We start from the raw sequence: 70,913 nt of genomic DNA on the forward strand, positions 1-70,913 counted from the left end.
GCCCGAGGCTGTCACAGCCTTTTCCCTTCCTGGGTACAGGCCTGGAACATGTGTCTGACTGGAAAAGGGGGAAGGCAGGAACAGTGGCCTTGTACTCTGTCCACGCCTGCACATTATGTCCTCACAACCCCCTTGCATGGCGGTGTTAGGACTGTCCTGCCTTCCATGTGACAGCTGAAGAAGTGGCAGCTGAGGCAGTGAAGAGTCTGGTCTGGTCACACTTGCAGGCTGGCAGGGGTGGCGGTGGGTTTGGAATACAGGCCTGCTGAACCCCTAGCTCGTTCTTTCTTTCTTTCTTTCTTTCTTTCTTTCTTTCTTTCTTTCTTTCCTTCCTTCCTTCCTTCCTTCCTTCCTTCCTTCCTTCCTTCCTTCCTTCCTTCCTTCCTTCCTTTCTGTCTTTCTTTCCTTTCTTTCTTCTCTGTCTTTCTTTCCTTTCTTTCTTTTCTTCTCCCCTCCCCCCCAATAGTTAATTGTTTATTCAAGGGCTCATACTGCAAGCATTAAACCAAGCATGGGCTTCGATTCTGTGAGCCCAAATTCACATATCTAGGAAGATAAAAGCCAGATATAATCCAAGTACCTGTATAAAAACTAGAGATTCACAGTTAATCCACATTTGGAATTTTTAAATTTCTATAGCCTACAACCCAGAAGTCACAGATCTCTTAGGTTCTTCTGGATGTCCCACAGGGTATCTGTACTTTTCTTGAGTTGAGCAACTTGGTCAGCCTTCAGCTTCTGCTTGATAACACTGGTTAACCCCTGAGCACTCAGGATACATGGAAGGCTCAAGAAGGCCTCATTCTCAGTGCTACGCATTCTCTTCACCATCATTGACATGGGATGAATCCCAGATAGATTTTCAGCATGGACTCGATGAGAGTAGCCACATTTATCCAATAGCCCAGCTGGTATATCCTTTTGGCTTGATGATTCCATAAGCACTTCTAGTCACCATATTACGTATGTCCTTCCAGTTTTCACTATTATCGTCTCTTCCCATTTCTGGATTCAGTTCCTAGAGAGAAACGCCTACCATCTTCACTCTACTCCATACAGCCTCACTTGAGATGCCACATCCTCCGAACTCAGCAACCACTGGGATGAATGCCAAGTTTTTCAACCATAAAATGGCGAAATCTAGCAGATTCCAGATTACGCTCATTTCCAATCACATGGTGCTCAGGTAATCTGGTTAGTTTCCAGGTAACATATGTGAGAATGTGAGAATCCGCTGGGTTGGGAATCGTAATTATGATGCAATTGGGACCATATTGGATGATCTGAAGAATAATGAATTTGAAGACGTTAACATTCCTCTGCACCAGATTGAGATGACTCTCTTCCTCTTGCTGGTGGACTCCTGCATTTTCCATCACAATTTTAGAATTACCAGTCACAGAGTAATCTTTATCTGCCACAGTTTTTGGCGTCTGAAGAAGTGAGCTCCCATGCCTGAGACGCCTCATTTCTTTTTTTTTTTTTTTTCTTTCTTTTCTTTTTTTTTTTTTACACACAGAGAGAGAGAGGCAGAGACACAGGCAGAGGGAGAAGCAGGCTCCATGCACCGGGAGCCCAATGTGGGTTTCGATCCCAGGTCTCCAGGATCGTGCCCTGGGCCAAAGGCAGGCGCCAAACCGCTGCGCCACCCAGATCTTCCAGAACATCCACAAGGGCAAGTTTGTTGCCAGAGAGTTTCCCAGAATGCTGATGGCACGTGCCATACCAGCTTATCCAACACCTGCTATGGTGATTTTATTGCTTGGGATCATCGCCTCTTCTACAACCAGGGCAATCAGTTTTTCCAGAAGAGTTGCCATCGCATACAAGAGAAGTCTCTGCAGATGGTTGTAGTAGCTGTGTAACTAAGGCAATGAATACCAGCTGTGTGCCCTGCCTCTGCTCCCTGCTCACCCCCATTCACACATACAAGTCCATGGTGGCGGGGGTGGGGTGGGGAGCTGGGCTTTCACTGGAGGTGCAATCTCCATAGATGTGCTGCATAGTGTAGCACATGAAGGCCACTGCCGCAGACTGCTTTGCCTCAGACCAGTTCACAGGTCAAAGGTCACACACACAGTGTGTGCATCCCTGAGTCACAGAGTCCAGCACTCCCAGGGAGCTCTGGGCCTTCCTGTCACCGGGGCTCACAATCTTCTCCTTATTCTGGTTCTTTCTGCTCCCCCTCCAAGGTGAGATCATGGTGAGATCATCCATCTGTGAGGAGTAGGAATAAAAATTAAAATACTAGCTATCACTTATTACTGAGTCAGGATCTTTACTGATAGGGCCTTATTTCCTCCTGAAAACCTTATAAGGACATAATATTTTTTTTCCTCATTTATAGATCAGGAAATTGGGGCTCAGAGTAATTTAATGACTTGCTGTAAGTCACAGAAACAGGTTCTGTTTGTGACACCCACAGTCACACTCCTCCCCTTCCCCAGCCCTCTTACTCATGAGCAGGGACAGATTTACTGAGAAACTCTTGAAGCTCTGCTCTGGGCTCCTTCACTCGCACCACCCTGTCCCATTGATTCATATGGTCAAGTATCTTTGTGCCATCTGCAAAAATAAGATATTTTAATACTTTGTCTACAGGAGATTCCCCCCTCCTTAGATTCCACAGAAGCTGGATCCACCCTGCTTGTAAATGCATATCTTGAATATCTTACCTAAAAATTTAACTCCCTGTTCTCTCCCCTTCCCTGCTCTATTTGTTCTCCTTAGCCCTGTCATTAACACACCACATACTTTATGTTTGCACCTTATTTATTGCACATTTCTTGTACCACTCACCATGTGTGTTTTTTTTTTTTTTAAGATTTTATTTATTTACTCATGACAGACCCAGAGAGAGGGGCAGAGACATAGACAGAAGGAGAAGCAGGCTCCTCATGGGGAGCCTGATGTGGGACTCAATCCCAGGACCCCAGGATCACAACTGAAGCCAAAGGCAGATGCTTAACCACTGAGCCACCCAAGTGCCTCGCTTACCCTGTGTTTTGAATAAATGAATGAACACAGCTCTTGTCCTTAAGCTTAAGAGTTCCCAAGCAAGATGACTTGCTCAAAGGCCCCCACTTACAAATCCGATCCCCTTTCTCTTGCTCTGAGCTGGGTTTGAACTTGGCCATGCCTAGGTTTCCTCTGGCTTCGACATTACAGTTTACTAACAGTCCAGACATCATCTTGCTGGTGTTTCATCTTTGACTCCTCTCTCTCAGTGAGTTGCCTTACCTCCCAAATCCTATTAACCACCTCCCAAAAGTCTCTCAAATGTAATCACCCAGTTTATCTCCACAGCCTATACCATCGATGGTATCTCTATCAGCTTCCTGACTGCTCCCTGCCCCCAGTCTGTTTCCCACACAGCTTCTAGAGGCTGACTCTCTTGCTGGAATTACCCCTTGAATTCTCATTTCTTAGAGATCGTATCTGAAAGCCTGACCCACAAGGCTCTCATTGGCTTTTTTTTTTTTTTTTTTTTTAGCAGTTTCTCAAACTTGTGTCTTTGCACATGCTCTACCCATTTCTGGTGCCAGAACCATCTTCCCCTCCTCCTTCTCTACCATCTCACTTAATTTTTACTCATCCATCTGGTCAAGGATCACTTCCTCAGGGCTAGCTTCCATGTCCACCCACATTGGGTCAGAGCCCTGTGAATTATTTTTACAGTTCCCTGTACCTCTGCCTAGGACATATTACACCTGCCATTAAATAACCAATTGTATAATCCAGGAGGCTTGACCTGGCGTTGTGTCCCCTCCCTCCTGCTTCCTCCCCAGTCAAAGACAGAATTTCCCAGAGGACATGGACCATGTCTGCCTTGCTCGCTGCTCTATCTTTGTTTTGTTTGTTTGTCTGAAGGCAGAAAGACATTCATTCCTTTCTCACTTAATCCTTGAACTGAGTGTTTCTCATCAGCTGACAGCAGTGTCCCATCTGGTCCTTTAGGGACCTGGATTCCCTCCATGCTGTGGTTCGGTCATCCCTAGGAGTTGCCATCTGCATAGTTGAAGCAGGTCATTGCTACCCCTGGGTTGGAGCCAGCAGGAAGATGGTGTGTATGGGTGTGTGTGTGTGTGTGTGTGTGTGAATTTTCTAGGTCTTAGAGTGGGCCAGTGATCTATTACTGAATAACGAGCTGTCCTGACATTTAGTGTTCTAAAGCATCAACTATTTCATTATCCTCACAGATTCTGTGGGGCTGTGAGGAATGCTGGAGAATTTGGACAGAACACCAGGAGGGGGTCTTATCTCCCTACTTTATAGTCTGGGGCCACAGCTAAGACTCAAATGACTGAATGTGACTCAACTGGCTGGGAATTAAATGATCTAGAGGCATCTTTACTTACTCAGTGCTTGATTGAAAGACTAGGCTCAGCTAGGCCTATACCAGGGCACCAACAGGTGGCCTCTCCAGTTCAGTGGCCTCAGGAAAGTTAGACTGCCTTATAGATGCTCAGGGCTCTAAGAGCAAGAGTTCTTGGAGAATAAGATAGAAACCTCTATGCCCCAGTCTTAGAAGTCACATTGGAGTTGAAGACTGCCCAGGTTCATTCAAGTGGAGGGGTCATAGATGCCTCCACCTTAAGATGCTTGCCATCCACAGGAAGAGGGTTGAAGAATTGGTGTCATATTTGAAAGCCATTATAGGGACACATGCCTGCTTTGCTTATGTTCCCCTGCTGAGGATGTAGTTTTATGGCTCCAGGTAAATTCACAAAGCTGGGGACACTGTTCCTAGTTAGGCAGCCACAAGCCTGGCATCAACTCTGTTATAATGGAAGAGGGAGAATGGGTTTGAGTGAATTTTTTGCAGTCTGCCGCAGCTACTCCTCTGGCCACCAGATACCCAGTGTACCCCCTCTTCCTACGTGTGCAATATATTTCTCCTCAGAGGGAGAAAAAAAAATTCCATTGGTTGGCTATTTGTTGAATGACTGATTGGATGTTTGTGGAGCATCTGTGTTCAGCCCATACACTATAAAGGTAGCGTGGGCAGAGATAGTGTTCCATTTCTTAACCTAGAGCCTCGAGGTGGGCTAGTTCTAAGTGGGGAGGCAAAATCAGGTAGCAGTAGTCTGTAAGGAGTGGAGAGAAATCTGCTTTTCTCTTTATCTTGGTATTTAGTTCCATCTATTTACAGAGTAGGAAAAACAATAATTGCTAATTGAAAAGAATGTCTATCTCACTGTTCATCTAAAATTAATTCCAGATGGATCAAAGATTCAAAACTGTAAGAATAAACCCATAAAATGCTAGGGGAAAGACAATAGCAGACAGTTCACAGAAGAAGATAAATAAAAGACTGACAGTGGTATGGAAAGACACGGTCTTGATGATGTGGAGAGACAGGACTCTCATACATTATTGATTGGTGTTTAAATGAATCATTTTTATTGGGGGGGATTGGTAATATCTTTTAAGATGTCAAATGCTCAGTATCCTTTTATCCAGAAACTGTACCTCTAGGTATTTACAGATATACAATATTCCCACAAGTGAGTAAAACTATATGTCAAGGATGTTCAGTGCAGGCTTGTTTAGAAGAGCTAAATGCTGGAAACCACCTAAATGCCCCTCCATGGGAAACTACTAAATAAAGTAGAATCCCACGCAGCTGTTAGAAAGAATATGGTGGATTTATCAGTATTCACACGGAAGAGGGTCCAAGGAGCTACAGTAACCAGAAACAAAAGGCAAATTGGAGAACACAGTACATAGTTTTCTCTGTCAAGAAAGAAAACAAGCAAATATAATTCGCCATGTGTTTTAAAATACCTGGAAAGAGTCATAGAAAGTTTTAACAATGAGCACTTCAGGGGGAGTGAGTTTAAGGTTGTGGGGAGTAGGATTCTTGCTTTTTGCTTTATGTCCTTCTCTACTGTATGGATTGTTTTCATTATAAAACGTGTATCCCATGTATCACTTTTTAAAAAGATTTATTTATTTATTTATCTATTTATGTATTTATTTATGAGAGAGAGTGAGTGAGGGAGAAAGAGAACACGAGCAGGGGGAGGAGCAGAGGGAGAAGCAGACTCCCTGTGGAGCAGGGAGCCCGGTGCAGGGCTGATCCTGGGCCTCCAGGATCATGACCCGAGCCGAAGGCAGATGCTTAACCGACTGAGCCACCCAGGTGTCCTACATGTATCACTTTAGTAAGAGAATCAAATTCAGAGTGATGATTATTCCTAAGGAAGAAGGGAAGGGAATGGAAGAGAGGCCACAGGCCCTTTAACTGTATGCATAACACTAGGTTTCTTAAAGAAATTGAAATGGTTAAGAAATGGTAAATTTTGTTAGTTACATCTTACCACCACCACCACCACCACCACCACCACCACCACCACCATCAGCACAATGAAACCAAATTGGCAATATGTTAAGAATTCACAAAGCTGGTAGGTGGATAGCAGGGTGTTCATTATATGATTTCCTATGTGTTTCTAAATTTTTTGGAACGTTTCACAACTTAAAAAAAAGTTTTTAAAAAAGTATACATTCAACACAACAATATGAAATAAATGGAAAAGAAGCCAGGAACATGAAGAGAAAGGAAAATAGGGCAGTGAAATAAAGTTTACAGCCCAGGCTTTCTACAAGCGACTTGGTAAATTCCATCACAGTCTCATAGGAAGGAGATACGGAAACGTAATGTTTCCCATTTGGACTCTCGGGTGCTCCCGAGTTGTAAGAAACAGCAGGGAAGGCGTGACTTAGGGAAGGGAGAGTGCCCATCAGGCTCTGAAGCTGGAGTTCCACGCTGGAGCCCGGCTGGGTGGGCAATCAGGAGGTTCCCGCCGGTCTGGGTGCCAGCAGGCGAGTCCCCAGCAGTGCAGGGGTTTGGGGGTGCTGGTGGTGGTCTGGGGCTCACCCTCAGTGCAGCCAGGGCCTCCCAGGGCAGAGGAGCTGGAGGAGGACATGCGTGGGTGCCAGGAAGCACTGTGCTCTTCTCAGGCCTCCAAGTGACCCCTTTGCCTCTGCTTGCTCCTGTCATGCACCAAGTCATCATCTGTCAACCTGGGGAACAGAAGGGGCAGGCCTGCCTCCTTTCACCTGGGGACTGCTTTTGAGGGAGACTGAGCAACACCTCCTGCTCCTCCTGGGATGGACCTCCCTAGGCCTTCCTGCCCTCCCCTTGGGTCCCTTGCCACCCGGTGGGGCCTTAATCTGCTGTACCTGCAGTTCTTCGATCCACTTTGGTTTCCTTTCATCTGAAAAAACCTGACCGCAGTGGTATTGCAGATCTGATGCTGTTGCTTTCAAAACCCTCTTCCTGTGAACCTGAGATGTGGGTGATAAAGCATTAAAAGGCAGAGGCCTGTGGCTCTCACCAAGGGCCTTTGTTCTGGGCATTGATGTCATGTCACCGGTAGGCTGAGGTGGGCCCCAGAATCTGTCCCCAAGGCTCGGAGGCCTGTCCCAGGCAGGGCTACCCTGTTTGCTGCTGGGGTCTCACCTAAGTGACATATGTGTGGGGGCGCATGGGAGGATTTCTACCCTGGGGAGGTGGCCTAGGGCTGCCAAGTGTCTTTGCAGCAGGGCCCGGGATTCTAGGCAGTGCTGGGGCCTTAGGGCCGCTTTCACTGCTCCACCCACCTCAGACACCCAGGTGCAGACCCTGGGCTGCAGGCAGGCCCTGTGCTGCTTCTCTCTGGAGGGGCTAACATGCAGGGCACTACCCTCCTGGTGGTGCCTGTGTGTGTGTGTACATGTGTGCATGTGTGTGTGTATGTGCACCCCTCAGGCCCCTGCAGGGAGACAGAGAGCTTCTGGGTTCCAACCCTGGCACGTACTGGACCTGCTGAGCAAGCTTCTCATCCAGTGTATTGTTTGATGTCCGGGGTTTCTGGACTGGTGTCTGTCTGGCTTCTCAGTGGCCCCGATTTTGTGTTCTTGTTGCTGAACTCTTAGGAACCAAGGCCAGCAGCCAGCCAATGGGTGCAGGGCTCCAAGCTGGAATTCTTGAACACATCTTCACATTTCAAACTCAGAACTGAATATAAGCATGCTCAGCATCCCCTTTTTATGGAGGGGGAAACTGAGGCCCAAGAAGTTCAAAGAGCTTGTACAGAGTTCCCGGCTGGTAAAGGATGGGGTTGGGATTGAGTTTCTTCTCACTTCCAGTCTGTTCCCCAACTTCTCTTCCCTGCTCTGTGCACTGAGGTGGGCCTGTGGGGATTGCATGGGGCTGGGGGTGGGTGGGGGACAGGGGTAGGTGCCCTCACTCTGCACCCTGATCAGGGAGGAGCACTGACAGCATGTGGGAGGCAGAGAGGAACAAGAGTGCACAGTGATTAGTCCCCCTACCCCCCCAAACCTGCCTTGGGGTGGCCGTGATCTGGCTGAGTTGTGGCCACGGCTCCCATCAGGGGTCCGCTCTTCCCAGAGGGGTTCTAGTCACCCCCTCCACCTCTCACCCCATCCGGCACAGCAGTGCACAGTGCACAGACTGCTGCTATTGGTCCAGCTTCTGGCCCTTGAAAATAGTCCCTTTATTGCATGCCCCTCGGATGGCCCGATCTCAGTGTGCCATCTGCGTCCTGCTGGGACCTTGCCTGAGCCACATCATGCTGCCCACTCACTGGCAGGACCCTGGGTCTGCTGAACCATCGCACACTGCAGCTGGGCTCATGCAGGGCCCGCTTTCTCATTCTTGTGCTTTCCTCTGGCTCTGCTCCTACCCTCACTGCTCCTCATCTGCCTGCTTTGCTTCCCACTCCCACCTGCAGTTCTTCCCCTGCCAGATGTCCAGGCATGATTAGGGGATAAGAGTCACGGCTAAGCCACCCCTACCTCTGCCCATCCACCCGTGATGCATTCAGGAAGCACGCTCCAGAATCACGAGCGTCACGGGCCAGTCATAAAGCCCTGGGTCCTTGGGACAAGATGTCTTGGAAGCCAATGCACAGAAACAGGATGATTTCACATTGCTGGGAGAGCCTTCTTCCCTGGGGACCCATGACCAGGAAAGCTTACCCAGTCACCCGCCCACTCACTTGCTCTCCATGCAGAAGGGTTGACTCCCCACCAGGCCTACCCCCAAGGGACCTACATGCTACTTCCTCAAGGACACTGTCCCTGGCCTTGAACTGAGGCTGGCTGCCCTACTACGTGCTCCCAGTTCATCCCATTCCTCCTTGTTCTGAAACCCTCATCACACTGATAGCACTTGTCATCCTTTATGTCCCTCATTGTAGCTTCTGCTCCCCAAAAGCAGATCCTCTATCTGTGCTGCTCCCTGCTATATCACCCACGCCTGGCACAGTGCTGGGCACATGGTGGGAGTACAACAAATTGTTGAATTGAAATGAAAAAATGGTCACTGAATCAAAGCCGTGTAGATTACTCCTCTCCTATCTAGGCAGCCACGCAGAGAACAACGGCCAGCACTGCAGGCGGAGTCCTGGAGAGAATGTCAGCCTGCAGTCTGCAGGCTGGGGCTGGTCCCTGCTGTGGCTTATAGTTATCATATGGCTGATCAGCCTCTGAGCTTTAGATCCTCATCTGTAAGATGGAGATAATACTTATATTCACTTTTGCTCGCTTCATCATAAATTATCATAAACTTAGCAACTTAGAACAATGCATACTGGTAATCCACAGTGTCAGTGGGTCAGGAGTCTGGGGGCAGCCTAATGGGGTCCTCTGCGAGGCCAAAGTGTCAAGGTTGTTAGCCAGGGCTGGGTTCTCATCTGGACCCTCTGGTGGGGATGCATCTGCTGGCGGGTTCACACAGGCTGCTGACACAAGTCATCTCCTTGTGGTGGTGGGTCTGAAATCTTTTTGTTGGCGGCAGGCTGGAGGCTGCCCTTGCTCCTAGAGGCTACCCACAGCTCCTGGCCAGGAGCCCTCTCCAGAGGCTCTCTCAGAACTTGGCAGCTTTCTTCTTTAATATCAGCAAGAGAGGAAGTCTGTACCAATCTGCAAGAACAACCGAGTCTTTTCTAATGTAAGGTAATCATGGGAGGGATATCCCACTGCCTCTGCCAGTATTGCTTGGATGTTGGCATATTGGTTATTATCTTGGTTAGAAACAAGTCACAGATCCTGCCCACACTCAAGTGGAGGAGATTACACAAAGGCATGAACACGAGGATATAGGGATCATACCGGTCACTTTAGACTTTGTCTCCTATAATACTATTCCCTCTCTCAAAGAATTCTTGAGAGAATGAAGGAAAATAATATACGAGAGCACTTCACACAGTGTCTGGCACTTGGTAAGAACTGAGAACATGTCACAACAGGTGGCTGGCAGCAGCTGTCTTTTCTTTGGCCCACTTTGAAATAGGACGTGTTGGCCCAGGGTTGGTCCACAGGTCCCACCATTCCTTACTGCCTTCCACCAGCTTGCTTCAGCCACTGACGCTGTCTAGATCTTGAAGGCAGTTGAATTTGTCACATAGTATTAACTAATGTGATCAAATAGGTATTCTTGGCAATTGTGGTTAAAAATTCTTGGCAGATAGGGCCTGTGTCTTACTAATTTTTCTAGCCTCTGGTGGGCCTAGGATATTGACTTTCGCTTGGAAACTCCACTTATGTGAGCCACAGCACCAAGCAGAATGATCTGAGTCAGAGCTATAGCCCTAGGGAACATGTGGTGGTTGGTGGGGAAGGAGAAAGCAGGTGCAGGTTGGATGGACAAGTCAGGGAGGAGCAGGACCAATGTCATGTTCGGCCTAGGGAAGCCCTGTAGCCCTTGTCACCATGTCTGCCCACCTCACTCCACTCCCAGATTTCTTCCCTTCCTACTGTTCAGTCCCCTGCCTTCACCCCCAGGTTTCAGCAGGGTCTCCATGGGACCTGGGTATGGTGGGCCCTGCCTGTGCTGATGAGGGAAGAAAAGACAGATTCCTTCGTAAACAGACCGTCTGAGCTGGGGAAAGGTCTTGGCCCCTGGGAAGGAGTTGACAACTGTCTTCAGGTTCCTGGATGAGGAGTCATGTTTGTTGAACACAGACTCATGCCTCTGACTCTACACTTCACATTTTTCCTCTGTTGTCTCAGTCTTCAAGGAGGATGAACCAAAGCTCAGAGAGGGAAAGTGGCTTTCCCTGGTCACACAGCTACTGGAACCTAAGTGTCCTGAACTGCTGGTCCAAAGTCTTCTCTCTACAACTCCCCTCGCACCCGGGTCTGTGGGCTCACTGGTGCTGGGGGTGGGGAGCACACTTTTCCTGCCCCTAACCCAGGCCTCCATGCAGGATGCTCTGATGCCCCAGCTCCTCATTTCTTCTTTCCCTCTGCCCCCGCTTCCAGCACTTTCTCCCCTGTGGGTGCTCCTTCAGTGGAGTATATATCACATCACTCATCCTCAGCCTGGCCCATACTAGCAGTGGTGAATGATCTGGCCCCTAAGCACAGTGATTCCCTCCACAGCAGCCACAGAGGCTGTATGAGGCGTGCACATCTGGGCCGCTATTGCCTGAGTCTAATCTGCAGAAGAGAAACCAGAGTGATCACGTCTTTCATTTCTGGACAAAGCCACAGCCCTGGGAGCTGGAGTCACTTCAGAGAGGCAGAGAACACGCCTCAGCTGTGGGAGGGGTAGTGGTGAGGAGGGTCCTACCTTGGTGGGGTCACCTGTCCTGGGGTAGGTGGGTCCCTTTAAGGCAAGTCAGACAAGAAGATCACCCACCCTCTGCAGGTAGCGGAGTGGAGGCAGTCATCCAGGAGCCGGGAATCTAACAGATGCTTAAAGTCAGAAACATGTGAAACATGCAGGATGCCTTTGTTACTCACTGCGCTTTCCCTGAAAGGGTCAGTGGTAAACCCTTTAAAAGGCATGTGCTTGTCTTCAGGGTGGGAAGAGAAGGGGAGCTGGGGGCCTGTGTTCCCTCTGCACCAGGATTAGGTATGGGGAGGGTGAGAGCAGATGGCCAGGGCCGACAGAAGCTGGCTGTGTCCCTGGAGGGGTGGGAGGCAGCCTGGCCCCCAGCCAGGCCTGGGCTGAGACTCTGTCAGCGTCGGGAGCCAGCTGCTACGAGGGCTCTGATGGGCTGGCATCGCCCTGAAGCCCAGCCTGACTTCCAAGAAACCACTCTCAAAGCGGTCAGTGACCCGGGGGAAGAGGCTTCTGCGGCCTAGTTCCACTTCCTTTCATAAGTGGGAGTCCGTTCGGGCTCCTCAGGGGCTGAAGCTAGAAAAGGGGAAAGTGCACAATGGATAGACACTCACGTCTCTCTCTTACGTGCCGCGGACCTGGGGCTGCAGACCCCTGACCTCCTTGGGCCCGTGGCACAGAACACACACGCGGTCCTGAGGAATCACACGAAGCCCATCCCCGGCCTTGCATACCGTGACAGTCAGCAGTACGCAGCCATGCGGAATCACATGTAACCACAGGCCAGCATGCATCCATAGGCCACGACATACAGCCACACGGGCTCCCACACACGGCACACAGTGAGCCTTATCCACACACGTGCACGCTCACCCATTCATCTGCATTAATCGCACCGGGCCAAACACAGTTACACCCGGGGATTCTAAAACCCATGCAGTCACACACAGACTCACACCACTCTACACAACTACCGTACATTCGACCCTGGGCCTCGGCACGTGAAAACCCAGGCCATCGGCGATTGCGAGACACGTCTGATGGCAGGCCGTGTGGAAGGCCAACCGCAGGGCGAGCTGTGGAGGCTGCTTCAACCCAAGCAGCGGGGGAGGGGGCGGGTAAAGCATGTTCTGGGAAACGGGATTAATGAAGGCCTGGCTGTGACTCAGGCAGGGACAGAGGAGCCACTTGGGCCCTCAGACCGTCCGCTTCCTGGTCATCATCCCGGCTGAGCGGCGGAGACTCAGAAGCATTCCTGGGTCCTGATGCGGCTGCCCCCTCCTCTCACCGGGCACGGGGGCCCAGTGAGTCAGCAGGACGGGCTCTGGGAATGCGGGTGGGTGACCCTCGGGCCTGTAAGCTGCTGGGGAGGAGCAGCTGCCCCTGGAGCTCTGGCGCCCAGCAGGGAGGCCCGCAGGGAGGCCCGCAGACCGGGCCTGGGTGCAGATGGCCGTTTCTCAGCCGACCCTGTGCGCAGGGAAGCGGAGGTGAGGGCCCAGGTGCTTCTGCAGGCCGCACCTGGGCTGCCCTTACCTGCTGAGGTCCCGGGAGGCTTGGCCCTAGGCTGGCACCACGCCCGGCTCTCCACCGTCGCCGATCCGCGGGGCATTCTCGGGGCACCCATTGCACCCAGATGCATGATCTGTGCCGTCCCAAGGTCACATAGAAGATGATTCCAGAGCCCTGCGGACACACAGGAACAGATGTACCGTGCTACTGTGGAAACTACTGAGGCTAACTGCTGGGGAGCATTCGGACTCCAGCCTCTGCTGGGGCACAGGGGGGCAGCCAAGATGCCTGCTGCCGGTGGTGCCAGTCCCTGGGGGGGGGGGGGGTCTGACCTCTGACCTCTCCTGAATGGGCAGCAGCACAGTCAGGGAAAGCGCAGGTGGGCATGACTCTTAGTAATGAGCCATTTTGCTTTTTCCAATAGAGTCAGGGAATTACTTTTTCAGATCTCAAGAAGAAAATTTTGAATGCCATGTCTGAAGGAAATCTTTTTTTTTTTTAATTTTATTTATTTATTCATGAGAGACACAGAAAGAGGCAGAGACTCAGGCAGAGGGAGAAGCAGGCTCCCTGCAGGAAGTCTGACATAGGACTCAATCCCAGGACCCCAGGATCACACCCTGAGCCAAAGGCAGATGCTCAACCACTGAGCCACCCAGGCGCCCCTGAAAGGAATCTTCCTAAAATGACCTCCTGCAGCTTGGCAGATTCCTCACAAGTGCTCTTCTTGCTGCCTCAGGGTTATTATTTTTTTTAATGCTTTTTTTTAATGCCTTTTTTTTTTTTTAAGAGAGAGAGAGAGAGAGAAAGCACAACTTGAGGTGGGGGCAGAGGGAGAGAGAGAATCCCAAGCAGGCTCCACACCCAGCGTTGCCTCAGAGTTATTATTACAAACTTCCATTATTGCTATACCAGAAATGATGGTCCTTTCTTGAGCTCAGAGTAGGTGGTCAGTAAATACTTGTGAAGGAACACACACCGAGGAGCCCAGACTTCTGGACTGAAAGACTGCAAAGCAGGTGGTGAGAGTACAGAATGCTCCCTGGTATGGGGTCTGGGGTGCAGTGGTCTTTCTCTTACTCTCTAAACTCTTCTCAAGAGAAGCATCCTTCCCTTCCCTTCCTTTCCCTTCTCTTCCCTTCCCTTTCCTTCCTTTGGAAGGAGAATCAGGTTTCTTAATTTGTTCATTTCTTGCATTTGAAGGATTACTCAAGGACGTCCTTTGTCATCGTCCTTAATCACCACACAACTGCAACTGGCCACATTGTGGGGTTTTCTCTTTGTCAGTTTTACAGAGGCCCACTCATTCCCCTAGTTTCTTGTCATCAATCTTAATTAGGTTGATTTGGTGTTCAGCACAAAGAGCGTCCACCAACTGGACATACAGGCTTATCTCAGTTGGACCCTCCTTCTTTCTTCTTTGCTGCAGAGGCTCACCTGCTTCCCCTCCTCTGGGCACCGCACACCATCTTCCCAATGTTGTCTGAAGACTGTCCCGGTCTTGCTTCTTCTCTCTTTCTGGAGTGACCCTGAACTTGAAGACAAACACCAACCACTTTCCTGCTAACCTATCTAATCACCCCATGGAAACAGATGTTAGCAAAAATCAAACCACAGGACAGTGAAAGAGGGTCTAGAATCTCACCAAGTTCTTAACATCTAAATTGGCTATCTCTTTGTAAAAACGAAATTCACCCCTGCCTCACATGTATAATATAATAAATTCCAGATAAATAAAATACATAAATAGAAAAAGAAACCACAGAGGTCATGAAAGAAAACATGGGTGACCATTGTTTTGTTATTTTAAAGTGACTAAGACCTTTCTAAGCAGAAAACCGAAAAAGCCTGATACATTTAATGACATAAAATTTGTCAAGTTCTCTCAACAAAAGCTGTATACACAAAGTCAAAACACAAAGGACAAGCTGCAGAAAATATTTCCAGCAGTAAAACAAAGAGTTTGTATCCCTAATCTACAAAGAGCTTGCACAAGTCAGTAACAGAAAGATAAATAACTCAATAGAGAGAGAGGAAAAAAAAGCAAAGACCACAAGCGGGTAATCCACAGCAGAGGAATTATGATTAATTAATAAGTGGGTGAAAAGATGTTCACCCTACCTTAGGGTTTTCAAAATCAAATTAAGTCTATCAGTATGACTTGATGGGATGAGCACTGGGTGTTATACTATATGCTGGCAAACTGAACCTAAATAAAAACAAACACAAAATCTATCAGGATGGCAAAGCATTAGAGAGATAGATATTTAGTGCTGAGAAGATGTGGGTTAATGGACCTTTTCACAGATCATATTGTTGGAAGGAGAAATTGGTGGGGAAAGAAAACACAAAAACTTTTTTTGGAGGGCAATTGAGCAATATCTATTTCAGTCTGAATTTGCAAGACCTTTAACCCAGCAGTTCCACTCCCAGGAACTTATTCTAGAATAGCGGTATACATTCACATCAGGACATTCATGGTGCGTCTTAAGGGAGTATCCTCCTCCTACACTCGAGTGTTCAGTGTTCGGCTCTACCCGCTTGGACTCTACAGGCCTCAGGGGTGTGGGGGTTTGCACAGCCCGGAAACTCGCTTGTTTTTCTCTAAGCAGGGCTGCTCGGCCCATCCACCTTTAGGGGATCTCATGAACCCCTCTGTCACCTCCTGACCTTTCCACTCCTCCCTATTTCCCATTTTCCAACCTCCTAATTTTTAAAAAAGATTGTATTTATTCATGAGAGACACAGAGGGAGAGGCAGAGACACAGGCAGAGGGAGAAGCAGGGTCCCTATGGGGAGCCCGATGCAGGGAGTCCTGGGAACCCGGGATCCTGACCTGAGCGGAAGGCAGGCGTTCAACCACTGAGCTCCCCAGGTGCCCCCCAACCTCCTAATTTTTATTAGAAAATCCCTCTGAGGACTTCCGGTGCCACGCGCATCCCTAACCCCAGAGCTGGAGCACGCGCCCTGGACTGTAAGCCCGCCCACCTGCTCAACAGCGATTGGCCAGTGGTGGCACGTGCCTCACGCTGGTCCAATCAGGAAGTGTCTCGCGCGGGGGTGGGGGCAGGGGCAGAGGCTGAGGTCGGCGGGCGCAGCAGCCGGGTGACTGGGCCCTGGAAGTGCCCTGGCTCATTTACCACAGGGAGGGAAGTGAGTCTGTGGGCGAAGCTAGGCCGCAGGGCCAAACTGAGCCAAGAAAATCACAGAAAAATGAAACCAAGAGCCTGATGACATTGCGAACCTCCGGATGAAACCGCACCTGAATTCCGCGCTGCCGCCGGCGGCCTTCCCGACTCGGGCGGCCTTCCCCAGGCGGGCGGCCTTCCCGAGGCGGGCGGCTTCCCGAGGCGGGCGGCTTCCCCAGGCGGGCGGCCTTCCCGACGCGGGCGGCTTCCCCAGGCAGGCGGGGCGGCCTTCCCGAGGCGGGCGGCTTCCCCAGGCAGGCGGCCTTCCCGACGCGGGCGGCCTTACTGAGGCGGGCGGCCCGTCCTCTCGCCTGCGTCGGCCCGGGCGGAGGTGCCGGGCGCCCTCGCGGAAGCCCCTCCACACGCACGGAGCCCCCTTCCCCGACAGGCCTGTTCCCCGACCCTGTGAGGCTCCGCCGTGGAAAACAGAGGCCTATTAATTCTTCCTGGGAGCTTGGGAACCCTGACGTCCTTCACCGGAGGCTGGCCGGCCGGCCTTGCGGGGAGGCTGGAGTCGTGTGGAGAAAGACAAACGCCTCCCCATCTTTGGAGCCTCTCACAGCAACGGGAGCCAACCGCGTACCAGTGATTCCGAACTCACCGCGTGGGTCCAGCTGAAAATCTAGGAACAATCCGATGCCCTCTGGTCCGCCTCGGCCTTCGGGAAGGTGGGGGAACCGCTACCCGAACCGCCCTGGAAGGCAACCACAGTATGTTATTTATGGAAAAAGCCAGGTTGATGAACAATATATATAGTATAAATTCATTTCCATTCGTTAAAGCTATATGTATATCTGGTACTATCTGAATAGGAAAAGGTCTAGAAGGAAGATCTCTTAATACAACAATTTCTTTTACATTATCTCTGAGGGCTAGGATTCTGAAGGATTGGTATTTTCTATTTTTTCTCCATTCATTATTGAAATTTTATGGTGTTATTTTAAAATATATACTCTTTAACTTCTGACAGTCCTGGGCCCTGGAGTGTAGCTCCCTATGTCCTTTTGTGGCGGTAACTGGAGGTCTGAAGGGAGCTGTCATTGCTTCAGTAAGCAGTCCCACATCCTTGCAGCCAGAAGCCCCAGGCCTGGCCTATTTGCAGGTCTTACAGGTCTCGTCCCAGATGGGCAGGGCCTCAGGGTCAGAGCCATGTGGGCAGTTGTCCCTACCCAGGTGTGTGGTCCCAGGTAGAAGGTGATGGTGCAGGATGCCAGGAGGCTTAGTGGTGACCTGCTGTCTGGTTCTGTTGGGGGAAGTCATGGTTTGGATGGCATTGGCTGAATAAGGATCACCAAAAGAGATCAGATTCTAATTCCTTGGAATCTATAAATGTTACTGTATATGGAAAACAGGTCTTAGCAGATATAAGACTAAGTCAAGAATCTTGAGATAGGAAGATGCTTTTGGATTATCCAGGTGGGCCCTCTGTGCAATCACAAGTGCCCTCATAAGAGAGAGGAAGAGGTGTCAAGAGACTTGACACAGAAAAGAAGGCAGTGTGACCAGAGAAGCAGAGAGTAGAGTGACAAGGCCACAAGCCAAGGAATGCCAGCAGCCAGCGGCAGCCACAAAGGAACGGATCGTCCCCTGAAGCTTCTGGAGACAGCACAGCCCTCCTGACGACACCTTGATTTGAGCCCAGTCATACTGATTTTGGACTTCTGGCCTCCAGTACTGTGAAAGAATACATTTCTGTTAAGCCAGCAGTTTCACAATAATTTGTTACATCAGCCGTAGTAAACTAATATGGTTTTAGAAAGCAAAGCATGCGAGCTGTGTAAAATGCTCTTTCCTGATTTGCCTTCCCCAGGACACACTGCTCAGGCCAAGAAGAAAGAGAGGCTGCTTCTCAGGCACCCCAGAGAGGGCTTCCAAGACATCTAATGAGCTCCTGCACTTGTGAGCAGGGTGGCAGGGGGCCGGGGAGCCCACCCCTGGCTCTGTACCGCCCTCAGCTCCCATGAGAGAGCAGAGGGGTTGCCTGGCAACCAACCCCAGAGGCATGGCAGGCTCCCCACTGTGCCCTGGTTTCTCCTCAGGGTGGGCACACGCGGGCTGTTAGAGTACAGGCACTATTAAAAAAATAACGCCCGGCCAACCCTCTGCTCGAAATAACTTCCATGTTCTAAAAATGGAATTGTGCCGGTCATCACATTTCTCACTCTTAGAGTAGTAACATTTCTCACCTCCTCGTGCTCTGTAGGTGTGTGACTGGCCAGAAAGGGAACTACCATTAATGGCAGTTTCCACCTGACGTAATCCCCTTGGTGAGCCGAGCTTGCACGGAAGGCGGAAGGTGACAGTCCCTTGCATAACAGGCCGCCTCCTCGCCTCCTACGGAACCTCCCCTAGGGCTTGGGCTTTTGCGTGCTCTGATATCCATAGTGTCTCTTGGCTCAGAAAATAATAAGAACAATAATAGTACAGCTGACCCTCGAACAACAAATTTGAACTGCATGGGTCCACCTACATGCGGATTTTTGGGAAAAAATGCAGCACAGAATCATAAACGTATTTTTTCCCTTGTGATTTTTCCTAAGAACGTTTTCTTTTTGCTAGCTTACTTTGTTTTATTCTGAGGATGCGGTATAGAATACACAAAGCATACAAAATGTGTTAGTCGACTGTGTTATCAGTAAGGCTTCTGGTCAATAGGAAGCTGTTTGTAGTTAAGTTTTTGGGGGAGTCAGAAGTTGTACATGGATTTTTTACTGCACTGGAGGTCAGCACCCCTGGCCCCACATTGTTCAAGTGTCAACTGTAATATTAAACCACTTATGTAGTTCTCACGATGTGTCAGGCACTGTCCTGAACACCCTACTTGAATTAACTCATATACTTCCAAGGACTTATCCTATGGGGCAGGTACTGTATTATTCTCATTTTGTAGATGAGAGGTTTAAAGCTTGCCCAAAGTCACACAGCTAATGGGTGGCAGAGCTGGGGTTTGAACCCCTGTGGAAGGGCTGCAGGGTGTAAGGGCTCTTACCTCCCACAGTGTGTGTTAGCTGGCTGGAGTGGGGTGGCTCCAGGGAGCGGGCTGGTGGCTGAGATCTTTCCTCCGTGCAAAGCGAGCTGTCTGGGGCAGGGACCGAGGCTGGTACTGGGGCCTCCCCAGCAGGGGAGCCATGGGCTCTCTCCAGGTTGGGGCTGCGGTGGCCTAGAGAGGCTTTCCCCCCAGCCAACGCTCCCCTCCTGCCGTCCACCTTGTCTTCCTGCTGCAGCCTTTGCAAAGGTGTGATGGTGAGCAGGGTGGGGAGTGATCCTGTCCCTTCTGGGCACAGGCCTCTGGTGGGTGCCCAGGAGAAGCCAGTGTAAGGTCTCTAGGTCAGGGCATGGGGCAAACCTGGCTTCCTCCTGCTCATGCTTACCTGACAGGTGGGTGGGTAAAAACACTGGGTGCTTTGAGATGGCTGTGGGTACTGAGACCAGAAGGGGAGCCAAGCAGCTTCCTCCTTCTCCCTTTGCTGAGGAGGGGGGCAGGAGGCCCCCTCCCCCTTGCCCTGGGGTGCAGAGGACTGGCACTCACTCTGGCTGCATCTGTGCTGGGCTGGCCTGGCTAGTTGAGACGAGCATAGCCTAGAACTTGGAGTGAAGAGACCTGGCCTCCTCCTCGCTCTCCCAGGTAGTCCTCTCTCTGGATCCCAGACTTCCCCTCTGTAAGCCAAGGGATCAGATGCGTTTGGTATGTGAAAGCCCTTTGTAAACGCCTAACTGCTTTACAAATCCAGGCTTCCTCAGAGGCAGGCACCAAGGCCTAAGCAGCCAAATCCAACCCTCACGGTCTGCACCTCCTGCCCACCCATACCCTCTGGCTGAGATTTTGTTCCTTTGGGGTTGGAAAAATATTCATCCCAGGCTTGTTGGACTTACAGAGACACTGCCTTGCCCAGCAAGGGCAGAGCCCCTCCCCTGTGGGGCCCATGGGAGACAGGTGGGGCTCTTGGCATTGGTGCCAGGATCCTTCGGAGGCGGAAGGAAACCCATGTTTTTGCCCAGCAACACTAGCACATTGAACAAACATTGCAAGTACTTTGGGCAGGAGAGGAGGGGCTCCCGGTCTAACGTAGCAGCACCCACCCCTTTCTGCTCGTCTGTCCACAGGGCTGCTTAATGCTTCTGTAACCTGCCTGGCTAAGGAACTGGCCTCCAGGGAAGCCTGAGCAGAGGGTTTGGATGTCCCGGGGGCAGGGGGTAGGGTGGGAAGGCAGGATTGCTGCTGTTCTCACCCCCCTACCCCACCCAGGACTTGGCAGGGCATGAGTGGGTATGTTATGAGGGGGAGTCCTGAATTGATCTGGACCCCACAACTGTCCCTCACCTCCACCCACTCCTCAGACAGGAGCTCAAGTCCAGCCTCTGCTGAGTCTGCTGCCTCCTTTCCCCTGTCTCAGGGGCCCTGATCCCCTCTTTCTGCAGAGAGAGTCAGGGCAGAGGGAGGCAGTGTTTCTGCTGGGTCTGTGGAGGAGGCCGAGGGCTGGGTGTACCCTGGCTGGCAGCCCAGGAAGCCTGAGCATGTAATTAAAAGATTGTATCTTCTCGGGTCTGCCTTTTGGGACAAGAGCTCCCAGTGTTGTCTTCGCTTTATGACCTCTGTTTGGGCACTTAGTCCCCTGCTGCCTGGCTCTGTTCTGTCCTCTTAGGCAGGGCTGGCAGCTCAGTTCAACTGGTTCTGAGCACAGGGAGGATAGACTCCCCTTCTCTCCTTGTAGCAGGGTGAGAGATCGGCCTCCCTACTGCTGGTAAAGCACCGTAGCATCCATCCTTGAGGGAGATATCCTCATTTTACAGAGTCCACCCAGCTAGTAAGTGCAGAGCTGAGCCTCTGATACAGCTTTGCTGAGGGTGGCACCTGCAGGGAGGACCATGGGTGGTGGAGATGTGGTGGATATACGGGAGAAGAGCTCCCTAACCCCAGCACTAGACCATGGCTTTTAGGAACTCAGATGGTCATCAAACACTTTGGCCTTCGCAAGACCATGAGACATCAAGGCATCGTGGCCTTGGCAGCCCCAGCTTCACCAGCCAGAAGTAGGTTAAGGCAGGCAAGTGTGCCCAGCAGGGGAAGGAACGAGCCTTTGGGGATGCCAAGGGAAGGGAGACACAGCAAGATAGGGGAAAGGTCAAGAGCTAGGAGCCCGAGTGCCTGGGCGATGCGGAGAGTGTTCAAGGGATGTGCGGTGGGCTGGCTGTGTGGCCTTATAGTCTTGTCTTCAATGCTGCTGGTCGGGGGGTGGAGGGGTATGTGATTCCTGGCCCTGGGGGCCTGAGCACAGAGTCCGTGTGTGTCCATGGGGACACCTCCTACTGATGAACTCACTGATTCTGCCACAGACCTATGAGGTGTGGGGGCCCATCCATCCTTTTCGTACAGCCAAATGGCTGCAGCCCAAAGGGGAAGGGGCTGCCCACAGTCTCCCAGGCAAGGGGGCAGCTGTCCCAGGTCTGGTGCGGCCGCCATTCACTAGCTCTGTGCTGAGCACTATATAGGGACGGTTGTTAGCCCATTCTACAGACGAGGAGAGCGGGACTCAGGGAGGTCTCACCCAGGGCCAGTAGCAGCATTTGAATCAGGTGAGTTTACTCCAGGGTCTTCATTCTTAGCATAACTGGTGCCCCCCCAACCCCTCATCCCACCAGACATTTTTGTGTGGTTTTTCTCCTTCTTGGCCTTGGGGTCATCAGACTACTTTTCTCATCCCCAGGGCCCCCAGGGGGTCATAAGCCTCAGACCGTGGGGAACCGGCTCTAAAAGAGGGGTGGGGGGCAATGGGGGAGAGGGTTGGAAAAGTCTTGGGGGTGGGTACAGAGGAGGTCTCCCTTGGAGACTAGGCGCCTCCAGGTTGTTGCCTGTTTGGTGACCCCAGCCAGGGTAGGGTTGGGTGAGGAGGCAGGGATGTCAGGGCTGGAGGTAATGAGGATGGCCCCCGGACACCATCCAGAGGCTTCCTGTTCTTCTCTTCGAGGGTTAAATCTGTAGGGCATCCAGGTCAGGTGTCCACTCAGCCAGCAGGCCTCATGACCTCCCTCAGCCTTGTCTCTGTTGCCTCACTACCAGCGTGGTGGTGGGCCGCGGTGGGCAGTGGTGGGCTGCTGGGATCCTGCAGTCTGTATGCAAGGCCTGCCGAGCTCCTGAGACTGTTGGGACAGGGATCTTGCCGGCACCTATGAGCGGTGTAGGAATTTTTAAAAATTATTTATTTAGATAAAAGATTTTATTTATTCATGCAAGAGAGAGGCAGAGACACAGGCAAAGGGAGAAGCAAGCTCCCTGCGGGGAGTGGATGTGGGACTCGATCTCAGAACCCCGGGATCACAGCAGGGAGGGCAGATGCTTGACCATGGGGCCACCCAGGCGTCCTGGGGTGGTAGGAACTATCACACCTTTCTGGGAGGTCAGGAAAGGCCTAGAGGGCAGGTCCCTTAAGGATGAAAAAGCCAGACCAGGCATGAAAGGCAAGGCATCCCGGGGGTGGGAATCGCAGGGACAAAGGCAGGGTGGCAGAGCAGAGCCTTTCAGGGAATCAGGAGTCCTCCGGGTAGATGGCGTGAGGAAGAATGAGAGGGAGGCGCACCTGGGCCACGTGCCCGTGGGGGCCTGAATGCCCGGCTGCAGGGCAAGGCCTTCCGGCCAGGGACCGCCCAGCCGCCGAAGCCTTGAAGCCGGCTTGTGAGGTGGTCGTGCTCGCTTTTGGAAAAGCCCCCTTTGGCTGCAGGAGTGGCTTGGGGACAGTGGTCGGGAGGTGCCAGGCAGAGGGCGACACCACACTCTTCATGGAGGAGTCTATGATGAGCGGCCTGAACAACTGGTTCAGTGGTGCGACGGTCCTGGCCTGGGCTGACAGGTCATCCTCCCCTTAGCTGGAGTGGGGCCGGCTTGGCCGGAGAGGGGAGCGGGCTCGAAGAGAACCAGATGCAGCTGGAGTGAGTGGGGTTGAGGAGGCTGTGGTTTTGCAGATGAGTCAGTTGGCTGTGCCCTGTGCCAGGGCTGGCAGCCTCTGGGATTCAGGCAGGGATTCAAGGAAGGGCTGGGTGCGAGGGAGGGGTGAGGGGCTGCCCCAGGGAGGCTGTGGCTTGAGAGGTACCAGGCCAGCCTGGCCTCCCACCTCTGTTTACACCCAGGAGGCACTCCTGAGCTGCTTTCGGCAGGAGGCTGGGCAGCCCCGGTTAACACCTGCAGTGCCAACCCTGTCACGCCCAGCCCCTCCCCCAGGTCCTGGCATTGGGACGCAGGGCAAGCCTTCATTTCCTTTCTCTCTCAGGTAAACCTACCCTTGGCTCCAGCTCTCCTAGCCTGGGAATCCCGGGGCACTCTTGGTCCTGATGCCAGGCCCAGGGGCCAGCGTCCTCCTCCAGACTTGCTTTTCCAAGAGGCCCCACCTCTGCCAGCTGGCTCGTCCGAGACAGGTAAGTAACCCACCAAGATCAGCGGGCTTCCCAAGAAGGTAGCTAAAGGCTGGGTTCCATCAGGGGAATGGATTCTAATGGTAGCAAGCATCCTGACAGGCTGAGGGCGGGGAGCATGAGGGTGCTGTCATGGGGTTAGGGGCTGTCGGAAGCTATCCAGACCACAGCTCTGACACCCAGCAGTCTGGACAGCTAGCTGGGATGGCCTTCCCTCGGGGCTTCCTGGAACTATGTTTCGAGGGTCCCACATGGAAATGGGCTGGCTCTACAGGAAACGGGGCTAGATTGTTGGCCCTTGGCTCAAGGGAGGGAGGGCAGGAGGACTGCTGGTGCCATTGTCCTCACCAAGCTCGAGGCCCCAAAGGTCAGAGTGAGTCATTGATCTACGCTTGGCTGCTCCCTTGGCTCCCTTGGAGGGGAGGGAGGTCTGAGGGAGAACCCAGGGGGCTTCTCTGGGACCAGGGACCAGGGATAGCAGTGAAGGCAGAGGTGGCTCTAGGGAGACTCCATGGACAGTGGGGGAAAAAAAGACAGAGGCAGGAAAGATGACTCCATGAGCTGTCCCTTTCTTGAGTAAAGCAATGAAGAGTGGGTGGAGCTGAGGGGTTGTTGAGTAATGTCCTCACGGGGGAGGCTGAAAGGAGAAGGGCATGTGACCCTCGGGTGGCTCAAGGGCCAGTGAAGTCATTCTTTCTCCTGGCCTCAGCTTCTCCAGCTTCTCAAGATGACAGCCCTCCTGATGTAAGCTCTTTCTTAATGACACAAGACCAGTCTCTGGCTGGCCTTCCTTCCTTCCTCATTTCCTTCCTTCCTTCCTCCCTTCCAACCACAAACAGCCACCCAGGACAAAGAGGAATAGTGCTCTTTGTCTGATGGGCAGAGTGGTTAATTGCTATTGAGTGAGTCCATATCTAAGCATGTGGAGGTCCGGGGGCAGAGAGATGGGGGTGCCCAGAGAGAGGGGTTGGCTGTGCTGGGTCATACAGGGAGCCTTCACAGAGAGGGTGGCATTTCTTAAAGGAAGAGTAGTGATTGACAGGAAGGGGACCTCCGGACAAAGTGTAGGTGGCACCCTGGGGCCAGGATGACGGGCAGAGGCACAGGGGTGTGGAGATCACGAGGACTGGATGAGCAGGGGGGGTTGCTGTAGATGGGGCAGCGATCACCAAGCCACCCTCTGGACTTGATGTTGGGTGAAGAGTGAAAGAACCTTGACGTTGGTCCAGCAGAAAGACCGCGGGACCTGAAATCAGACCGACTGGGTTCAAGGGCAGGTTCTGACACCTAGCAGCTGCCAAGCCACTTAACACCCTCAGTTTCCTCCTCTGTGCATTGAGATCACTGTGATGCTGGGGTTTCTGTAAGGATCAGACGTGACAGTGCTGCACAGGCTGCAAATAACTCTGCAAATGCGAGGTGTCCTTGGGATAGCACCTCACCAGCAGCCCCACTTCTGTGTTGACCTTTGCGGGTGCCATTTCCTAGGGAATGGCCACAGAAGGCTGCTCTTACCAGGCAGGTTAGCATTCCTGCAGGCGGTGAGCTTTCTGACCTTTACTGCCCGCTCTGTGGAGTTGCTCGGTTTGGGATCCACGGCTGCCCACCCCACGTCTTGGGGGCCTGCTCAAGTGATCCTGGAGGTACTGAGACCAAAGCCTGAATCTGGAATTGCACAATGCTCTAGAGCTAATTCTAGGCACTGAGACAGTGAGGCAGGAGAGGGTAGGGCCAGTACACCCAGCACACCCTGACCAGTGGGACTGGACCCTGTTGCCACAGGACAAAATAGGACAATGGGGCAGCGGGTGGGTGAGGCCAGAAGTGGGTGGACACATGAGGATGTGGGTGAAGGACAGGGTGAAAAACAGATGAACGGGGCAGGTGGAGCCTTCACTCCCCGCACGGCCCCACATTCCCTACGCCGGCCCCACACCCCGGTCTCAGCATCTCAGCTTTGGGCCTGCCTAGGAGGTAAGGCTGGAGGCGGGGAGGAAAAGGATTTTTTAGCTCTTAGTGCCTGTGATGCCTCTCCCTAGCCCTGCTTTCCCCATGCTCTACTATGGCAGCAGGTTCAGGTCCCCCCGGCCCCTGGGTCACCCTAGCTTAGCCTGGACAATGTCCTGAGTGGTCTGTGACTCAGCAGTTTTTGCCAGAGGGCGGGGCCTCCGTGGGCTGCTGAGCTCAAGTCCCCACAGGGCTGAGGTATCTCAAGCCCAGGTGGTCCTTGGCACCTGCCCTGGCTCCTGTACCCCCCTAAGCCCCTCATCTGCTCATGGACTCTGAAGGTCCCTCTGTCAGCAACACTGTGGTGCCAGGACAGGGCTGTGCCCAGTGACTCAGCCTGGCCCTCTTCTTTGTACTGAGTAGGTGCCATAAATATTTGTTGAATGGAGTTCTTGCCTCTGGTTGGGATTTTCCACTGCAGCCAAGTAGCTGCTCCCGGCCCTGCCCCAGGCCTAGCCCGTCTCCACGGCTGCCTCTCACACACTGTCCCTTCTCTTCCCTGTCACATCCTGCTCTTCCTCTGACACCCCTTCAAACTGCTCCTCCAAACCTCCATCTCCTGGAAGTCTTCTGCTTCCCCAGGGGTCCAGCAGCCTCCCCCTGGGACCCCATCTGCCCAAGAGCCCTGGCAGCTGTGCCCAACATGTCCCTAGTGCTCATTTCTGCCTTCTGGTCACCATTGTCTTCCTTCCTCTGTGGGTGTCTCGGTGGCATGGCTGAGAAAAACAGGCCCAGGAGCAGAATCCATGGTGAAGTCCTGTCTGTGGGGACCCGTTGGTGGGCCTCCTGGCAGCAGGGCAGAGGGCCAGGGCCAGGCTAGACTACATGAGACCAAGACTTCAGAGTGGGGAGAAAAAGGATCTCTCCTAGGCCAGATGGCCACGTATGCTGGTTGCTCAGGGCAGGTCTGGCTCTGGCCTGATGACTGAATAGCAGTGTAAGCTGTATGGCCACTCTGGAGGGGCTGCCATGGGTGCCCAGGGCATGGGGAACCGAGCTCATGGCCTGCCTCCAGGGCCCAACAGGGCGACTCACTCAGGTTGGCAGCTTTCCCCTCTTGAAGAGGGTCCTGAGCATCAGTCCCCTGACTGAGCCTGGGTTTTAAGATGGAGGCAGATTCATGAGGTACGCGGTAACAGGACAGCCCATGCTTGAACTGCAGCGAGAATGGCAAGGGGATGTGTGACAAGCGTGTGAGTAGCAAAGAATGTCAGGTGAAACCGGGAGAGAGCTTTGCAAGCCGTAAAGTTCCTGGATATTCATGATAACAGCTAACCTTTATAGGGGACTTACCACATTACCAAGCAAGCCAATGACGGGAATCATATTATTGCCCCCCATAGATGAAGAAGCTGGGGTGTGGAGGGATTAAGTAACCGATGGTCACACTGCTAGGAAGCCAAACTCTAGAGCCACTGTCTTTCTTTTTTTTTTTTTTTTTTTTAAGATTTTATTATTAGAGAGAGAGAGAGAGAGAATGAGCAAAAAGGAGAGAGGAAGGAGCGGGACTCCCTACTGAGCAGGGAGCCCTATGCGGGACTCGATCCCAGGACCCCGGGACCATGACCTGAGCTGAGGGCAGACACTCAACCATTGAGCCACCCAGGTTCCCCAGAGCCGTTATCTTAAACACTACATGGCCATGCCTCATATCTGAAGCTTCAGTGCAGCTGAATTTTGTGAAGATGAAAATAAGGCCATGTGTGTAAGTTTATAAACAGTAACAAATGTAAAGTATTTTGGAACTAACTTGTGACAACCCATGGGGTTCTAGGATTTTATCCACAGTCATGCCATCTTCACACCACAGCTGAATTATTATACCAGTATCCCAGCCAGGGCTCTACTTTTAGCCACTCTCATCTCACATCCATCCTTCTCGGAACTGCTCAAATATTCTTTTTTAAAAATTTTTCATTTCTTTTTTTTTTTAAACGCAGCTTTCTTTCTTTTTCTTTTTTGTATATTTTTTTTATTGGAGCTCAATTTGCTAACATATAGCATAACACCCAGGGCTCATCCTGTCCCCCTCAGTGCCTGTCACCCAGTCACCCCCACCCCCCACCCACCTCCCCTTCCACCACCCCTTGTTCGTTTCCCAGAGTTAGGAGTCTCTCATGTTCTGTCTTCCTCTCTGATATTTCCCACTCAGTTCCTCTCCTTCCCCTATGATCCCTTTCACTATTTTTTATATTCCCTGTATGAGTGAAACCATATAATAATTGTCCTTCTCCGATTGACTTACTTCACTCAGCATAATACCCTCCAGTGCTGCTCAAATATTCATCGTGGTTTTTACCACTCTCAAGAAGGGCTGACATGATAGCCAGTGAGATAAGGCCGGAAATAGAAATGGGAAGTGGAATAATGGAAAAAAGAACTGGGCAGTTTTTCTTTAGTCACCAATGATAGGAGAAAACGTGGGAGAACTCACTGAAGGGCAAATATTTTACGTGACTAAAAAAAAATAGCAGCTGATGCCTATGTAGAACATTCGCTGTGCCAGGCCCTGTTCCCAGTGCCCTGCTCACATTGCCTGGGAGTGGACACTATTGTCCTCATTTTGGATGAGGAAACTAAGGCAGAGAAGTTTAGGGGCTTGCCCCAAACCTAGGCAGCTTGGCTCCTTTGTCTGCTTAGCTCTTCTGCTATTTTTTTTATAAATCTTTTTTTTTTTAAAGATTTTATTTATTTATTCATGAGAGACAGAGAGAGAGAGAGGCAGAGACACAGGCAGAGGGAGAAGCAGGCTCCATGCAGGGAGCCCGACGTGGGACTCAATCCGGGGTCTCCAGGATCAGGCCCTGGGCTGAAGGCGGCACTAAACGGCTGAGCCCCCCGGGCTGCCCAGCTCTTCTACTATTGACAGCTTTCCTAATGTGCCAGTAATTTCTTCCTGCAAAGTATGTTAGGAGGGCAACATACAATCATAATAGCCATCAGAGGCGTGACACTTCCCGCTTTGGTAGCACACTCTGGCCCCTGTATCCCCTAGCAACAGCACCTGCACATGCTCAGAGTCTCACGCACAAAGTCATCATCAGCTTCTGGTCCCTATGCCACTAACAGCACGGTGCCCACCCCGTGCCTAGGGATCAAATGGAGAGGAATGTTGGCCTTGTCCTTTCCTCCGTGAGAACACATTTGTCCACAGCAGCCTAGTTTATAGAGGTTCACCTCTGCCTTCTACAGAGACAGCCAGAATCTTCTTAAAAGCGTTTCGGGAGAGGGCCTTTGGTAATTGATAGACCCATCTGAGGAGATCCTCCTCAACAGAAGGACAGAGTGCCCTGGATGAGTATTGCAGACCCCACTTTCTTATCAGAAAGTAACTCCTCGTAGCCATGCCAGGCCTGAGAGCAGAAGTGGTGGCCTCCCAGTGTCTGCAGGACCCAGGGGAGGCCTGGGTGGCACCATCTTGGTTTGCTAGTAGAGTCCATGGATTATGGCTTCCCTCAATCATATGGAAAGATTTCCAGGGCTGAGACTACTCCTTCCCCCAGTAATCATTTATGCGGCACCAAATAACAGTCTGAAAGGAACAGGGTGCTAATTTGTTGATTGACTGAGCTATGATGTGCTCTCCAGAAGCAGTTGAAGGAAACAACGTACGTCAAATATCTTTTATGCGTACCCAGTGTGTTAAGTACTTTCCCATGTCATCTTATTTATGCCCTGCAATAACCTCACAGAGTAAGTGTTGTTATAGTCACTAGAGATGTGAGTAAACCAAGGTTTCAAGAGGCTGAAGAACTTTCAGTAAATATTGTGGCTGGAGGTTGAACACAAGCCTAAGTCTTCCCACTGTGTTGCACTGCCTCCATAGGAAGACACTTCTCTGTCGTCTCGCTGAAGGGACCTGGAGCTGGATAGGGTATCTATCTGGTTAAGGCATCTCCCCAAGAATGACAGTAGGCAGCCACCGTGGAACACTCCCCGCTATGATGAGAAGATTGCAGGGCAGGTGGGGGGAGGGGCAGGGTTTCCAAGGACCGCTCGCCAACTCTGGACAACACCAGCAGCAATGGCAGGAGGGTCCCCGCCACCACATCAGACTGAGCTTGTGTCAAGCACTCCTCGGGTGGTGCGAGCCCAGCAAGGCCTATCCTGCACCTGCCAGCTCTAGTCTTTCTTTGGTGTTCTGAGCCCTCCGCACGATGGGACAGGCCCTGGGACGCCCTGCTGAATGCCCAGATGCTGGTGGAGTGACCAGGAAGGCGGGAGTTCGGCTTTGGTCCCTAAGGCCAGGCCTCCTCAGGGAGGACAGGGAGCTTGTGGAGACTGTCACTGCCCTGCCGCTCCCTTGTCCCTACCAGCCGCCCCACCCCCGGTGCTCATGCCCTTCCCTGCAGCTTTTTCAAGGGTGGAGGTTTGGCTGGAGCAGGAGTGGGGGAGGAAGGGGGTCAGGAGGTAGGGACCCATGAGGGGGAGGACCAGCACGCCCAGAGCCGCACTTTCTGAGCTCCCACCACGCACCAGGATGATGTCGAGCGCTTGGTGTCCGTCATTTCTCTGCCTCCTCATGTCCACCTAGGGCTGGGCACTCTGATGATCCACCCTGCACTGGCTCAGGAGCTGAGGCTTACGGAGACTCGAGTCCGGGTCGGTCTGCCTCTCCAGCCAGTGACCTCGCCGCGACATCAGAGAGAGGGCCCAGGGAGGAGACGGGGAGGGCTCCTCAGGCAGGGCAGGTTGGCCCAGAGGCCACTATAGTCCCGGGTTCCCCATTCCTGTGGCCCCCTATCCTGCCACCCCTGACTGTGCACTCCTCCGTTTGGCTGGCCTGCCTCATTTAGGGACCTTTCTGCCGTGCTCTTTGCTCCCAGGAAACCCTGCTCCCTGCCCGATGTTTCACACGGAGGCAAAATGATTCTGGGAAAAGCACCGCATGTAGAAGACCTGGCTCTGTCTTCTCTGTCTTGATGCTAAATACATAGCATCAAGGGGTCTCTGAACCCCTTACTACACAGAGAAAACTAACCTGGGAGGAAGAGCCTAGAATAGTGCCTGACGTATAGTAGGTGCTCATTAAAATGTTCATTTGTAAAAGCAGAGATTATAACCCCACTTTACAGTCACTGATAAGTCTGGATGAATATTCTGTATATAAAAGCTCAGGAAACGGTGAAATTAATTAATTGTAAGAGTATTAGTATGATCTCAGGAATGTGTGTGTTTTATGAGGGCAAAGCCTTGAGCCAAGGGATGAGGCCTTGACTGGCTGGGAAATTTTCCTGGGTACAGAAAGTCCCCACTGTTGCTCTTGGAACACACCTAAAATCCCGCAGTTTGTCTCTGACTGCCTCCTATGAAGCAGGCAGCTGTGCTGAGCTGGTAAAAGACTCTCACAAGGAACCCCAAGACTGGATACTTCAGGTCTTCAGAGAATTTACAAGGATCTTGTTTTCAGAGGGAATAACCCAGACCTGAGTGGCTGGGAGGCTATCCTCAGGGAGGGGGGACCACAGGGAGCTCCAGGTACTACCACCACAGTGCTCTCAACTGGCTCCCCGAGACCAGACAACAGCCAGACAGGCAGACAGACGTGCAATGGGAAGGGGCTGTGGTTGCATACTGCACCTGGAAGTCACAGCCCCTTGGATTCCCCTCAACCTGTCAGGCACTTGACTCCCAGCTGACCCACCTGCTAGCACTGAGAACCAGCTGCCTCCCTGCTGAAAGCACGCAAGTGTCACTCAAGGCTTGATGTTTTCACCCAACAGCTCCGAAGGGACAGAGCAGGGCTTTACAGCCAATTGTGTGAGCTCCAACACCCAAGTTCTGTCAAGTGATGTTGCTTGCGACTAGCATCATCTTTTACAAATTTTTTACTTTAAATTGTGGTTTAAAAAAAATGCATAGAGTGGGACACCTGGGTGGCTCAGTGGTTGAGCATCTGCCTTTGGCTCAGGTCGTGATCCCAGGTCCCGGGATTGAAGCCCACATCGGGCTCCCTGAAGGGAGCCTGCTTCTCCCTCTGTCTGTGTCTCTCATAAATAAATAAATAAAATCTTAAAAAAAATACATAGCATCAAATTTATCACCTTTGTCTTTAAGTGTACAGTCCAGCAGTATTAAGTCTTTTCACATTGTTGCGTATCAGATCTCTGGCACTTTTTCATCTTGCCAAACAGAGACTCTGTGCCCATTGCTTGACAGTGCCCTATGCCCCTTCCCCCAGCCTGCCCCCCTCCCACTTTGTCTCTATGGTTTTGACCACCCTAGTACTTTGTGTAAGTGGAACCATACATTATTTGTCCTTTTGTGACTAGCTTATTTCACTCAGCATGATGCCGCCAAGATGTTGCAGCATGTGACAGGATTTCCTTATTTTTTTAGGCGGCCTAACATTCCACTGCTTGCGTGTATCACCTTTTTAAAATCCACCTATCTTTCAGTGGACTGCTTAGTTATTGTGAATAATGCTGCAGGGAATATGGATAAGCAGTACCATCCGTTAAAGCAAGGACGTTTGCACGTATGTACCTGTGCATGAACACATGTACAAGCGAGTGCCAAGCACACACACTCCCACCAGGGGTAGACCTGGGCATGACCTGCCTTTGCTTATACTTCAGAACAAACCAACTCTTTGCAGCAATCACATTTTCATGAAATAACATCAGGTATTAAAAACTTTTGTTAAATTAATTGGGCATTAAAACACAATAGAAAAAGTCTTTTAAACTTTTCACTGGGTTCAAAAGAGTGGGTTGATTTTATTAATTAAATTGCTTTGGGATTTAAACCTTTTTTGATTAGCTTCGTATTTTGAAGCTGCCGGTCAGATTTTCCCAGGGCTGGGGCAGTGGCACTTGGCCATGACATGTGTTTGGAAGGACAGTGACCCCTTTCAAGGATAGGCTGTTCCACTCTCCACGAAGATGGAGGCTGGGGAAGCTTTCCGTGAGTAAGAAACACAAATACGCTTTACATCTCAATCCCAGACATATACGCGTGATGTAACTGACATGAACGTTTTCTGAAACACCACCTAACCTCCTTCTGTGAGATGTTCTCACATTTTCCAATCCAGTGTTGTTTGCAGCGAGGACTGTGAACTGCTTATCACCAGCCAGGAAGGAAATAAGGGCAGAAATTAAGAGTAAGTGTTTACTGTATGAAAAGATGCTTGACATCATTAGCTATCAGGGAAATGCAAACGCAAACCACAAAGAGATATCACTTCATGCCCACGAGGACGGCTATAAGATAAGTGTTGATGAGGATGTGAAAAAATTGGTTGAGAATGGGAAATGGTACAGCTATTCGGGAAAACATGTGACGTTTCCTCAAAGAGAGAAGCACAGAATTCTATGACCTGGCCACTTTACTCCTGGGTGTATGTACTCAAGAGAAGGGAATATGTATGTCCACTCAAGAGCTTGTATGTGAATGTTCACAGCAGCATTATTCGTGACAGCCAAAAGGTAGGCACAACCCAGATGTCTATCGATTGATGAATGGGTCGACAGGATGGACTGGATCTACTCAATGGAATGGTACTGGGCCATAAAAAGAGCTGAGGTACTGATCAGTACTACAGTGTCAACATACCTTGAAAACACTATGCTAAAAAAAGAAGCCAATCATAAAAGATTACATACTGTATGATTCCATTTGCATGTAGTATCCAGAACAGACAAATCTCAAATAGAGAAAGTAGATTAGTGATTGCCAAGGGCTGCAGGAGAGAGGCTGGAGGGGAAGGGGACCGACTGCTAATGGGTGGAAGTCGTCTTTCAGGCATGATGTGAATGTTCCAAAATAGACTGTGGTGGTGAGGGCACAACTCTGAATATACTAAAAACCAATGAGTTGTGCACTTCAAAACCTGGATTGTACGGTGTGTGAATGACCTCTCAGTAGAGCTACTCAAGAGTAAGCGTTTTTGTTTGTCTGTTTGTGTTTTAACATTTTATTTATTGTTCATGAGAGACACAGAGAGAGGGGCAGAGACACAGGCAGAGGGAGAAGCAGGCTCCCCGCGGGTGGCCAGATGTGGGACTTGATCCCGGGACCCCGGAATCACTCCCTGAGCCAAAGGCAGACGCTCAGGCACTGAGCCACCCAAGTGTCCCAAGAGTAAGCATTTTTTTGTTTGTTTGTTTGTTTTTTAACTTTTATAGCAATTTGACATTGCTGTGACATCCAAGAGCATGATCCCTTTTCTACTAATTCATTTTTATTGCTTTATTACAGTTTACAAAAGTATCAGTCCATGACAGATTGGAATTTAAAAAAAAAGTCAGCTTGTGAATGACAGATCATTGGAAAAGCCCTGTTCTGATCTATTTCATTATTATTTTTTTAAGAATATAGTTTGAAAAAGTTAAGCTGATTTCATCATTTGCTGATGGCTTGTGACCTTGTCGTTTGAAAAAAATAGTGAAAAGTCCTGCTCCAGGGACCAGTGGCATGCAGGCAGGCAAAGTCCATCCCCTTCAAAGTTCTCACAAACCATCATAGGAGGTGGCACCTTCAAGGTAAACTAAAGGCCATATCCGTGACCTGACTTCTGCCCACCCTGCCCACCCCATCTATCAGACCCTCTGCTCCAGGCAACAACATGATTCCCAGAGCGGGCCAAACTCATTCAGACCCCAGCGCCTTTGCTGATACCGTGTCTCTGCTAGAATGATGACCCTCCAGTGCCACCCACCTGGAAATCACCACATTGTGCTCCAAGCTACAGCCCAGACATCATCTTGGGCCTGGCTTTCTCTCTTTGCTCCTCTTTCCCCAGGTCCACAAAAGCAATCGTTACACAGCATGGGCATCATATGCCTGCCGGTCCATCTGTCCCAGTAGACAGTCAACTTCCTGAGGAGTGATCTTTGGTTCACCTTTTTTTCTTTTTTTAGATTTTATTTATTTATTTATTTGAGAGCGAGAGAAAGCATGAACAGGGGGAGGAGCAGAGGGGAGGGAGAAGCTCTCCGATGACCAGGGAGTCTGAAAACAATGACAAGGGGCTCCTTGGTTCATCTTTGCATCCTGATACTCACCAAGGGGCATGATCACTGCCCGAAGCATAAGTGTGGGCTAGCTCACCTCAGTTTATATGAAAGCCAGGATACCCCTGTCTCTGACACCAAGGCGAAGAGCCCAGCAGAGTCCCTTTAAGTAAATGCCGCCCACTGCCCCCCATCCTTGGCCTGGGCACTCCCTTCCCTCGTGCCTCTGGGCACATCTCCTGGCACCATGGATTTCCAGTGACGCTTATACGTCTTGTCTTCCTTGCATCCTCTACCTTGGCACCAACTACGCCGGACCTCTCTGTTTCACACTGATCATCATATCTGGAGCTGCAGTCTGTACCATTCCCAGGCTTCTTTGACATGGGAAATTCTTACTTTGCACTGTGCCTTTTGAGGGCAAAATGTTAGTTTCTAAACATGTTACTCAAAAGAGGATCCTCCTCCCTGACCCTGCCCTGCCTCAATTTGGCCTGAGTTTTTATGTCCAGCTGGACCCAGGCTACTATTTACGATACATGGTATTATGTTAATCTTGTTTCTCTCTCTCTCTCCTTCCCTCTCTCTCTCTCATAAGCATGTGACCATTTAGTACTGTTAAAGTGTAAAACGTCAAATTACTCCCGAGGAGGTGAGCAGCATAAACAAATCAAGAGAGACAAGCTGATTAAAACATCACTGAGATGATTTAGAAAGGCAGAGAAAAGCAGGTGGAACTAAGCACCATTCGGCCAAGGTTTGGTACAGATTAGAAGTAACCTTCATTTCCAAGTGTCTGGGTAGCTCAGTCGGTTAAGCATTTGACTCTTGATTTCGGCTCAGGGTATGATCTCAGGGTCATGAGATTGAGCTCTGTGTCAGACCCCACTCTCAGTGTGGAGTTGGCTTGAGATTCCCCTCTCCCTTTCCCCCTCCTGCTCACTCTCTTTCTCCTTCTCTCTCTCTCTCTCTCTCTCTCTCAAAAAAAAAAAAAGAAGTAACCTTCATTTCATGAGTCTGTGTCTCTACCACACACACTACAAGGCATCATCATACATTATTCGAGAGCAGGGGCTCTGGGAATGGAACATGTGGATGCGTATACCAGCTCTACTGTTTCCCAGCTGTATGATGCTGGCCAGGTTACTGAACTTCTCTGTGCTCCTCTTTCCTTCCTGTGAAACGGGGGTAGCAACTCTGTGTATCCCATAGGGCTGATGTGAGAATGAAATGAGTTAACACAAAAGGGCACATAGCAACAGTGCCTGGCTTATTATGACAAGTGTTCAATAACTTTAGAGCTGGTCTTCTTTTTTCCCTTCTTTAAAAAGATTTTATTTGAGAGAGAGAGAGAGAGAGAGAGAGAGAGCACAGAGGGAGAGGGAGCAGACTCTCCGCTGAGCAGGGAGTCCCACGCGGGGCTCGATCCCAGGACCCTGAGATCATGAGATCATGACCTGAGCCAAAGGCAAATGTTTAACCACCTGAGCCACCTAAGGGCCCCTGCTGGTGAGCTGGTCTTGAGTACTTTGACCGCATCAGAGCTAAGGATGGGAGCAAGACAGGACCGGGGTGGAAATTGACTTCTGGCGCATGCTGCACCTTTGCCAGCCCTGCCTTAGTAGTAGACACTTGATACCTTGTTTAATTCTTACAGTCACTCTATGAGGTACATTGTGTTACCCTAGTTTACAGCACAGTTAGGCTTAGAAATGTTAGAACAGGAAGGGAAAAAAAAAGCAAAGAAATTACTGTGTGAAGTAGGGCAAAACAACAAACGATTTCGGGTTCTGTCAACAACTTTTCTCACCCAAGATCAAAGTGGAAATTAGTAGGAGGTGATGCTTGCTTACCCATCTAAGGTTGTGAAAATGCTGGCAGAGCTGGTTTCCAAAACACATCCCTGTTCTAGTTGTATATCTGGCCCACATAGCTTCTCCATGTAGCTGTTAAGCGTCTGAAGAACTCTGTTGAGAAGGGAATTGCAATGTTCCCAGTTTATGGCTGGGAAAGTGAGCCATCTCTGGGGGCCCGTGAGCAAAAGAGAAGTGCCTGCAGCTGAGGCATGAGCACTGACCATGGACCACAGACAGTCCTCCCTGCTCCCCACCCTCACAGATGTAATGCTATCATCAGTTCGGATCTCTGCACAGACCCTGGTGGTTCTTCAAGGGAGAACACTCCCATGCTCTCCATGTCACAATCCAGAAAACTCCACAGATGGGCCTCTACACACAGGTCATCCTGCTAGCACATCTGGGTTGGAAGGTGACGATCAAGTCACCTTTTCACAGTTGTCTCCCCTCCTGGTGGCAGCTCTGGGGGGCCTTTCCCACCAGTGGTCCTCAGGTCAGCTTGTCAGAGAGGCTCTCATAATCTTGGGTCTGAGAAAGTAGTATTGAAGTATTGGGTATTGATCCCTTTCCTCTCAGTGCACATTCATTAAATTGAATTCCGTTGACTCTGATTCCAATCCCACGAATTTCTCATGAGTCACATAAAATCTGAACCTGCCTATGGCAATTCGAATAACTTTTCCTCCCTCCTTACAGATGACTTTGAATCATCTGTAGAAATTGCTCAACTGGGGAGTTATAAATGGAAATCCAAACTTTCTTAGTTAAGTCTATGTTTCATCCAGAGATGGTTTCATTGTTTTGTTACCTCCATCCCCCTCTAGGTCCCACTCAACGTCTAGCACTTTGAGACTGGGAAAGATTTTTCTTTTCATTGTTATACCTCCATTGTCCCACATAGGACTGGCACATAGTAGAAGTTAAACAAATATTGGCTTGATGGATGGAGGTGTAGATGGATGGCTGGAAGGACAGATGATGGATGGATGAATGGCAAGATAGGCCTACCATCGATCTGCGGCCAGGTAGATGGACAAGAACACAGGATTGACAGTGCTGCATTGTGATGCAGTCATTAGCTACTTTCTCATGAGCTACTTTCTCACGAGGATGTTGGTGGACTAAATGTTTGCTTAGCTAACCTGGCAGAAAAATCTTGGCTATTGATTGGTTTTGAAAAACAGACATGTGAGATCTTAACTTACACATTAACTAATTGCTTTTCCTTGTTACCACTTGGTTGGCTTTGTTTTTCAGTAATGATATGCATTTCAAATACATATGATTAACATCCTTTGAAGGACCTCAGGCCAGGAAGCCATAGGAACTGTCCAGACTAGAGTCTATGCCACAGATCTGGTACCTTTCTGGCCCCAGCATGCCCCAATACCCCCTAGGAGGGGCCCCTGTGTTTCTGCACCGACTCCAAATTCCCAGACCTAAGAATATAATTTCTGCCCCTCTGGGGACACCCTCCTCCTCATGAGAGTTAGAGAGCTTGCAAGAGTGAGCAGGCTGGACAGACAGTCTACTGGGAGGGCTATGGGCAAATCCTCCTACTGCCTGTTAATAGTGGACTTGGGCAGCAAACCTGTTAGAGGAAGTGCGCTCTGTTCCTGCTGTTGTCTTGCTAACCTACTCAACTAGACCTGGCAATCAAACCTTTGTGTGCTCTCCTCTCCCCGCTGAGTCGGATGTCCTTAAAGCAGGAGGACCCTGCCAGCGGCCCCATGGCTGTTCCTGCTCTAACCCCCTTCCCTTTCTCTGGCTTCTCATCACCCAGGCTTATCTTCTGCCTGGATCCTGCCTAGTTCTGCCAAGGCCCCATGTATGATTAGTTAGTTCTAACTGACAGAATATTCTGGCTAGTAGCAAGCTAAAATCTTCCTAATAGGAATTCCACCTCTTGGTCCTATTTCCACCCCCTGGGGCAATATTGAATACTCCATCTTCTGCGTGAGGGTCCTTCAGGCTTTTGAAGACAAGTAATGTGCCCCCTTAACACTTCTCCACTCGAGGCTGACAGCTCCAGTTTTGGCAACAGTTGCTTGGGGTTCTTGCTTTTCCAGACCCTCACCATTCTAGACATTTTCTAGTTTGTTAACTTTACTCTGGAAAAATCTTTCAGAAGACTGACAAACTATCCCAGATTGAAGGAGACTAAGAAGACATGACAAGTAACTGCCATGTGAGAGCCTGGACTGGGTTCTGGACCAGAAAAGGGAGAAGAGTGAGCCAATTGACTCAATTTGAATAGCATCTGTAAATTAGCTAAGGATATCAATGTTAACATCCTGGTTTTGATCATTGTACTATGGTTGTGTACGATGTTAACATTTGGGGAAGCTGGGTGGAGGGTGTATAGGAATGCTTTTGCAACTTTTTTGAAAGTCTAATATTCTTTCTAAATAAAAGTTAGAAAGTAGTCTTTCAGATGTTGTGTTGGATTTGCAAAGTATCAGTTGATCTAGTTGACTGGAGAGTGCTGGTGAGGTCTGGGCTGGTCAGACAGTGCCTCTGCTCGTGTCTTGTTGCTCATCTGCTAGTCTACCCTGTGGTCAGCACAGTGCCATGCCTGCAGCTCCTGCCTGGTCGGCTCCAGGGTCTCTGACTGCTCAGTCTAGAAGGGCTTCATTGGGAAGGAACAGTTGGGAATCTCAAGGCTGCTCATTTTGTATTTCCTGTATTCTGGGCATTTTCCTTGGGAACCCTTCCCTCACCAGTACATGTACCTCGTCATTCTTATGTCTCAAAGTTAACCATGAATTGTCTGGTTTCCCCAGTAAACACTTTGATAACTTATATGAAAATTATTTTAACCATTGGTAAGGAACTTGATTACAGAGTTAATTGTTATTAGTGAATCTGTATCAATGTGGTCTAAAATTGTATTGCCTTTTTGAGTAACCAAGGCATATCGCTGTCTCCTTTTAAGCTGGGATCAACTGTAAATGTCTAGAAATTTTCCCATATGAGTTGTTCTCAATACAGATCTCCTGCAGTTCACTTTTGCACGATAACTTTTTGAACCCTAACTTTACATCTTTTCCCCATAAAATTTCATTCTAGATATCTTGACTGATTTGGATGTGGGATCTGCCATCTCTCATCTTATCCCTACCAACTCTATATTACTTATATATTTAATAAGAACACATTCCAAGTCTTATCCAAGTCACTATAAAGGACCGAGAGGCGTGCCATCTTCAGTGGGTCGACATCAATCGGTCCAAAAGAGTGCTCAGCTAGCTAATAAACTCTCATACTTGTGGCTATCATCTAACCCACATTTCTCTGGTTTATCCACAAAAATATTCTAAGACGTTGTCATTTTAGCATTTTCTTGATTTATCAGAACAGATAAGACAACAGCTTAATAATCTGGAACTGGCATAACTTGTTTTACCAGACTGGAATTCAAATAAGATTCAAATCATTTCTTACTTTCCAGATTCATATCTCGAATCCCTACATGCCCAAATCAATTTGTTTCTAGGACAGCCACAATAATGTACCACAAGCTTGATGGCTTAAAGCAATAAAAGTGGATTCTCTCACAGCTGAAAGACGAGAAGAAAAAAAAAAAGAAAAAAAAAAAAGGCCAGAAGCCTGAAATCAAGGTGTTGGCAGGGTTGGTTCCTCCTGGGGGCTCTGAGGGAAGATCTGTTCCATGCTTCTCTTCCAGTCTCTGGTGTTTCTTAGCAATCCTTGGTGTTCCCTGGCTTGTCGTGTTTCACTATGATTTCTGCCTCCATGGTCACGTGGCCTTCTTCCCTGGGTGTCTCTGTGGGTCCTTCTCTCATCTTATAAGAATACCAGTTGTATTAGATTTAGGGCCTACCCTAATCCAGAATGATCTCATCTTCATTATATCTACCCTGACCTTGTTTCCAAATAAGTTCATGTTATGAGGTTTCAGATAAACCTGAATTTGGGGGGCAGGGGGTGGGGGGGAGAAATACTGTTCAGCCCAGGACACCAACTCAATGAAAACCGCTATCCCCTGCTGCCCGTGTGCGCTGTGCAGCGAGCGCAGAGCTGGGGGACCAGGCTCCCCGCCGCCCCCGGAGCTGCGAACCGCAGGCCGCACCTGCCGCACCCCACCCAGGCCGCGCTCCAGCCCTGCTCTCTGGCGCCCCGAGCTTCCTCGCATCGTGCTCACACAGGACCGAGCCACGCGGGGCTCTTCCTCCGGGTCCTCGGCTGCGGAGGGTGCATCAGCCTCAGCCACACACTATGCTGGCAAATAATCAAGGGACATTTGACATCTCCCCTTGGGCGCCGTTAGGTGCCCTCTGGGAGGTGGGGGGCTCTTGGCTGGTTCAGCCCGAGAACATCCAACAGTATTTAGCCTCAAGGCCGAGAGGTGGGTCCTGACCCTTCTCGGCCCGGGCTCCTTGTATCTGTGCAAATCTGTCCAGTTGCTTCCAGCAACCAGCGAGGCAGGCCAAAACTACGGAGAACGGCGTTTGTCAAGCTGTAGGCCAGCGGGAACGTTCAGTTACATCGTGTTGTCGGGGTGACGGCACCCCGCTGCCTACAGCTGTATGACTGAAGGAACCATTCACTCGTGACATCGTTGTAGGAACAAGGGCGTCCTCCGAGGTGATCTGCTGCCTCCGCCTTGCTGGCTGCTGTCCTTGAAACGGTAGCTTATCAAGGTAGGAAGATGGGAAATTCCGCTCTCTACTATCCCATCACACTTGTGGTTCACGTTTGTGCCATGAATCAATGTCACGTCTGGAAGTCAGAGGTACTTAAACTTAACCCAAATGCACATTCTTTCCCTTTTTGAAAACTAAGAAACATCTTGTGTTTCCCTGGCTATTGGCTTCTTTCCCAAATTTCTCAGAATTCATGGACAGTGGCTCTGTAATCTTATCTCCAAGTTCTGATGAGATTCCTCTGAAGCTGAAGCTTGTGTAATTTCGCCAGATGCTCCCACACCTCTTCTCTTTTTTTTTTTTTTTTTTTTTTTTCCACACCTCTTCTCTGATCTTAGGCTTGATATTCTTCTTCTGGAATCTGCCTTTACACTTCTAGTTTGAGAATTACTACTCTTTTTATTTTTTTTTAAGATTTTATTTATTTATTCATGAGAGACACACAGGCAGAGGGAGAAGCAGGCTCCTCGCAGGGGAGCCCGATGTGGGACTCGATCCCAGGACCCCGGGATCACAACCTGAGCCAAAGGCAGACGCTCAACCACTGAGCCACCCAGATGCCCCAAGAATTACTATTCTTGAGAAAAACATTATGTGTTAAAAAAATTATGCCCCTTCCACTAAGTGTGGGGCCTGGTTCTTCCTTGTTATTTTTCTTGCTCCAAATCATTTTCTAAATCAGGCTTTCTGTGGTCTTAGGCATTTGTTGAAGGCTCAGCTCATTTTACACATTAGTATTCTTGACACCAGCCTCACAGGTTTGTGCTTTTTGGCATTTGTTTTTGGCCGTCTGCCTCCTCCCACTGTTAGACATGCTCTTTGAAATTCTGGACTCACCCTGTATTAGCAGTGGTTTCTTTAAATGACCCCTCGTCCTCCACTCTACTTTCTTTCTCAGCGAGGTTATTAGTTTACTCCTCACTCCGCAAATGCTCCTGTCACCCCCTCACATGTCAGGCAGGGTACTAGGCACTACTGATTTACCAGAGAACAGCCAGATGTGGTCCCTGCTCTTACAGATTCAGGGAAACAGACGGTATTCAAATATTCAAGCAAATAGTGTAAAATTGCAACTCTGATAACTGTGAAGAAGAGGTACAAAGCACTCTAAGAATTTATGAGTTTTGTTTTTTTTTAAATCTAGTCTAAGATGCAAAAAGGGATCACTGAATTAGTATCTAAAAGATGAAGAGGAAATGTTTACTGAGGTCAAAAAGAAAGAAGAAAACAATTCAATTAAAAAATGAGCAAAAGAGGAATGCCTTGTTGGTTCAGTTGGTTGAGCAACCGACTCTTGATTTCAGCTCAGGTCCTGGTCTCAGGGTTGTTAAGATTGAGCCCCACATTGGGCTCCATGCTCAGCACAGAGTCTGTCCCTCTCCTTCTGCTCCTCCCCATGCTCTCTCTCTCATAAATAAACAAACAAACAAACAAACAAGCAAACAAATAAATAAAACCTCTTTAAAAAATGAGCAAAAGGCATCTGGGTGGCTCAGCAGTTTGGCATCTGGGTGGCTCAGCAGTTTGACACCTGCCTTTGGCCCAGGGTGCGATCCTGGAGTCCCAGGATCCAGTCCTGCGTCGGGCTCCCTGCGTGGAGCCTGTTTCTTCCTCTGCTTGTGTCTCTGCCTCTCTCTCTCTCTCTATGTCTATCATGAATAAATAAATAATTTTTTTAAAAAATGAGCAAAAGATCTGAATAGATACCTCATCAAAGAAAATATACAGATGGTGAATGGCATATAAAAAGATGCTCAACATCACAGTCATTAGGAAATCGCAAATGAAAACAATTTGATACCACTATACACCCATTAGAATGGCCAAAATCCAAAGCACTGACAATGTCAAATGCTGACGAGGGTACAGAACAGCAGGAGCTCCCCTTGCTAGTTGGAACGCAAATGGCACCACTATTTGAGAAGATAATTTGGCAGTTTCTTATAAAACTAAACATACTCTTACCATAGGATCCAACAGTTACACTCCTTATAATTTGCCCAAATGAGTTGGAGACTTTGTCCACACACACACACACACACACACACACACACACAAATGTTTATAGCAGCTTTATTCATAATTGCTAAAACTTGGAAGCGACCAAGATGTCCTGCAGTAGGTGAGTAGATACATAAACTGTGATATGTCCAGACAATGGAATACTATTCAGCACAAAAACTATGGAAGAAGAAGAAAAAAATCAGTGGTTGCTAAGGGTCTGGCAGAAGGAGAGTTGAATAGGTAGGACACAGAGAATTTTTAAGGCAGTTAAACTATTCTGTATGATACCATAAGGGTGGATATTTATAATTATACATTTATGCAAATCCGTAGAATGTACAACACCAAGACTGAGCCTTAATGTAAGCAATAGACTTTGGTTGATGGTAATGTGTCAATATTGATTCATGAAGTGTAGTGTAAAAAGTGTACAATCCATTGTACATTTGGTGTGGAATTTTGGTGTAGGAATTTGGTGTGGGATTTTGATGGTAGAGGAGGCTGCTTGTGTGTGTGTGTATGTGTGTGTGTGTGGTAGGGAAAGACAGGATATATGATAAATCTCTGTACTCTCAATTTTACTGTAAACCTAAAACTGCTCTGAAAAATAAAGTTTATTATTTTTTTAAAGGCAAGAGGAGGAGTGTTCCAGGAAGAAACTAGCACATTCAAAGGTCCTGTGGCACAGGGAGACTTGAGGATCACGTGGGCCCAAAGAAAGGCCCACAACAGTGAATGGAAAAAATGAGACAGGGCAGGTGGACCTGGTAGAGCTGGAAAGACAGGTGATGGCCCAACTCTGCAGAGCCCAGTAGGCTGTTAAAGCTGTTTTTCTTTATCCTGAAAGCTCCAGGAAGCCATTGAGTGGTTTTAGGGTGTGGAAGTGGGATAGGGATGGCAAGAATACGATCAGATTTGTATTTCAAAACAATCACTCTGGCTGCAGTGTAGAGGGTAAAGAACACGTTGAAACTGTGGAAGGTGCAGAGCTGGCAGGAAGAGGCCAGTTGGGGAGCTGAAGCTACAGCTCCACTGCAAAATAAAGGTAGCCTGAGCAAGAGCGGGTGGGTGATGTGGGGATGAGAAGAAAGGCCAAGGCAAATTTGGGATGTCATATGGAAAGTACTTGGAAGGGGATGAAACATACGAAGGAGGGGGAGGAGAGACTGGCCAAGCATGCTTCCTTGATTAATCTGTGATAGTATAATGAGAATTTTATTTCTGGAGATTTACGTCCTTGTTTAACCACATTCTCCTTTGAACTTTCTGACTCATGCAAATTTCCCAACTGGCCAAAATCTGCTTTCCTTAAGTGAAGTGAACATGGCGAAATATGTCCTACTGGCCCAAGTCCCTTTTGTACCATAAAGGGCTCCCTGATATCACTTCTACATTGTAAACCAATATTGATACATGTAGAATTAGGTCCAGCAACAGAGCTCATCATGTCTCTTCTACTTTCAGAGAGTTGAGTTCATAAAGCAAATTAAATATTCTTGAGGGGACCCCTGGGTGGCTCAGTGGTTGAGTGTCTGCTGTCAGCTCAGGTCGTGATCCCAGGGTCCCAGGATTGAGTCCCCCCATTGTACTCCCTGTATGGAGCCTGCTTCTCCCTCTGCCTGTGTCTCTGCCTCTCTCTCTCAGTCTATGTCTCTCATGAATAAATAAATAAATCTTTAAAAAACAATAACAACAACATTCTTGGGCCGTCCACGGAGGGAGGGCATGGTCACCTACCTATACAATAGTTACCACGTACTAGGAGTTGTTCTGAGTGTGTCATTAGCTCACTGAGTTTCCCCAAAGCTCAGTGGAGTAGATATAATTATCATCATTTTACAGTTGGGGAAACAGAGACACAAAGAGTTTAAATAATTTGCTTGTCTACACACAGCCAGGATTGGAACTCTGGCTCTGGAGCCCTTGCTCTAAGCCATTACTTGAATTGCCTCTCAAATAAAGTCTTTCTGCAGCATCTTTCAAACTAATCCTAGAGAGAGAAATTCTTTTGCCTCTTAGGTCTCAGAAGTGGAGGATGGAAGTCTGCAGGTGCCTGTTCTATGGGGAAAAGAACAAAGCTGACCTGCAGGGTAATCTGAAATGCGAGATGGGAAGGGATAGAGAGATAAAAAGAGACAGAGCAATAGGCAGAGATTGGCCAGAAGAAAGAAAGAGATCTAAAATGTCTGCAGGAAACTACTGTGGCCAAAGTATGCAAAACAGCCAACACCAGCATCTCTCAAGGACGGTTGGCTCTTTTCCTGATAGTCAGAAGGTGAATGTCAATTTTCAGGGAGGCATGAGGAAAACAAAAGATGGACATCTGTTTCCTGAGACACAGGGCTAAAAGCCAGGTAGCTGGGGAGCTGGACTTGCCTTGAAGAGTTTGGCAAAGACAAAGACAGGCATGAGCCTTGTTTGACACTATGGTTCTTAACCAAGAGTACGTAGCTGGCCTTTGGGGAAGTACTTTAAAATTCTTGCATCAAGGGCACCTGGGTGGCTCAGTGGTTGAGTATCTGCCTTTGGCTCAGGGGCGTGATCCCAGGGTCCTGGGATCGAGTTCCGCATCGGGCTTCCCGCAGGGAGCCTGCTTCTCCCTCTGCCTGTGTCTCTGCCTCTCTGTGTGTGTCTCTCATGAATGAATAAATAAATAAAATCTTAAAAAAAAACAAAAACAAATTCTTGTATCATCCCTACAGAAACTCTTAGAATGGGGTTGGTTCCAGGCATTTGTATTTTTTAAAAGCTTCCCAAGTGATTCCCATCTTTTGTTTTCTTCATGCCTAGGTTAAGACCTATTGGTCTAAAGACATATAGCTGATGCTCATGAGAAGTCTCCAGGTGAAATTTTTACTAAGTGTTTAAGAGATAAAAGGGAAATTCTTTTTTTTTTAATTTTTATTTATTTATGATAGTCACAGAGAGAGAGAGAGAGGCAGAGACATAGGCAGAGGGAGAAGCAGGCTCCATGCACCAGGAGCCCGATGTGGGATTCGTTCCCGGGTCTCCAGGATCGCGCCCTGGGCCAAAGGCACGCGCCAAACTGCTGCGCCACCCAGGGATCTAAAAGGGAAATTCTTTTTTTTTTTTTAAGGGAAATTCTTGAGCATGGATGTCAAGCAGGGCGACGAGGTGGGGTGGGGCGGGGGTTATAATTAATTTGACCTGAAGAAGTTTGGGCTATTGTCCTTGAATTTATCCATCTGGATTCCAGGTGGGTCACCTGTGTTTCATGAGGCAGAAATGGCCTGACACCATCTTAACACAGTCTAGAGAATGAGACCAGCAAAAGTGGGTGTCCCCATAAGAAAGGCTCAGGTCCCACATTCCTCAAACACTTGCCTTCACCATGAGTGGGATTTGATCACCACAAACCCAGGCGTTGAACTACCACTCCTGAACTAAGGGTAAAACTGGAATGATTATGGATGCTTTGAAGAATAAATAGTTAAAAGGGCATTTTGTCAGTTACTATTCTATCCACCTTTCCTGTTCGAATGTACAATTCTTTTTAAGAATAAACATGCTTCCCTCCTCTTAAGACTCTTAGGAAGAAAATGAAAGAAAAGGGCTTTGGAAGGGTATTGGCAATCACACAATAGATACAATAAAACTATATAAAAAGGAGAGCAAAAAAAAAAAAGAAAGAAATATGGGATTCAGGTTCTGGGTATGCTTTGGGGTGCTTTCATTTTGAATGCTAGGTGTGGGGGTACTTTTTCCATTATCAAAATAACCAGCAAACAGACCAAATAAATAAATAGAAGTGGCCATGCATGAAGGATGATGATCAACTTGATTCTCTGCATGTAAGGAGCAATTTAGAAAGAAATCAAAGCTAGATACATAGGGAAAATTCACCTGCACGTAATCCCACCACCCACAGGGTAACGATTATCATTAACTTTCTCTTTTCTAGGTTTTTAAAATACATACATATATATATATATCTTAAATCATATTATATCTATGATCTTCTCTTTTTTATTCTCATTTTAATGTGTATACTAGAAGGCAAAACAAAGTTCCAAACACTGAAAGCAAAAAATGCACAAAAAGGCTCTGACAGGCATTACACAATGATCCAGATTTTGTAAAACTTGGTGTTGAACATGGGGATTGCATGATCATTTTTCTAGAAATTGAGTCTCCTGGTTTTTGTTTTTAAGTAATAGACTTTGTTTTTTTTAAGGAGCCTATTTTATTTGTTTATTTTTAAAGATTTTATTTTTAAGTAATCTCTACACCCAACATGGGGCTCAAATTCACAACTGCAAGATCAAGAGTCGCATACTCCACCAAGTGAGCCAGCCAGGCGCCCCACTTTATTTATTTATTTATTTATTTATTTTTGAGCAGATTTAGGTTCACAGCAAAATTGAGCAGAAAGTACAAACGTCCTCCTCTTTTTACTTAACATCAGGGCACACAAATATTTTCATTTCATTAAAAGCTTCTCAGAAACAAACTTTTTACTGTCAACAAAATGTTTCCTTATATGGATGTCATATGGTTTACTTAGCCTTACCGCCACTGGACATTAGGGTTGTTTCCAGTTTTTTGGTGGTATAAGTAGAGTGGTAATGAACATTTTTGTGTATAAATTCCACCCACACACATATTTAGCATTATTTCTTTGGGACAGATTATTAGAATCATTGAAAGAACCAATATGAACGTTTTAAGGCATATTTTATCAAACTACCAACTTTCTTTTCAGAAATTTTGTGCAAATGTACACCTTTACCAGAAGAATTTGAGAGGATCTACTCACTACACTCTTAGCAGCTGTGGTACGTAGAAAAATACACTGTCCCACCCCTCGTGCCAAGATGTCCCCTTTAATCTCTGGAACCTGAGTAGGTCACCTTATATAACAAAGGAGCATTGTTGCTTCCCAGATGATCTTGAGATGGGGCGATTACCCTGGATTACCCAGATGGGTCCAATATAATCACAAGTATCCTTAGAAGTGAAAGAAGGAGGCAGAAGAGAACCAGAAAGACAGCTGAGTGAGAATGACTCAGCCCTAGGTTGCTGATTTTGAAGAAGGAAGAGGCCATGAGCCAAGGAATGTGGGAGAGGTCTGGAAGCTGGAAGAGGCAAGGAAAGTATTCTCCCCTAGACCCTCCAGAAGGAACACGACCCTGGTGACACCATGATCTTAGCCAAGAAGATATGTTGGACTTCTGACTATAGAAATATAAGTGAATACATTGGGTTATTCTAAGTCACTAAGTTTTTTAGTGATTTGTTAGCCCAGCAATAAAACTGTATTGGGTATCTTCATTTCATTTCATTCCGGTGGGATTTTTTTTTTATTTTTTATTTTTTATTAATGATAGTCACAGAGAGAGAGAGAGAGAGGCAGAGACACAGGCAGAGGGAGAAGCAGGCTCCATGCACCGGGAGCCCGACGTGGGATTCGATCCCGGGTCTCCAGGATCGCGCCCTGGGCCAAAGGCAGGCGCCAAACCGCTGCGCCACCCAGGGATCCCATTCCGGTGGGATTTAATGCCATTTTAATTTGCATTTGTTTGATTTTCTGGGCAGAGCACATCTATTGTTCTGTATACCCAGAAAAGACTCTTCTGGGAAATGCATCTTCTCCTCCCTTATAAACAGGTAGTCCAAAATCAAGTCGGATCCCCAACCAGTTTAAGCCATTCAGAGCCTTTCTTTGTAATTAAAAATTTTAGGATTAGAGAATACAAACCCTATCCTTCGGTATTGGTGCGGAAAGAGGTGAGTCACAGCAGCTGCCAGGGGCATGTTTCTGCCATCAGCACAAAGCCTGTCGGAGAGAATGACACTGACACACAGAGAAAAGCAAGGCAGAGGGGCAGGGAGAAGTCTCTGCAGGATTGGTAGGCTGCATGCCTGATCTTCTGGCTGGGTGACGCTTCCAATAAATGTCTCTTTTGCAGAAATTAGCTTGAGTTGTGTTCCTGTCACTTACCACTACAAGAAATACAGAAACTGGAACCTGAACTGGGGTGTGGAATTTTCTTTTTAAGATTTTATTTATTTATTCATGAGAGACACACAGAGAGAGGCAGAGACACAGGCGGAGGGAGAAGCAGGCTCCATGCAGGGAGCCCGACGTGGGACTCGATCCCAGGACCATCACGCCCTGAGCCAGAGGCAGAAGCTTAACCACTGAGCCACCCAGATGCCCCACATTCCTGTTTTTATGTTATCAAGCCAGTCAGTTAGATTATTTTCCAGTGGCTCGTAGGACTCAGATCATGTGTCATTCAGACTTACACTTTGGGAGACTCAGTACTAGAATACGAGGATGAGGGATCCCTGGGTGGCTCGGCAGTTTGGCACCTGCCTTTGGCCTGGGGCGTGGTCCTGGGGTCCTGGGATCGAGTCCCATATCAGGCTCCCGGCATGGAGCCTGCTTCTCCCTCTGCCTGTGTCCCTGCCTCTCTCTCCCTCTCTCTGTGTCTATCATAAATAAATAAATAAAACTTAAAAAAAAAAAAAAAGAATACGAGGATGAGAGAATACGTCGATGATTTCTCATAGCCGTTGGGAGGGTGCTGTGAGAGACATGTAGTGTAGGCCCAGAAGAAGCAAGTGTTTCAGGGTTGCAGTGCTATAAAGCCCAAGTCTGCCAAACTCAGGTGTGTGATTGTTCAACCACTAAGGTAATTATTTTTCAAATCTTCTTTCTTTTTTTTTCAAATTTTCATGATGATAAGAACCACCTGGGATGATTGTTAAAAATACAGATTCCCAAGCACTTCCCAGACACAGAAAAGACACAGAAAGACAGTAGATGTGGGATGTGATTTAGAATCAGTTTTTTTCCACCAAATTCCCCAGAAATTTCTATCATTTCACAACTCCATGATGAGGTATTTCTCAGGTAACTGGACAGCAGGAAGTGATTTGTGAGGCAGGATAGCTATGAGGCGGAGAATCCTCTCCACTGCTCTGCTTATGAAGGGTCTTGCAGATGTGGGCAAGGGAGATACTATCAATAGGCAAAACATGAAGAGTCAGCCTGGTGACCAAGGAACTCACTCTTTGCCAACACACAGTGATATTCACCAACCACAACTCTGACCTCACCATCCCTGTCCAGCTGGTTGTGGTTTAAATGCTGGACCAGTGACCACTGTGTGTCACCTCCTTTTCACCCATCTAAATGGTAGCATTTATAACAGTAACCCTACTTCCCACCAGCATTGTACATGACATGTGTTGGAAGTGGTTGGTGACTACAGGAATCACATACCCAAAGAGGACAGGAGCATGAGGAGCCATGAGAAGACTTGAGCAAGAGGAACAAACACACTCAGGAACCCTGGACTTGTACTTGCTACCAAACGGTCCTCAGAGTTAATGCTTTGAGCACTGCTTCTATCCACACCCAAACTCACTTATTTTCTCCAAACATGTGGAAACAACATCTCACATGTATTAAGCACTCACTATGTTCTAGGCATCGTTTAAGAGCTTTATGTGCACCGGCTCACTCAATCCTCTCAACTGGGGAAATGAGGGCTCAGAGAGGTGAAGAAACCCTTGCGTGAGGTCACACAGCCCCTGAATCACAGAGCCAAGACAGGCATGCAGGCCACCTCCAGAACCTGAGCTCTTACCCAGGACTCCACACTGCCTCTCCAGGGAAAGAGAGACATACAAAACAGGAAAATAGAAAGATTCAGACACATTTCAAAAGAAGATAAACATCTCCATGGATAGCACAAAAGAAACAGGGAAAACTAAAGTGAAGAAAGATTGCCAACAAAAGCATTTGACAGGAGATGAACTCCCTCTGGATGAAAACAGTAGAGCAAGGTGGAAATGATTATAAAGTGGGCGTGTTTAGAATCCTCAAAAGATGAAGGAAGAAGCAAAAGAGAGTTAGCGGATATAGAAGAGGAACTATTAGAAACAACGGACATGAAAAAAAAATCCCATACTTGAAATAAAAATAACAGATGGGGGAAGCTCTAGACCAAGCGGAGTTGAACAAACAATTAGTGCTTTGGAAGATGGAGCTGAGGAATTCACCCAGAACTCAGCACGAGAGAGAGGGAAAAAAAAAGAAAAATGGAAAATATGAAAAGGCAATTACTAGACATGGAAGAGTTTGAGAAGCTCAAACCAAGAAAAGGTTCCAAAAAAGGAGTAAATGGTGGAAAAGACTGAAGAGATAATAGGGAGGAATTCACCAGAATCCTCAGACAGAAAGTGCCCTCTGAACACTGAGTAGAATAAATAACAAATCCTCATCTATCCATGTTTAGATCTGCAGAACATCGAGAATACACAAGAAAAACTAAAAAACTATCAGAGGAAAAAAAGATTTTCCATCCCATAGGTTCTGGACGTGGAGTGGGACGAGGAAGTCGGATGACTTTGAGTAATATCCCATTGGGGAAGGTTGCCCACGGTAAGAGAGGACAATTTGTGGGCATAGCTTGTATGGAAAGAAACACAAGAATCTGGTGACTATACATCATTTTGCATCCCCCTTCTTCTGAGGAGAGTTCTTTTCCCCCCACTAAACATGTGGTTCATATACATGCTTCATTCTCCTCCAAATCCTGATCCCAGTTTATTAGCCCAAGAAGGATACCCGACCTAAGGTGCCCAGTCACAATAGCTCACTCTAGGCCTTGGTTATTGGACCATGTTGGGTGAATAAGAGCCCTTCCTTAGGGTCTTTGACTTTGGGACAAGTGAGAGCAAGTCCCAGTAGTTCTCTGGAGGCAAAGCTGTGAGAGATGACCTTTGGGGCTCTTGGAAGCCATGCTTCCTGCCACGTAGAATGAGGCCAGTCCAAGAGGGAATAAGGTTAACTTGTAGAGAAAAGCAGAGAGTGACTCCTGTCAATGTGTGAGGATCTGGTGATAGCTCTCTCTCTCTGCTCTTCCAGTCTTTTGTGAATCTTCCCTTAATTCTCCCTCTTTAATCGAACTTGTAAAACTTAACATTTCTATTATTTTCAACCAAATGAATCTTAGTTCATGAAATGATGAGGTTGATACTTTGTTATTCTTTAACTATTTGCATGTTTTCTTTGGGGGAAATGTTTTTGCTTGTTTATCCTCTGGGTCTTGCACATAGTTTTTTGTTTGTTTGTGTGTTTGTTTAACTATGCAGTATTCCCAAACTGAATGTCTATTCTCTGGTTTCCAATTCCCCTCCTTCTTTCCCTGTCTCTGCTAAAGGCTTTCCCATCTTTACACACACCTGAGACAAGAACCTCAATGCCATCCACTCTTCATGATTTACACTCCCACACTCCAGCAATCATGGATCCCCATCAATTCTACCTTTGGATACAGTTCTCAGAGCTGTCCACTCATTCAAACAGCAGCTAAGCCACCTGTGGACAGGGCCGCAAGCAACACTCATTGGCTACTGAGTGTAATTTGGAACAACTTTTCTGGAGATACATTTGGAAATATATTTCAATAATCTTTAAAATATTTATACCCTTTTTAAAAAAAGTATTTATTTATTTGAGAGAGAGAGCGAGCAGCAGAGGGAGAGGGAAAGAGAGAATCTCAAGCAAACTCTGTACAGAGCTCAGAGCTCAACTCGGGGCTCGATCTCATGACTCCGAGATCATGACCTGAGCCTAAATCAAGTCAGATGCTTAACTGACGGAGCCACCCTGGCACCCCAATGTGTATACCTTTTGACCTAGCAATTGCACCCCATGGATAAGGGGGAAGTTAAAGATAAGACTTTAAAAAAAAAACAGGGACATTTACAATAATGACCAGTTTGAAAATAAGCAGATGGATTGTTGCTTAAGATATAATGCTAAATAAGAAAGGATATGAAACACACATTCATATAAAGTATTTCATTAAAAATACATGTCAAATTCAGTGAGTATGCAAAATTGGATGTAATCAGTAGGCTTCCTTTCTCCCAGGCCTCATTCTCAAACTGGCCACCCGCTGCCCTTCCCTTCTGAGGATGAGGTGGGTGAGGTTAGGAAGTGATAGCCTCAGGGTCCTTTGGGGCTTTTCTCACTTCAGTGGACAGAGTGCTGAGTGTAGTATAATTTTCAACATCTTCATATTGTGTCTTTTGTGATAATATAGACTCCTCCCCCCATTATTGTTTTCCAAAATGCAACTCCACACTTAATACAATTTAATTTCCATCCCCACACGTATCACATTTGGGTAGGATTTTACTGCATTTGTATAGGTACGCTCTAAAGTATTAAATCAAACCCCTAAGTCTTAAACGTTTAGATAACTCTCCATTTTCTGCTATTGTAAGTGAAGCTGCAGGGAACATCTTGGCATCCACAGCTTTGTGCCAGCTGAGTCCTGCAGAATTATATCGACATGGACCCAGAAGGCTCCTGCCTTCTAGAACCTTTCGTCCTTAGTAAAGAAGAGCAGACAGAGAGACAACTCTAATGTGAGCCACAAGGTGATAAGTGCTCCCAATCCAGGCAGGGAACAGGCTGCCCGGAAGAGGGGACATTTGGACCAAGGTTCTCAGAGAGCTGGAGAGAGGGAGCTCATCTTCCTAGTGGGCATAGAAAGTTGACCCTAGTGGGTTAGCCCCGTGGCACCTGAGAGCTGAAAAAACAGGTCTTTGCACCAGAGCGGGAGAACCTGGGCCCAGTGCGCAGGTTTCCCGTTCCTCCTTCTAGCCCCACCAGAGCTCACTCTTCTCTCAGCCCGAGGGCGGGAGCGCAGGGGTCTCTCTAGCAACCCCCCTCCCCCGCCCCCCAGTCCCCCCCCTGCAGGCGGGAGGGGCTCTTCCCTGGCAGTCCTGAGCCATATGGCAGGCTCACAGGCGCTGAGTCCCCAGCTTCCAGCACCTCCTGCCAAACCCCAACTCCTGGGGTCAAAGGAATGTTGAGCAATCTTTGGAATTTTGAATTCTGTTCAGGCCTCCTGAGCCGGGCAGGCTGCCCGTGGCCTGGAGCCCTGCGTCTTCCTGAGCAGACATCTGGGAGCGCTGGGGGACTTTTCGGTGTTTGTTTTCTCCTCCTGCTGGCGGGGCTGTAGGACACCATTGCGGTGAGGTCATGGGCCCTGCCCCGCTGTCCCGGCCCCCACCCCCCGTTCGCGTGCGCGGGGCGCGGGGCGCGGGGCGCGCAGGAGGGCTGTGGCCGCAGCGCCGCCAGGTCTCAGCCGCTGCCCGGGCCCTGCCGACGGCGTCGGGCCGCGCTGCCCGGCTTCCCGCGGCCGCAGGAACACGCGCGCCGCCCGGCTCCGGGGGCTGCAGGCCGCTGAGCAGCGTCTCGCAGATGACGGACGAAGGAGCGGAAGGCGGGCGGGGGTGCAGCGCTGCCTCCCAGCCCGGGGGTCGTGGGCCCCCCCCCCCCCCGGGCCCCCGCGGCCGCCTCCGCCAAGGGGAAGGAGGAGCGGATGGCTGCCCCCGGCGGTTACAGACGCCGCTCGGAGCGCCGGGGCCCGGTGACCTCACGAAGGGCGGGCGCTGCGGGGGGCGCCTACCGAGCGAGGGCCCCACCGCGGCCCCGACCCAGCGCCACCCGCCCGCCACCAGTGACCCGGGAAACAGGCACTAGCGAGAGGCAACAAAGGGGAGCTTCTCTGGGACCCGCAACCCGGGACGAGGACTGCACAGGAGCGCGCCCCCTTCCCGGAAGCTCCCGACGGGCCCCTGACGCCTTCCTAGAAGGAAAAGCAACCCCAGCTCGCCCCGCACAGCCCGGCCTGGCTCCGCAGCCCCCAGCCCCGGTCTCAGCGCATCCCAGTCGCTCCAGCCCCGCGCGTCCTCCTCACCTCCTCCAACTCGCCGGCCGTTCCTCCTCGCAAGCCCAGGGCAGCAGCTTTTTCTGCCTACGGTCCTGACCCCCGACCTTTAATAAAATCACCTTTTTTTTTTTTCACCAAAGGCGTCTCAAGACTCTTTCTCGGCCGTGGGCTCCGGACCTCACCAACATTCCAAAACAGCATCACAACTGGTTCTCAGATCAAACAGCCCTTCAGGGAAGCCTTCCTGACACCCCCACCCGATCGTCCCGGAATCTATTACGCACTTTTGTGGTACCCTGTGCCTCCCCTCCAGGCTCTTGCCTCGGTGGTTAATAAGTACTCGTGTACTCACTTAATGGGTGTCTGTGACTCCCCCAGACAGCGTCCCCCAATGGGGGCCAGGGTCCCGCCGCCGATGGCTGCTGTAGCCCAACGCTGAGCAGCCGCTCCACTACACCAAGCAGGACAAGACGCTCCCAGAGCCCTGTCCGCTGGTGGCCCAGCTCCTCACTCTCAGCCTCATCTACAACCCGTTAGTCAGGAGACCAAACGGTCTTTGTTTAGTTGAACATATACTGTACGTTAACTAACTGGAAATTGAATAAAAACATTAAAACCCTCTTTGTCTGTAATCAGATCACAACTTCCCCCCTCCCCAAGGGTGACCTGATGTGGCAAGGGTGACCTTTGCAGATCCCAGCTGTGTCAACAGCCCCTGCTGCCCCCTACTTCAGGTTCTTTGTCATTCTGGCTCTGGGGCAGGACCTGACTCTGCACACCGTCCCAATTCTTTTAGGTTGGCGTAAAGTTTGAAAGTTCCCGATGCCCATCACACCGATATTTTAACAGGATTCAGAGGCCACAGCATTACTCTTCCCATTCTACAGAAGAAACCATCCCCGAAAAGTGGCCTTCTCTAGGTCATGGCTGGGAGGTCTTGGGGTTCAGTTTCTAGCTCCAGGGGCGGGCGGGAGGAGGAGGAAAGCAGGTAAAGTGAGGGAAGCTTGGCACCCAGGAAGCAGGGGATCCAGGCCAGGCACCGGGAGCAAAACTGCAGACGTCTCAGAAGGTACTGGAAACCAGATAGAACCTACAGGCTCTGAAGACTGAACCAGAATCCTGCACTTTGTCAACCAGGACGTTTTTATATTTCTAGTGTTTTCTGTGTTTATTTCCCTAATTTTCTCCCATAGCAGGAAGTAGGAAAAACTCAGGAAAGTTCCATTTGGCTCTAGCTGTGCAGAGGGGAGCCAAAGGAATGGCTTCGCATCTGTGCGTGTGCCAGAAGGGTGAAAGGGGCAGCATCCCAGGGCGAGAGAATCAAAGAGGGGAGGGGGCTGGGGAGACAGGGCAGCGACCCCCACCCTGACCCCAGGCACCTGGGAAAGATCAGAAGTTCACTATATATTAAAAAAAACAAACAAACAAACAAACAAAAAAAACAACCCAGGGCTTTCTGTCATTAAAAGAAATTGGTTGCCTTTACCACCTCCCAGGGTTGCTTTGGGATCCCATCACTCACATGACACGTATTTATTGAGTTCTAGGTGCCTGGGACGCCAAAACGAAGATCTCTGCCCTCGTGTGCCTGTGGGTCATGTCATGGGGTGTGCTAGAAGGCGTGAGGTGCCCGGGGGGTTTCCGGGGGCTCAGTGCTCCAGGGGGGCCTCAGAGGGCGGGGGACCCAGCTGCCTGCCTGCGCACCCTGCGGTGCCCGGCTCGGTGGTGCAGCTCAGCAGGGGGGCGGCGAGGGTGAGCCGGTCAGCAGCGGCCTCGGCCGTGGAGGGCTCGGTCCCTCTGGCTACTGTGCTGAGGCAGGACTGCCGAGGTGGTAAGGAGAGGCGGGATGTTGGCTGCAGGGAGAGACCAAAGAACTTGCTGGTAGTTTTCATGGGGGATGTGCAAGATAAAGGAGTGAGGGCTGACTCCACAGTTTGTGTGTGTTTATCTTTTTTTTTATTGTTTAAAATTTAGATAGTTAATAGGTAGTGCATTACTCATTTCAGGAATAGAGTTCAGTGATTCATCACTTACATACAGCACTCAGTGCTCATCACAAGTGCCCTCCTTAATGCCTGTCACCCGGCTACCCCATCCCCCCACCCTCCCTCCAGCAACCCTCACTTTGTTCTACGTCATTAGGAGTCTCTTATGGCTTGTTTCCCCCTCTTCTTTTTTCTTTTTTCCTCTTTCCCATATGTTCATCTCTTTTCTTTCTTAAATTCCACATATCAGTGAGGTCATATGGTATTTGCCTTTCTCTGACTGAGTTCTTTCACTTAGCGTAATACCCTCTAGCTCCATCCATGTTATTGTAAATGGCAAGATTTCATTCTTTTTGATGGCTAAGTAATATTCCACTCCCCTCATCTTCTTTATATTCATCAGCTGACAGACACTTGGGCTCTCTCCATAGTTTGGCTATTGTTGATAATGCTGCTATAAACATCGGGGTGCATTGCACGTACCCCTTTAAATCTGTATTTTTGTATCCTTTAGGTAAATATTCAGTAGTACAATTGCTGGGTCATAGGTTAGCTCTATTTTTAACTTTTTGAGGAAACTCCATACTATTTTCCAGAGTGACTGCACCTGTTTGCACCCCCATCCACAGTGCAAGAGGGTTCCCCTTTCTTGAATCCTTGCCAGCACCTGTTGTTTCTTGTGTTGTTCATTGAAGCCATCCCGACAGGTGTGAGATGGCATTTCATTGTGGTTTTGAGTTGTATTTCCCTGATGCTGAGGATGTTGAGCATCTTTTCATGTGTCTGTTGGCCATCTATCTGGGTGTCTTCTTTGGAAGATGTCTCTTCATGTCTTCATGCCTTCATGCCCTTCTTAACTGGGTTTGCTTTTTGGGGGTTGAGTTTGATAAGTTCTTCATAGATTTTGGATACCAACCCTTTATCCAATGTGTCATTTGCAAATATCTTCTCCCATTCTGTAGGCTGCCATTTAGTTTTGTTGATTATTTCCTTTGCACCATTTTTGGACTGAGATCCTGGAAGAATGGAGTTGCCATTTACTGAGATCATGTGTGTTGTCATAGCTACTGACCACATACACTGGGCCGGGACCTGTGTCACCCACTTTGCACCCTGATCCCATTCCATCCTTACAACCCCAGGAGGTAGAAACTAGTCGCCTCATGCCAGAGGGAGCAACAAACTGATCATGGTTACTCAGCATGCAAGTGCCAAAGCCTGGATGCCTTGGGTGGTCAGATCCAGGAGGCAGATATGCAAATGTTGTCACCAGGACTCAGGACAATAGCTCCCTCATCTTGCTTGACTTTGGCTTTGTACTCCACCCCCTTTTCCACTACACCAATCTGCCTCCAAGCTACAGAGCTCCCTAGGCCTGTTATTCTTTAAGTGATGGAGACTTCTTTTGGATGCACTTCAAAACTCCTTATTTGGGTATCTGAAATTAAGTAGGGGGTGGCCAGGACTAGGATGTTTGGGGACTTCCTCAGAGGCCTTGGGCAGACAGGTGGGCTGAGTCAGGGAGGCAACAGGTGGAAGAGAAGGCAGGGAGGCTCAGCAGCTGCTGCGATCAAAATCTGGAGTTCCGATGAACAGAGTCGGCTCTGAAACCCCCCTCACCATAGTTCCTGTGCCCGTGCTGGGGGGTGGCTTTCTCACCCTCAGGATTTCGTTTGCCCTTCTAGAGCACTGGATTCACAGTTTAGAGGCAAATTATGTGGGCTCACAGATCTGACCCCGATTTCACTCAGATATGGCAGCAGCATGTGTGTGTGTGTGTGTGTGTGTGTGTGTGCGTGCATGTGTATGTGTGTGTGTGGGGGGTGCATTGAGACGGTGGAAATCCACAAGCCAGCCCTGTACCACCGCAGGGGTCAGAGCATTGCCACCTCAGCCCAGTGATGCCCTGGTCCTCCTTTAGAGGGTGACTCCACAGAAGACACAGGGGTGCTTCTCCCCCCAGAGCGGTGCAGAACTCGGCCCGTCCAGTGCAGGCGGCCAAGAGCCGACCCAGCCGCGAGCCCAGGCTAGGAGCTCCTGATGGATTCTGTGTCTGGGTTCCTTACTGGAGCCGTGCTGAGGAGTCAGACATAAAACCCTGCCGCCTGCCTGAGTCACAAGGGAGGCTTTAAACATGTATAAACACTTATTCTGTGGTAGGCACTTTCACACACGCACACACACACACACACACACACCCTGCTTTCTCATAGGGATTATCCCCAGTTGAATGAAACTGAAGTTCAGAGAGGTCAAGAGAGGTTCAGAGGGGTCCCTGAACCTGTCACCCACACAGCTGGGGTCCCTGATTGTACCCTCAGCTGCCCGACTTCAAGAGTCTCGAGGTCCAAGGTCTTGGTCACGTCCAGCACCCATTCTTTGGCCCCCACTACACCTCCTTCCTGACTGGGCCTACAAATCTGCTGAGGAGCAGTTCTGGGTCAATTTGGCTTTCTTACCAAGGCCACACCCTCTCTGGAGCCTCCCAGACCGTCCTGGGAAGGGGGCAAGCTTGCAGGGATGACCTAAGCCTTGGGAATGGGAAAGAGGGTGCTGCACTGACACAGTTTTGGGATGTGAGCGAGAAAGAGTACTTCTCTCCTTAGGAGGTGGTCCTGGGGCTGCATGTGGTGACCTCTATCCCCTAGATGCCCTCAGATGTGTCCTCAACCTGTCTCACCCCAAAGCCTCTGCTCCAAAGCCAGGAACCTGTTCTCCAGGGCTCCCTCTCAGCAAAGGGGAGCCTCAATATTTCTATTGGCCTTGCTGCTGAGCCTTCACTTCCTCCACCTGTTTTCCCCCGTTCCCTGGGTGTTTCCTCTCTGCCCAGGCCCCTGGACCCTACCCAGTTTCTCCTGGTGGAGAAGAAAACACTTCCCTCTTTGGGTGTTGGGGCTGAGGTGCTCTACCTTTCCCAAGGGCAGTGGCCTGCTCAATGACACCCTGCATAAAAAGTGCTGATCTCAAAGGACAGAATCACTAAAAAGGGGTTGTCTGACCTCCCAGAGGGACACTTCACAGAGGCTTCCCCCAACCTTGCCAAAACTTCAGAGAGGTTTGATCTGGGTTCAGGGTTTCAGGACTGCAGGAGTCCAGTTTGGAGGTGCTCTGAGCCCTAGATTCCCAGCACTGACACATCAGGGCCCTGGATTTGGGATAGGGGTGAGGGCATGTTGAGGGGGGCTAGAGTCGGGCATCTGGGATGTGACAGGACACACACTGGGCCTGCTTCCCATGCTGTTGGCCATCCTGGCTATCCCCAAATTCTGCCTTTCTAAACTGCCTCCTAAATTGCCACCAACCAGCCTGTTGCTCAGATTCCATGTGTGGAGAGCTGCTACAAAGAGCCAGAGGATTTGCACATGAGTAGGCCCCGGTGGAGGCCAGAGACGGAGCCTGGGTGAGGGGGTTGGGCAAGCACACAGACTGCCTCTGTTGGCCTGGGCGGCAAGAGAACACTGGCTGGTGCAAACACTGTTGCTTGCAAATAAACAACCCCGGGCTGGGGGGAACAGCTCATCTTTGTTGTACTGCTTGGGGCCCATATGGCTCCTGCAGCCGCCCACCTCCTGCTCAGCTTAGGCTCCCTCTGTCCTTGCCCACCCCAGCTGTGGTTCTGGGGTAGGGACACAGGGGGAGGTGAAGCTCCGGCCTGGGACACCTGGTGTCCAGACTGGAGGATGTGGTGCTAGTGCCCCTGGCCTCTCAGCTGTGGCCCTTTGCACCTACTGATCGTGGGAAGTTGACTTAGGTTCACGTGCCCCACGTCCATCCCTGTTGGACCTGTGCCTCCACCTCAGTGAGGACTCCAAGAACTTCTCTCTGTCTAGCAGCTGGCCCACAGCTCTGTGCCAGGTACGATCAGCTCCTAGGTCAGGGAACCTTGGTGTGAGGATAAGAATCCAAATCTAGGGGCACCTGGTAGCTCAGTGGGTTAAGCACCCGGCTCTTGATTTTGGCCCTGGTCACGATTTTGGGTTCTGTGCTCAAGGGGATTCTGCTTGGGGATTCTTTCTCTCCCTCTGCCCCTCCCCTCAGCCTCTTGCTCACTCTCTCTGAGATGAATAAATACACCTTTATTTTTTTAAAGATTTTATTTATTTATTCATGAGAGACAGACAGAGAGAGAGGCAGAGACACAGGCAGAGGGAGAAGCAGGCTCCCTACAGGGAGCTGACGTGGGACTCGAAGGCAGACGTTGGGTCGAACGGCAGACGTTCAACCACTGAACCACTCAGGCGGCCCTGTATAAATACCTCTTTAAAAAATAAAAAAGAAAGAAAGAAAGAACCTGAATCCAGGGAAGTTAGGTGACTTGTCCAAAGTCACACAGCTGCTGAGTAGCCGAAGTAGTTGGCTCTCCATGCTCTTGGAAGAAGCTGCTTCTCATTTTTTTTCATGTGGGTCCCTCCCAGACCCCAGCCCACCCAGGAGAGCCCAGCTGGGCTGGGACCAGTGCTCTCTGTACACATGTGGTGCTTATCAAGCAAGCAAGCATGTCTTGCAGAGTTTCGCAACGGGTTCTGGTCGCCCTGGTGGACTTGGAGCTGCAGGAGGGCAGGCGCCCTCCCGGCGATTCTCCTGATGCTCCCCGGGTGACTGGCACATCCACACCCAGAACCCAGGCCCAGCAAATTCTGCTCAATGAGAGACGGGGGTGCGTGAGGGCCTGGAGAAGCAACAGGCCCAGGCCTCAGGCTTCCCCCGGAGGGAGCAGAGGCCCAGGCCTTGCAGGAAGGCAAGGCGGGAGATGTTTGCCAACGGGACTTGTAAACCTGGGAGTGGCCAAATTCATTCAGCAGCCAGTTCACAGAACCAGCTGACACACTCAGACCTGGAGGCGAGCGACACATCCCCGAGAGGCTGGAGGGGGAGGCCCAACAGAGATAGCAGAGGCACGACCCTATCCCGGGCGCCCTGAGCGGGCACAGGGTGCCACCAAGAGTTTGGTGGGCCCTCGGGGAGCTGGCAGCTGGGATTCTTCTAGGAGCCCGCCTTCTAGGATTCATTAACCCCCACGACTCCGCACTCAGCCAGCCGGTGGCTCGGCCACGTCTCCAGGCTTCCCAGGAGCCCCCCAGGGCTGCGGCAGGGGGGGCAAACGGTGGAACAGAAGCCAGCGTCTGCTTCCCGGGGCCTGGGAAAGAGGAGGGGAGGCCAAGCGGGCAGGCACACATAGAGCACAGTGAGAACAGCTCCATAGCACACCGTGGGTGACCAATGCCACAGGAGCGTGGGGGAGGGTCCCCGCTGAGCCGGGACATCAGGCATCTGCTCTTTGATTTCCATTCTTTCCTTCTGCTCCCACTCCTCCCCGCCCCCCTCCACAGACTGCGCCCCTACATAACAGGCCCAGGGGGAGGTAGAGACTGTCCTCCCATAAATCACGACTCTGTGAGGCCCTGGCGACAGCTCAGCTCCAGGCCTGGGTTGGCAGCTCCCGGGGCGCTCACCCTGCTGGCCGCCACCCCCAGGGCACCACGACACCTTCAGTCTCTTCACCAACACGCAGATGAGCAGCGTGGGGGCGGCCAGTGCTCTCGGTCTGGGGCAATATGCTGTGCAGGCAGGAGGGCGGTTGAGCTCAGGGCCTGATCCCGGGGTCCCCACGGGGAACCTGCTTCTCCCTCTGCCTGTGTCTCCCTCTGCCTGTGTCCCTCTCTGTGTGTCTCTCATGGATAAAAAAATAAAATATTAAAAAAAAAAAAACAAAGGAGGGCACCTTGGCCATGTGCAAATGGTCTCATGTACTAGAAAGAATAAGGACTAGGATTGCTCTCTAGGGAGACTTCCCCAGCAGACTGTTCGGTTCCCCTTCTGAACCTTCACATTTTCCCAGGGGCTGGAACTTCCCCACCTCTCACCAGAAACATCCTGCCCTGATTCTGAAACTGACTTCTAGGGAACGGCCTCTGACTAAACCCAGGGGTCTGCCCCCCTCCTCTGTGTTTTCAGCTCAGGCACCCAACTCTCAAGCACCTCCCTCACCCCCGTTCCGGGCCAGGATCTTTCTGGTCTTTCCTGGGTAGAAAAAGGTTTTCCACTCAGCAAACTCTCTGAGCCTCTCTATTCCTCAAGAGACAAAGTGGTACAGTGAGCCTTGCCCCCCAGAAGCTCACAGTCTCGTCAGGGAGAGAACACGTAAACCTTCCAGAATGAACTTCACCTGACAGGGCAGCCTAGGTTTAGTGTCAAATGAGCAGAAGAGTTATGACTTTTGGGGGTTTTATTTATTTACTTATGTATTTATTGCTTACAGCAGCTCCATTCAACCCCTCTAGAAACTAAAAACAAACTAAATGTCCCTCAACAGTCATTACCTTTATTTATTAAAGATTTTATTTATTCATGAGAGACACAGAGAGAGAGGCAGAGCTCTAAGCAGAGGTAGAAGCAGGTTCCCTGAGGGAGCCAGTTGCGGGACTCCATCCTAGGACCTGGGATCACGACCTGAGTCAAAGGCAGACGCTCAACCACTGAGCCACCCAGGTGCCCCCAGTCATTATCTTTAAACAGTGCAGATGAGAAAGAGGCTTCTGAGGGCAGGAAGTTAGCCCTGCTTCCTGAAGGCTCTAGGTCCTAAAAGAATTTGGACAAGGAAAGAAGAAAGGAGGGGTTCCCAGGAAGGAGGAATTGCTTGAGTCAAGGACAAGAGGCTGAAAGAGCATAGGTCAAGTTAGGCAAATACACAGCCCACGGCACCCCTCTCTTCCATCCCTTGTCCACGGAAGACATTGTGAACTGATGGTCATACTGTTTCCTACAGCCCCTGAATGCACACTCCTTCTCAGTGTTGCCATCACTGACTGGTTAGAGCTGGCCAGTGGAAGCCTATTGGCCCTTTCTGGCGTAGAATGTTCGGAGGCCTAAGAAAATGGGTCAGGCTGGAGCAGAAAGCTGTCGGGAGTTGGCCACGCAGGAGCCCCAAGTAACTCATTCCTTACTCCAGCACACCTTCTGTCCTCCACGTCCGAGCACTCATTCCTCATGTGCTGGAGGCCCTTGAGGTCAAGGTCCAGGGAGGCTCCCAGGAGGGACTGGGAGCAAACACCAGGACCTCATGGCTTTGTCGGTTGTCAGACTTCGTAACTCTGAACCCCAAGTTGGATTGATTGCTTGTTTTGCTGCTTGTCTCCCGAAGTAGATGTAGGTAGAGGAGGATGTTGTAGGCTTCTCTTGTGGGATAGAATGAAATGGAAAATCGGGGAGACAACGACCTTTTCTGCAGTCAGGTTCTGGGACTCTGAGAAGGGGGAGGTAAAAGACAAACTCCAGGCAAAAGAGTGGGCGCTGACAAGAAGAAACACAGAAAAGGATGCAGCCTGCAGGAGCCTGGTCAAGAAAAGAGGACTGTCCGGGAGCCCCCTGGTCTGAGCAGGGGCAGAGCTGAGCAGCGGCCCTAGACACCTGCACTAGACAGTTAGCCTCTGAAAGGTGGCAACCATCCCACCACCTTCTCAGCAGTCACAGGCCCTGGAGACCAGACACAGAAGATGTGAGCTTCCTGACCGGGACTGACTCTCTCCCTCTTCCTGACTACTTCCCAAGTCATAAATGGTTCTCTCGCTTATAGAAAGGGACACGGAGGGACGCCCGGGTGGCTCAGCAGTTTAGTGCCTGCCTTCGGCCCAGAGCATGATCCTGGAGTCCCGAAATCGAGTCCCCCATCGGGCTCCCTGCATGGAGCCTGCTTCTCCCTCTGCCTGTGTCTCTGCCTCTCTCTCTCTCTCTCTCTCTGTGTGTGTCTCATGAATAAATAAATAAAATCATAAAAAAAGAAAGAAAGAAAGGGACACAATGGGGAATTCAGAGTGAAGGTAGAAGGGGCTGGAACCAGAGAGAGAAGCTAATTTTTCTCTTCAAAGGGCACTACTGACATCCCATTTTCCAACCCCAGCCTCCGCTTCTCAGAGCTCACCCTCTCTGGGGCAGTTGACTGTTGCTCAGTCTTTGCTTCTCTAAATGTTATCTCCTTTAAATGTTATCTCTCAACCTGTGTGCCTTCGTGATACTCTTTCTACAGCTCTGGTTCCTCTTCTACTTCTTCTGCAGTTTATTCCTCTTGCTGAATCCCTTAAGCCAGATGTCTCCCAAATTCAGTCATTGTCTCACTCCTTGGACAGACACCCCCATGGTCTCCCTGGGGGATTCTCACTACTCATGCAGCTTTGATGGTCACTTGCTCATTAGTGACTCTATAGCCTCGATTCCTCCTTCGATTCCAGGCCCTCGATTGCAAAAGCCCACTGGCGGGTGCAACTGGAAGCCCTCGCAACCCCCAAGCTCCACACATCCGTTATTGGGGGGCTTCTGTGGCACTTGGGTCATCATGCTGGAGGCCACATTTCAGGAGCCAGGCCTGGAGACAAGGCTGCCCTGATGTCTGGGTCTTGGCCTCAATTCACCAGGCCTGCCATCATCCTGCAGGAGGCTATCTGCTCTTCCATGTCTCTGGCCACTCTGCCTTCTGCTTTACTCTATTGACATGCAGAAGGGAGACACCTCTGGCTAAGTCTGGGTTACTGATGTTGGACCTGGAGGATGGAGATGTCCCACTGGGAGATGTAGTGGTAGGTAAACTCTAAATCCGTCTGGAAACCATTCCAGTCCTGGGAGTGCCCCGTGCTGAGCGCTCACAGGAAGATAAGAGGAGACCTCCCAGGCTGAAAGGGGAGATGGATTACTCTCACAATCATCCCTGAAATATTAATTGAGCTCCTTCTCTGGGGTAGGGACTGTGTTAGGGCTTTGGGACACAATGGAGAAGACAGACAAGGTCCAGGCATAAACAGGTGAGGAGAGAGTGCCGAGAGTCTCAAAAGAGAAGCACAGGATTGAGGACAGGAAGCAAAGGACAGGGGCTGAGACCTAAAGGACTACTGAGAGCGAAGAGGAAAAGAGGGAGAAAAGAGTGTTCCAGGCAGAGAGATGAGCTTAGGGAAGGCCCAAGTCAAGAGTGGGCTCAGGACTTCTGAGGAACTTAAAGAAGCTCAGAGTGACTGTAGAGAAAGTGCCCATAGAGAGGAAGGAGAGATGGGCAAAGGCCACAACATGCAGGGCATGGGGGCACTAGTGGTAAGGATTTCAAACTTTATTTTTTTTTAAGATTTTATTCATTTATTTGAGATAGAGTGCTAGAGAGAGCACGAGCAGGAGACGAGCAGAGAGAGAGGAAGGAACAGACTCCCCCATGGAGCAGAGAACCCAGATGGAAGTGGGGCTCAAACCAGGCCCCCCCCCAGGATCATGACCTGAGCTGAAGGCAGACCCTTAACCAGCTGAGCCACCAAGGCACCCCAAGAATTTCAAATTTTAGAATTCAAACCAATGAAATCATGATAAAAATAGGCATAAGATATTTTGGGTTGCTATGTGGCAATCACACTGTAGGGGCCAGAGGGGAAACTGATGGGTAGAAGATGATGGCAGCCTCTTTAGGGTGATAGCTGTCACTGGAGAGGATAGCTGTCAGATTTCAGGGATATTTAGGAGGATTCAGGAGCTAAAGAAGAGCAGTGGAGCCAGGGATAATTTTGCTTTTTTCATTTATATGACCAGTGTATAGTTGAGTTTGTCCCATGGGAGATTCGATTGTGAGGCTTCGATAAAGATGCCAAGTCATTCAGGCTTGCCAGAGAGAGTAAGGAACAAATTTGAATTTCAGAAAAACAACAAATAATTTTTTAGGATAAATCTGTCCCAAATATTACATGGGGCATACTCACACTAAAGCATTTTTTTTTTTTATTGTTTAGCTGAAAGTCAAATTTAACTGGGAATCCTATATTTTTATTTGCTAAACCTGATAACCCTACAGGCCATTGCATGCATGGATCTAAGTCTCAGGAGAGAGGTCTAGACAGAGGTATATGCTTGACAATTGCCAGCATAGGGAAGCACTTGAATCATTGGAAATGTAGAGGTGCTTTGGACCAATATATAGAGGAGATAAGGCCTAGGACAGGGTCCGATGAACTCCAACATTTAGGATTTTGGTACAGGAGAAAAAAGGAGGGAAAAAAGCAGAATGTCACTGAGCTAAGAATGGTAGAAATGATCAGAGCAGAAAAATCAAATACGCAAAGGCTAAAAGCATTCACTGAATGAATAGACAAGTCATTGGTGGCCTTGGTGAGAGCAGTATATGGGAAGATTTGAAATATTTTTCTATGAAGGAGAAGATAGTCGTTGGAGAAAGAGATAGGATCAAGGGAGGGCTTAATTTATCAGACACTTGATCTTGTTCAAATGTTGATGGGAAGACATGAATAGAGAGGAAGAAACTGAAGATGAGGAAGAAGAGGGGACAGGCAAGATCCTGAGATGGCAGAAAGGAAGGGCTGAGATCCAAAAAATAAGTGGCAAGATTAAACAGGATACACACCTCCCATTATACCAGGAAGCAAATGGAGGGTACAGGCAGGTTGAGAGACTGAATGGCAGGATGTTGAAAGATGCCCTGGTTCATGGTTCCCATTTTTGTCTTTGAAGGGAGACATGATATTAACCTCTGAGAATTAAAAGATGGAGGTAAATATGTGGAAGGTTTGAGGACAGGGGATAAGGTTTAAAAAGGTGATTGTACAAGGAGTTGAATAGATGTTGACTAGGGAAAACATAGCAGGCAGTACCGAGGACCCGGTCAAGCTTGGTGACCACCAGTGATGTGGATCCAGTCAGCTTGCTGGTGTGGTCTTTTCGGGGTACAAATCACCTCCGACGTAGGTACACCTCAGAGGAAAAGAAGAGCTCTTGATCCACAGTTGGGATTTTGCCAGGTGGTGCAACAAAGGGGAATTTACATTATGGGGAAGAATGAATGAAATCCTGAGCCCTACAATCTAAGCCATCAAAGAGGAGGGTGAAGAAAGGGGAAGGATAGGGAGGAAGATGGGGGGGGAGTTGGCTGTGAACAGATGCTTCTGATAAAGTCAGAAGACAGGTGTAGGCTAATGACTGAGTGAATAAGCAGAGAGGATAGAAGGGTGCCAGAGTTAGTAATTTCAGAGGTGGGGGAGTTCTGGGTAGTGACTAAGTCTGGGGAGTGGTTATGGGAGTGGGTGGCCATGACACAGTAGGACAGGAGGTGGTCAGAGATAGAGAAGAGGAGCAACTAAGAGGCTAGGGTGTGGGCTGGGTCACATCATAGAGGCTGACATCATCCACAGTGATGGCAGGGCCTCCGTGGGTCCTGCAGACATCTTGCTTCTTGGCAACGCGTCCCTGTTTGTCAAGCCACGTGGGTTGCTATGGTGGTGGGTGGGAAGCAGGGAGGTGGCAGCTGCTAAAACTAGGAGGGGACTGGGAGATGTTGCCATAGTAGAAAGCGATTTTGTGTGAGCTTTGAACAAAATGGATTCCTCTGTGTCTTCCTAGGCTAAGGCATCCACTGAGAGAATCTCCTACGAGTCCTTCTCTTCTTAATGTTACGTAAGGAGCCCAAGGAGCCCGAAGGGGAACAACCCAGAACCGTGTGCCTCATCTTCCTCCCCTGACCCAGAGAGCCTGCACCTTCTCTTGTGTTCCACTCTGGCTGGAAAAGAGTCTGACTTTCCCATCCAGTTGGTCACTAATTCTGCCTTTTTTTTATGACCGGGGCCCCTATTCCGATTCGTATCATTGTCATCTGCCTCCCAACATTACAATGGCTTCCCAAGCGACTTCTCTGCACATCCCCCACCCCGATTTTCTCTGGCTTCTTCCTCTCTTCAAGAGGCCAAGGCCAAAGAGAAGACACTCCTAGCAATGCTTTCGCCACATGGACATCAGTGTATGTCACAGTCATCAGTATAATCTTCCCCAAACACTGCTTAGTCCCTGTGACTCCTGTCCTCAATATTTCCCAGAGGACCCTGTATCTGCAGAACAAAGATCTTAGTGTGGTATTCATGATTCCTCTTGACCTTGCCCTGTGTTCCTTGCCACCCACATCTTCTGCTTCTCCCTCCATGTACCCTGTGCCAGTCCCTCTGGCCATTTTACACTTGCTGTGATAAGTCATGTTCTTTCCTGCCTCTAGGGCTTTGTATGTGCTGTCCCTTCAGCCTAGGATGTCCTTCCCATTCATTCTCCATCTCCAACCGGTAGGGCTTAGCTGTGATCACGCCTCCTCCCTGGGTCCCTTACCTGATCCTCGTGTTCAGAATTAACCCCTTCCTCTACAACAGAGGCAGGAAATTGCCAAGCTCTCTATCTAGCATGCATTTTCAGTCTTGTGATACAGTCAGCTGTTTAGAAGTCATTTGTGGAAGTTACCTTGCAAATATGTCTAGTTGTGTGAGACTCTGGGGATCCCAGGAGAGAACACTGGTCCCTGCCAGGCGTGTGCTGAGAAGGGCACGTTGTGGAGTTACCAGTGTACACCTGTCTTCCCAGGCAAAACCTACGTTGCTTCAGTTTTCATTCATCTGAGGCCCCATGCCCCTGCCCAGAGCCTTGTGTGTCAAAAAAGCCCCCCTGGGTGATCTGTTAGCACAAGCCTCAGTCTCCCTGAGGGCAGGAGCTGTGTCTACTTCATTCCTTCATTCCTCTTCCCTCTACTGCCTTGTAGGAGGCCTGGCAGGGTCAACATTTGCTGAAATGAACAGAGAAAGACTTGCTCAGAAGTAGCAAGTGCTCTGGGGACCTGTGAGTAAACAGTTGGCTTGGGAGATGTCTCAGACCAGACGAGTGCTCACGATTCATGTGACTGCTGTCTAGACCCCTGGCACCAGCAGGTCACGGCCTGTCCTGGAGGGGCCCCTGAGGCCGGCAGACTGACGCCACCTCCCAGCCCACCCTATAGCCACTCTCTCCCGCGTGGAGCCAGGCACAGGGCAGGGAAGCTTCCAGCTAGCAGAGGCAGCATCAGGAACTACAGAGGAGCCGGCTAGAGTGACTCACTGGGCAAGTGGACCGGAGCACGGAGATGCCCCAGCAGAAGCCTCCTACTCTAGCCGCGACCGACCAGGCACCATCTTGGTTTTAGGGGCTGTGTGTTTGCGGTTGGCCCGAGCCGTTGAGTCACCCTAAGGAGAGGGCGGACAGACAGAGCCGACCTGTTCCCTGCGTGTGGGGAGATGCGAGGGGAAAGGGTTGCTCCCAGAGCAGACACAGAGGTCTCCGGGAGACTATCCTCTCCTTTCAGCCCAGCATCTCCAAATTTACCTGTGGGGAGAGCGTGGAGAAGTCGTATTGCAGAGTGTGAAGAAGCCATGACAAAAGCTGGAAAGTGTCCCACATTCCTGGGCCGAGGAAAATCCCCCCCGAGCTTCTACTGTTCCTACCAGGAAATGGGGGAATTCCCAGCAGCTCGGAGGGGAGGGGTGGAGGGAAGAAGGCAAGACCAGGTCAGCACTTCATGAGCAGGAGCATCCCTTCCTGAGGCAAGTCCCTGTTTATCCCCTGGAGGTAGGACTGGGCCGCGGGGTCCAAGGTGTCCCCTCAGGGTTCGGGGAAGCCCACGGTGCCCACACGGGCAGGCCGCCCCCATCCCTCCCTGGCATTCCCTGCCCTTCTGGGCTCCTGGGTTCCTCCTTCTCCTCCCCTCCCAGCACCTCTCCCGGGCCCTTCTTCATCTCCCGCCTAAACCAGGAGAGAGCAAGGCGGGTGGGCGGGCTCCCCCTCCAGAGGAGGCCCCCCTGCGCCTGAGAAGGGCCTCGGAGCGGGCTGCGCTCCCTGTGGCGCTCAGCGGGGCCCTGGCTGCCTGGCAAGCCGCTTGGCTGCGAGCCTGGGCTCTCTCTGTCCGAGAAGCATGACCCCTCGCAAAGCTGTCATGAAGAGCCACTGCAGGGGAGGACGCCGCCTCACACCTGCCTCCGACATCCAGTTATTGCTGCTCCCACATCCGTCCCATAGCGAGCACGTGCCAGGCACTCTTCCGTGTGCCGAGGATGTAGCGGGCACAAAACAGACACAACTCCATGTCCTCCTGGAACGTGCACTTTAGTAGGGAAGGTGAACACGAAACCGATAAATAAATGCAGATCTAATAAAAAGGAGATACAATGTTCTGCTGTGCAGAAGAATAAAGCGGGGTAAGGCAGCAGCAGATGGG

At 49.8% G+C, this 70,913-nt stretch overlaps 2 long non-coding RNA genes across 6 annotated transcripts; one reads left to right on the forward strand and one right to left on the reverse strand.

The window, feature by feature from the left end:
* Positions 1-389: 389 nt before the first annotated feature.
* On the reverse strand, positions 390-16,043 carry LOC140638132 (uncharacterized). 4 transcript variants are annotated; one of them, XR_012035316.1, is made up of 9 exons: positions 15,924-16,043; positions 15,209-15,296; positions 14,525-14,621; positions 13,112-13,261; positions 7,806-9,933; positions 7,189-7,293; positions 6,884-7,029; positions 2,457-2,565; positions 390-2,217 (listed from the first exon to the last, which is right to left on the reverse strand). It is a non-coding gene; the product is annotated as an uncharacterized lncRNA (long non-coding RNA). The 4 variants fall into 4 exon arrangements; XR_012035317.1 differs by lacking the exon at positions 15,209-15,296 and having other exon boundaries at positions 15,924-16,015; XR_012035318.1 differs by lacking the exons at positions 390-2,217; positions 2,457-2,565 and adding an exon at positions 4,670-4,778.
* Positions 16,044-16,493: 450 nt separating this feature from the next.
* On the forward strand, positions 16,494-55,513 carry LOC140638131 (uncharacterized). 2 transcript variants are annotated; one of them, XR_012035315.1, is made up of 4 exons: positions 16,494-19,140; positions 23,538-23,682; positions 47,891-47,963; positions 55,034-55,513. It is a non-coding gene; the product is annotated as an uncharacterized lncRNA (long non-coding RNA). The 2 variants fall into 2 exon arrangements; XR_012035314.1 differs by lacking the exon at positions 55,034-55,513 and adding an exon at positions 48,072-48,500 and having other exon boundaries at positions 16,497-19,140.
* Positions 55,514-70,913: the final 15,400 nt, after the last annotated feature.

Source organism: Canis lupus, chromosome 8 (genome assembly GCF_048164855.1).
Source record: "Canis lupus baileyi chromosome 8, mCanLup2.hap1, whole genome shotgun sequence".
In the NCBI taxonomy this organism is placed as follows: Eukaryota; Metazoa; Chordata; class Mammalia; order Carnivora; family Canidae; genus Canis; species Canis lupus.